The sequence below is a fragment of the Cryptomeria japonica genome, chromosome 8, assembly GCF_030272615.1.
Source record: "Cryptomeria japonica chromosome 8, Sugi_1.0, whole genome shotgun sequence".
In the NCBI taxonomy this organism is placed as follows: domain Eukaryota; kingdom Viridiplantae; phylum Streptophyta; class Pinopsida; order Cupressales; family Cupressaceae; genus Cryptomeria; species Cryptomeria japonica.
In genome coordinates this window covers 518,027,092-518,099,180 of record NC_081412.1, presented here as the reverse complement: position 1 = coordinate 518,099,180, position 72,089 = coordinate 518,027,092, and the positions used below count along the sequence as shown (strand labels likewise).

At 37.1% G+C, this 72,089-nt stretch overlaps 2 pseudogenes; both read right to left on the bottom strand.

Moving 5' to 3' along the window:
• Positions 1 to 59,895: 59,895 nt before the first annotated feature.
• On the bottom strand, positions 59,896 to 60,784 carry LOC131050509 (probable prolyl 4-hydroxylase 7; annotated as a pseudogene).
• Positions 60,785 to 71,361: 10,577 nt separating this feature from the next.
• LOC131050427 (probable prolyl 4-hydroxylase 7) overlaps positions 71,362 to 72,089 on the bottom strand; it is a 904-nt pseudogene continuing 176 nt past the window's right edge.

Here is a 72,089-nt window from a genome sequence, read left to right as displayed (position 1 = left end):
CAGAATCCAGTCAGTTTTGAGAGCTTTTTGAGCCTCCTTTTGTAGGATGCAAATTTTGAATGCAATGAATTCGCCAAAATGGTCTATTTTCAATTGGAAATTTTGAGTGCAGAGCTTAAATTTGTCTAAGTGTTGAAGATGAAATGTGAATTTTTGTCCAATTGAGTAATTTTGACTAAATTTTGAAGTTTTTTTGATTTTTGATCTCGGGCATTGGGAATGATTTGTTTTTGCCTCGTGAATTGATTAAACTTGTGAAATCATGTTATTTTGGCCTGTAGGAGCAAAATCGCTCCTGTCCCTCAGTGAAGGACCGGAGCTCGTTTTCAAATATCTTACTGTCTCTGCAGGGTCAAGATAAATTTCGAATTGGAAGTGATGAAGGAAGGCGTGATCTTTCCGTTGAATATAAATTGAAGAATTTCACGAACACGGAAATGCCTCAGGGAAGAAAATCGCTCCTGTCCCTCAGTGAAGGACCGGAGCTTAAAATCAAATATTGCTTTGTCCTTGCAGAATTTTAACGACTTGATGATTTGAAGAGGTCCAAGGAGATGTGTTCTACCAAATGAATATAACTTGAAGTGCCGTCGTGAAGGAGAATGACTCAAAATGTAAAAATCGCTCCTGTCCCTCTGTTAGGGACCAGGGCGAAGTTCTTTGTAGCTCCCGTCCCTCTCCCAGGGACCAGAGCGAAATCCTTCATAGGGCATGTTCTGGACGAAGATCAAGCAAGTTTTTGGTTTGAAGGCAAGAAAAGATGTGATTTGAACTCGTTGAAGACAAATTGAAAATTATGAGACGTCAACAAGGGACCCAAATGCCCAAGTTCGCTCCTGTCCCTCAGGCAGGGACCAGAGCGATTTTTGTCTTAGACAAATTTCTTGCCAAGTTACAATGGATTCCAAGGCATGGATGAGTGGAAAGGTACATTACGAATCCGTTGAAGATAATTTTTGAAGGTGATAAAGTGAGATGAAGCCCACAAGAGCAAGATCGCTCCTGTCCCTCTCCAAGGGACCAGGGCGATATAATGGTAATGGTGCCTTTTCTTCAAGTTCAAGACACTCCAAGTCCGGATACATGGTGGCAAAGGGCATTTCGAAGCGTCCTAATAAAAACACAAGGCATCAAAGGTCGCAACATTAAAGGATTTACACCAAGACACCTAGGTTCGCTCCTGTCCCTCAGGTAGGGACCAGAGCGATATTTCCATAAAGGCATAAATTTCAAAAGTCAAACAAGTATCAAGTGATTAAGAAGGATCAAGGGACTTCATCTTGCATTATGAAAGCGATGGCAAGTGGATGGAAACAAAGACAAGCTCGAAATCTTAAAGTTCGCTCCTGTCCCTCTCCAAGGGACCAGAGCGATATCTATTATATTTGCCAATTCATGTAAAATTCATGCCGGGTCAAGGTTTTGTAGGATCACACAAGGTCTAAGGCGTCTTAACAAGGTGATATGCAAAGGTGTCGAACGTCAAAGTATACCAATTTAAATAAGAAAGTTATATCGCTCCTGTCCTTTGGACAAGGACCAAAGCGATTTTTATTAAAACACTCATATTCCTTTAAAATCAAGGCAAGACAAGGATGGGCAAGATCGAGAACGCCATTTGAAAGATGATGATCGAAGTACAAAGGTTGAAAGGTGGCAAATTCTAGCTAGAGCTTCAAGATCGCTCCTGTCCCTCTCCAAGGGACCAGGGCGATGATCTTCTAAAACATCAAGGTGTCTTGTGGAATTCAAGTGAAACGAAAGGAGATTAAAAGAATAACATTGTTTGTCCCTCACAATGAAGATTGAAGTTCAAAGTTACAAAGGTCAAGGAGAAATTACAAGGATCGCTCCTGTCCCTCTCCAAGGGACCAGGGCAATGATCTTCTAAAACATCAAGGTGTCTTGTGGAATTCAAGTGAAACGAAAGGAGATTAAAAGAATAACATTGTTTGTCCCTCACAATGAAGATTGAAGTTCAAAGTTACAAAGGTCAAGGAGAAATTACAAGGATCGCTCCTGTCCCTCTCCAAGGGACCAGGGCGATATTTGCTAAAGCACTTATCATCCTTCGAAGATCATGACAAAACAAACTTGCAAAGGGTTCAAAACGTTGTTTGAAGGATAATGAACGAGGAATTGATATCAAGAACGAAGAATCTCACGTAAAAGAATAGGGATCGCTCCTGTCCCTCTCCAAGGGACCAGGGCGATAATGGTCATGAGATGCATTCATTCGCACAAACAAGTCAATTAAGATCGAAGGACCCAACGAAAATGCCAACTTCAACGTGAAGATGAAGACTTTGAACGTCAAAAGTGCAAAGATCGAGACCAAGATGATGGATCGCTCCTGTCCCTCAGTCAGGGACCAGGGCGATGAGGTTTGTATATTTCATTTTCAAATTTTGGCGCTCAAACACATTTTTGAAATTATTTAAATGCTAGAAAATTCGATAAGTTTGAAAATCCAATTAAAATGGCATTTAATATTTGCGCTTGGTATTAATTAATTGTTTTTGCCTTGTAAAAATCGAAATTGTTAAATTAAAAAACGTTGGCAAATAATTAATTAATTATTTTAATAAAAAATTAAATATAGCGCTTGGTATTTATTTGTTTTATGGAGGTCGGCCCTTGTATTTATTTAAAAATCGTTTAAATTGCCTTATTTAATTACCAAGTCGGCCTCAAGGTGAATATGAGGTGAGCGCTATAAAGGGTGGTGAAGATTTTTTATTTTCACATTATCATTTTATCATCTCAAGTGCGATTTAAGGAAGACAAAGGGAGAAGTGCGAATTTCATTTCAAGTTAGGAGGTGCGAATTTATATCCAAAGGAAGGCGCAAATATTATCCAAGGAGGTGCGAACTTGAAGTTTAAATTGTGCGAACCTGTCAAGCATTGGAAGACTACGTCAAGGACATACCAAAGGTGGCGAAATTGCTATTTTGAAGAAGAGATCACGTTGAAGGCCATCTAATATCAATTTTGCCTAGGCGATTTTATTCATTTTGCATTCTAGAGTTAGCTCTCTCGTGAGGTATGGCGATTTGGTTTTATTGTTTTAAGTTTTAGATCGTCATAGCCTAAATTTTGAATTTTGAATTTTGAATTCCTAGCTCAATCGTTTTTTAGGAAATGATAACTCTAAGACTTATCATGAAGTTTCCTAAAATATTCTCTAATCTATGTTATATATTGCAAGATCTAGTTTCTCATTATGAAATGTTGTGTAGGTATGGCAACCCCGAAGGCGGGAGCATCCACCAGCCGTTCAACTCTCATGAAAGAAGATCAGAAGACCGAAGAAGTGGAGACTAAGATCGTGTCGAAGTGGAGCAACATTGGAGATACTAACTTAGGCAACTTTAGCACGAAGAAGTTCCGAGAGGTCCCTTACATTGGCAAGCCATCACCTGTCGCCCGGAGAATAATCGAGAGTGGCATCATTAAGGCGGCCGACTTTCCTCCAGCTGTTCAGTGCCATGAGTTGATGATCGAGTGTGCTCGCCATTATGATCCACAGTCCAGAACGATCGTGTCCAATGAGGGAAACACTTTGGCGTACCTTTCAGAGGAAGCTATAAGTGAAGCTTTCCATCTTCCAGAGCACAGGGACATGATATACAAGAGCATAGAAGGAGCCAAGTCAATGTACGAAGATGATCCAGATGCTTGTCTAAGCATTATCAATAAGAACTGGTTACTTAAGAGCCGTCCCCGTCTGAGCAAGATTCCGAACACACCGCACAGGATTGATTTCCAGGAGGAGTACAGAGATTTGATTACAATGCTCAATCGAGTTACAGGAGCCCCTCACGCCTTCTACTTTGAGAAGTGGATGTTCTACTTCATCCAGGTGATTGTTCAGGGAAAGGGTACGATACATTGGGCTAGGATGATTAGCCATTGCTTGGACGTACAGTTGAGGAGACTCAAGGCTACCAAGTCCTTCCACATGAGTTCATATGTCATCTATGCATTGATCAGGAGTTTTGAGTACGCAGGACTACCTCACAGAGGAGTGATTGGAAGAGGACCCAGCGAGGTCAGAGCTTGTGATTCCTATGCCTACTTGCATCATCTGCCAGGAAGCAACTACAAACTAGTTAATGATACCTTCACGATGAACATCACAAGGACATTGCAAGGTGGGATTCACAACAGATTATCTCAGGATGCACAGGAATTGGTGAAGAGGTACGGTGCTTGGTTTATCCAATTTCCGAAGTTTACTTATATTAGAGTGCATGGATGTCCTTTACCTCCATACATGTTGCCGAGATATCCGACAGACAGAATTGTGTTACTTGAAGTAACAAGACAGTTGGCAGCGTATGCGAAGGCGTTCAGACACAGACATGGGAATGGAGTTCCAGTACCTATCATTTTGGGCAATTCAGTGGAGGTATGTCCTAATGCTTTAGCCATGGATGACGCAGATAAGGAGCTAGCCTTGTATTCTTTTTCATCTTTTGCTTTGAGAGAAAGCTTTGATCCACATGGACATTTAGAGGAGACAGTCGGTAGGAAATTTAAGCATGAGTACCAAATTGAAGATTTTATGATGAATCTCTTAGATGATCTTGAAGTGAAACGAAAAATGCATTCTAGATTGCCTTTGGATTTCATCAGGAAATGCAGGATTTACAGAGTGGCCGACCAAGCACAGGACAGTGGCAGACATATCCAATCATCCTATGATCGAGAAAGCAAATCAGTAAGGTTAGATTGGAATGAGCCCGAGGTCGTGGATTTAGATGCTTTAATGGCTCCAGTCTTGTCTTGTACTCGCAGATGGGTTGACGTACAGCATCAGAAGTTGAGAGAACAACGTATAGCTATGACTTTCACTTTGGAAGAGAAACCAGCCGAAGGTGGAGCTAGTGTGAGTGAAGGCAATCCTAATCCTAGAAATTCAGGTGAAGGTAACCTTCGATGTGCCAGTGAGGGCAATCTCCATCCAAGAGGTTCGAAGAGGAAAGAGAGACTTGGAAAGAGAGAATCTTCCAAGAAGAAACAAGAGGCCAACCGAGATCGTTCATCCGGCACATCTTCTCAACAGGAGAAAAGGACACTTCAAGTGGAAGAATCCATGGAGTCGATGGTACAGAACGACAGGCAGGAGGAAGGACAGGCACAGCAAGGGTCACCAGATGGATCTCTCCAAGATTATGAGTTTGATGAAGATAAAGAAGACAATGAAATGACATCTCCTCCCAGACAAGAGAAAATAGTGCATAAAGAAATTCAAGTTCAAGAGACAAGATCAGCTATGCCAGATTGGTTGAAGGAAAGATTAACCAAGGTGATCGTAGTAGAGGACGAGGACAATGCAATTGATTTAGAGAGCCTTGTTGGACGTTCTCATGAAGTAACAGAGAAGAGAAAGGCTACCAAGATGTCCAAGATGATTCGAGATGAGACTGGATCCAGAACACTGCAGATAGTTACACCGGCAGTAGACAAATATGAAGGTGAGATCCTAGCAGAGGAATATGATATACAGACTTTTGAGCTAGGACCATCCACAGTAGAGCAAACATTGGATGATGCCACCGATTCATTTGAGGCATTGAAAGACAAGCTTAGAGAAGAAATGGAGAAGAATAGAAAGCTTGAGAGAGAGGTCGGTGCATGGAGGACATATTTCAGTCACATCAATGAACCTTTGGGACGTCAGGATCCAGCTAGATCACCAGTGCAGGCACTTCCACTTCAATCAATTAATGAGGCAGAAAGATTCAGGAATATGGTCCAGCGTACAAGTACTTGGATGGATAAATCACATACAGTTGCCATAGAGTTTGTAACAAGGATGATGAAGATTATTCATCAAGCTATCCAGGTTCTTGAGATAATCCACAATTTGATGATAACAGTAGCCGCATTTGCCCATACCAAAGATGTTGTCATTCCTGTCTTGAAAGTAATTAGACACACATCAAGGAAGGTCTTAGCACAAGAAAATATCATGGATGGAGGACCTCACAGTTTGCTTTAGTGGTCAACCTTACTCCATATGAAGAGTGTTCTCTTCGAGGACATCAGTACTAAATGTAGCCAAGTTGAGGAGGTGATCAATCCGATCCAGGACAGAGTATTTGAGGTACTACGTACCATTCTTGGCAGAAGGATCGAGGTCGAGACAGATGTGGATATGCAGGAATTAGAGGATAGAATCAAGGTCATCTTTTGTAAGGACGCTAATGTTACAGATGAGCAATATGATCAGATGTTTGCCACCATGCTCCTGATTGAAAGAACAAAGGAACTTGAATCTTCATGGGACGCAGCTCTTCTAGATGCATTCGATCAAGTCATCCATTTGGAAGAAAGTATGAAGAATCTTCCCGAGATTCCAATTGCAGAGATCGAAGGAATCGTATCAAGATTCATTGCATATGCTAAAAAAGAGAATTGGAAAGGGAATAAGATTCTAGATGAGAGGTTGTTATAGATGACATGGCATCTTATTTGTCATTGGTTTATGTCTCCTAGGTTTTTGTGCCAAATTTAATATTTGGCTATGCATTTAATATTGTTCAGTAAAAAGTAGGCCATTTGTAACAAACCCTAATTAGGGTTTAGGTGTCATGATCTTGACCGTTGATCTACTTTCAATCTGGACCTTTCATTGTAATTGAGGATGCTATTTATACCCTCATTTTTCATTTCATTTGTAACTAGAGTAATAGAGAATAGAGATAGTTGAGAGATTAGAGAGATTAAAATTAGAAGCAATTTTACTTTTGTAGCAAGATTGAGTTTGAGGAGAGGAATTCAAGCAATTGTTGTACATGATGACTTTGAAATCAATGAAATATTGAAGTTATGGTGTTTTGTTGCAACTTTCTTGGTTATCTTCATGGTTGTTAAATTTACTTGAATCATGCTCGATCAAAGTAGTGTGTTAATTTGAAGGACATAGTGTGAGACTTGATCTTTGGTAGGATTCGTAATCCAAACCACTAGCTTCTTGCTGATTGTAGGAACGCCTTGCGTGGTCGACTGGAGAATACCTTGAATCACTTAACCTTCAATCATTATTGTGTCTTGGATATGTACCTTCGTGGTGGTGTCTTTGATCTTTAATGCATTGAAAATCATTTTGTTACCTTAAAAGATCGCATCAATTTCAATTGAGTTGTTATCTAATGGCAAAATTGAAGTTGGTTGAATCTTGCCAAGTCTTGTTCACACGAAGTCATTCTTAGGGTTAGATTAGATTAAAATTCTTTCAAAACCCTATCCCTTTTGTTATTTTTTTTGAAAAGCTTCTTAGTTTAGTAAGATTTCGGAATTTCGGAGTGTAAGATCCGCTTGAGGACACAGCAAATCACATCATACCAACTGGTGCTTATCCACACGTAGAGACCCTACTAACCAGAACATTGGAGTCATCCTAACTGATCCTTCATGCGAATCTTCAGCAGTTAGAGGCTTTACTCAAGAGAGGATAAGGTACCTTTAGGTATTTTATTCTGTGTTTGATAGTGTACAAAATACACGTCAACAGGACCACAACAGAATTTGAAGGAGTACGGGACACCGCAAGGGCCGTCAGGGAATGGATACAAGACATCAAGAAAACGGGAGAGCGAATCCTTAAGGAAGTAAAAGAAATGGCTCGCCATCGAGAGCTCACTCTAGTCAAGTTATTAGAGGTAAAGAGGGAATCCCTCCACATGCACGAAGTGGCTGCCACTACCCTCCCCCTCATGAGAGCTCTTTTCTGGACACACACACAGATTCCTACATTGTCCGCCATCCTAGATCCTCATAGCATCAGTGCTCTTAAGGAATGGTACTAGACTATCATCATGAAGAACGACACCAAAGAAATTATTGACAAAGAGAATGACGCATGTGAGGTGATTCTGGGAAACATGCAAGAACTAGGTAAGACAATCCTCCGATCAATGGTTTCGGGATGGATAAACAACTTGTCCGATGATGCAATCCAGCCAGACTCGGAAGAAAGATTGGGAACGGATAGGATTACCTATTCTGCTAAGGACTTGAGTTTTGCTGGTCAGTTCCATTCAGACATATTATGCTTTGAGTGTAATCGCTGCAGCTGGAAGGACGGTTTAAAGCACGTGGACCAGTATCTCAAAGTTATGCAATACAAAATTCGCCATCCTCCCATGCCTCCATTCAGTCTGCTTTTCCAGTTATGCATCAGTTTCCAAGAATACGTTTGTGAGGAACGGGCAGCAGGTCGTGATCTATGGCGGGAATATTTGCATGGCAAAGATCAATTTCTAGAAAAGGAGTGTAAGATTGAAATAGAGAAAGTGATTTCTCAAAAGTGCCTTTTTCTCTCTAAATCTTAAAAGTGCACTTTTGCACCAAAAGGTGACATTTGACTTCTAGTCAACAAAATGTAAAACTTTATTGATACATCTTTTTGGATTATTTCAAATTGATTTAATTATCCCTTTTTGGGTAGTTATTGCCTATTTTGGGGTGGTTGTTGATATTTGCATCCCATTTATGGGTATGGGCAGCCATGCTTTATGGATGAATCTGGGCCACTTGTTTAGATTAAATCTAGGCCATTCATCATTTTTGAAGTCTATTTAAGGGACTGGTTTTCCCTCATTTCGTAAGAAGTTCTTGGATTGTTGCAAAAGCTCTGGCGAAATTTTACAAGAATTAATGCAAAGATTAAGACTATTTTCAGTTTCCTTGTGAGTGCATGGTCTCCTTCTTCACTTAATTTAGAAATCTTTCAGTTATGTTTATTTCCTCTAGGTAGCTTTTTCAAGCAAACATCTGATATAATCATCGCAATTCACACCATTGGGGAACGACTGATTGCCTTCTCTCTGCATGGTTAATCTGAACCCCTTATGCTTAGTTCGGTTATTGAACACTCACTATGAATGTAAAAGTTCTAATGTTGTACTTGATAACATGAAAAGCTTGTTTTCCTTTGAAGATTGCACTGGATTTATGCAAACATTGTGCTTAAGTAGTTGGTGATGTTTAATCTAGTTTCTTGGAGGTGTCTGTCTGCTTGACTGAATTTGCTATCTTAGTTAGAATTTACATTTCGTGTCTCTCTCTCTCTCCCTATCCTTCCCTCCTTTTTCCCCCTTTTTATCCAGAAAATCTGCAGTCCTATTAAAACAGTATCAACTTAACCGAAATCATTTGGTAGAAAGATTATAAAAGTTCCAGGGAACTTATCTATAAATTACCCATTCAACGTAAGTCCCCCGTGTTTCCAGCATAAACACATCAGACCACTGAGAGATCCTGCAGTCAAGACCTGACAAAAGAAACCTTGAGGTTGTCCCCTTTGATCAAATACAAAAAAAAATAGCATTAGGTACTTCCTTATCTCAAGAGAGGATAGGATACTCAGCTGGTTATTCTATTTTGCATTGGCCGTATGAAGTTTGCAGCAATGCGATTTCAGACACGTGAACAAATAGTTACATATAACTTTGTTGCGTGCTAGTGAGTTAATACTTGATAATATAAACCTTGGAGAGACATTTATCAAAGTGATATTATAATATTTGTTTATGATGTTCAAATAATTCGTTAAAATAGACTTTAGGATTATTTTTTTATTCTTTTAGTTAATTTCTTTATCTTTGCCTTTGGAGTTGTATTTGTCTCCTTAACAAATTGATTTGTGTATCTCTTGTTTTAAGGAGATTTTCACTGCTAAATAAATACCCAATATACTGGTAATTAGTCTGTATGTTATTAATTTTTGTATTATGATATCATAGCTCATGTTTTTCAATATCTTAGGATTGGTGTGTAGATGGATTCTACTAGTAGTAGCAGTGACACATTACATGCACATAACACAAAAATAAATCTCAAAGGGTTTTTTGTATGGTATCATACAAAATTGTACGTAGGTTGGGGGTAAAATCGTGAATCTAGTTTTTGCAGAATTTTTGGTAATTTTTTGGTGGAAAAATTGCATCATATTTTTGTGAAAATCACACAAGGATTTGGTTGATATTGTTATTTTTTTGGCTTAATTTGTGTGGGTTTTTCCAACTAAATTGTGCAACTATTTTCTACCAAGTCATTTCATTTTCTATTGTAAAATTTTTATTTTGCTTCTCTGAATAATCTGTGGGTTGTTTTTCCCTAGAAATTTTGCCATTATTTTAAAATTTCTAAGGTTGCATCACTATGTTTCCGTCACTTGACAATATTTTTCCACTTTTTTTGCTCGTGAGATCACGACTGGTAGTGCATTATTGGCAAATTATTCAGCAAAATTAGTGGTTATTTTGCAGCCCTAGGGTTTGACAACTATTTTTTGATATTTCCAACATTTTTTTAACAGAATCAAATGGGTTGGGGTGGTTTAATTTATTGGCTAGTGTTTTCTTTTTATTTTTATTTTCTAGACTTTCCGTTTTTTTTTTATTGGTAAAGGGTTTATATTATATATTAATACCAAAAGTTAGAAATTACATAAACAACCATGATAGAATGAACATAAATATCAGTTTGAGCACATCATTTAACCTCCAAAAACATACTAACTATAGACTCCTCGAATTACAAACATCCATTTCAGATTATGAACTACCATAACAACTAATACCGGTAGCCTATCCTTCATCAATCAAAAATCCTTACTACAAATAACTACTATTTCACGACTTATTGTTGCGCTTCTCCTTCTAACTTCCATAGCTAATCCTAAAGTCTTCCTTAAGAAAGATATTTTTTGCTTACCTTAAGGTCTTTTACTCCTGTTGCTTGCTCTGTTTGCTGACAACCACACAAATACTCCTCGATAAGAGAGCACCCCCCTTGTGCTTTCGCCTTCTTTAGCTCTATATCGCTATCTGCACCCCAAACCAAAAATGGTTTCAAGGGCAAAATGAATTCAGCTTCTCGAATCCATTTACTATTCCTAGTGATGAAACCCTTGCGAGGACACACCATTGTCAATAGGGTCTCCAATTTGAAGTTCCACTCATCCCTTACACATGACCACATGACCCATTTGACATCCTCTTTGGTCCACAACTTGAAACACAAGCAAGAATTATGGACGCCACATCCACGTTAGTTATATATCAGAACTCAGAGCTCATGTATTCTTCTCCTAGGAATTTGTCTACCATCCTAAAAAAATGAGGGTCTTCGATTTAAAAAATGTTCCTCATACTCTCCTCAGGTAGCTTGCTCATGAAGGCAAGTTGTTGCTTTTCTGCCGCAAGGGAAAAATTGGCTTCCATGAAGCACGCGGAGAATAGACAAACCCAAACGCCTTACACTTTAGCGTTATTGCTTCCCGCACCTTCCTACCAGACTAGATGAATGAAAAGAAAAGACCATGAACTAAAGCAATGAATGCCTAAAACTATGCTCACCCACCCCTGACTCGCAGGTATTGCTACCAACTACAATAATAACTTCATCCCTTAGAAAACCCAATGGCTATGCACCACCATTTTTCATCAAGCCTGCTCCATTTCAAAACACCCACTTATTAGCATTGAAGGACTCCCGTTCCATTTGACCATCACATCATCTCGGCTTCAATAACAAATTGGAGGCCTCTGAAGTCGTCCCACCATTCCTCCTTATTTTCTTCTCTATCAAGGTACCTTGATTTTGAAAAGACATCTGCCTCCTTATTACCCTCTCTCTTGATGTGGGAGACTTTAAAATTGCCTTAATTTTGGGATTATGAGCTTAACATATTTTTCGGTTTTATATGATTGCGCTTCTCCCATAATCAATTGTTTACAATCACTAGGGAGTCTCCTTAAAGGTGGAGGTGTGTGTAACAGAGAGTCGTGAAGTTGAGTTAATTGAGAGGATTGCCGCCTTAGCTTCCGTCTCACTTTTTGTTCCTTCTTCAAGCTTCTTTGCACTGATTGCAAGGATGTTGTCAATATCGTCCCTTGCCACACATCCTGCTCTCGACGGGCCTGGGTTTTGTTTGGAAGCACCACCTAAGTTTATCTTCATCCACCCTTTATCTAGCTTCGGCATTTGTGACACCACTTCTACGTTAGTTTGTTTTATTGGATCAGCCTGATGAGGCCCATTAAAAGGCCATGATTTTCTAGACTTTCTACAACAGCATAAAGGGTTTCCACAATTTCGGATTGCGAGAGGGAGACTTCATTGCCTAAAATCATGTTGGAAGGCATCCAACAATGCATGGAAAGAATGTATGCTCATGATCTTGGAGTATAATTGTGGGTAAATAGTTGGACAATTTTGATGATAATAATGGTGAAGCTGTCATGCTAATCAAGCTACTAGTAATGAATGAGATGCTTTTGCAGCTTCCATAAAGTAAAACCTCTACAAATATTTACAAACACTTGTGAGATTTGTATGAGATGACAAATCAAGGGCATTCTTCCTAAAATATATGTTGTTCTTGATCATGATGGATGAGAAGATTTCTTTGCAGGACCATTTGATGAAGATCAGCAACATTTGTTATCAATTGCAAGCCTTAGTGTGGAGAATAGAAGAAGATATGGTGGTTATAATTTTGAAAAGCTTACAAATATCATATGAGCATTTCATAAAAACAGTCAAAATCACATAGATACTAGTGTTGACTTGAAGTTCAACAATTTGTGCAAAAAGATATTACAACGGGACAAATGGATGAAGCAATTCGGTAGCAACAGTGATAGGAAAAGTGTAGAACAAGCCTTTGAAGCCAAGGGGACAAGGGAAAAGCAAGTGGTCCTAGAAGAAAGGTCAAGGAAATTGTGATTATACTGTGAAGAATTTGAAGACTATTGCATGTCTCTATTAAGGTATACTTGGTCAATTTAAGAAGTGCTACAAAAAGAGGCTGCTTGATCAAAAAATCTAACTAGAGAGAGCTTCTACAAAAGCCTCATGTTCAAAAGCATTTTGAGTAGGAGACCTATACTTTCATCACTAAACAACCAGTAGGTTAGACAAAGTTTTTGGTATGGTACAATGATTTCAGAGCATCTCGTCATTTTACTCATAGGAAGGATTAGTTCACTAAGTACAACATGAAGTGCTACATTATGTATAATCTCTCTTTGGAGGTTGTATAAACCTTCTCTTTGTACCTATGGTTGGGGGGGATTGATTTCTTTGATCCTTTCTAAGGATCCACTTTTCCTCTGTTGAGTGGTGTTTGCTTACGATACAATGACATTTCTTCGGTGAAGTTGTTTGTTTGCTCAAGCATTCTCCCTTATGCAAGAATATTGTATCCTTGCCTAGAATGTTTACTTCACTTGGCAATGTATATCTATTATAAACAAACCCTTTGCTTTGAGTCAAAAGTGTTTCATTCTTCATCAAGAATCCCTTTCACTTAGCAATAGGGGGAAGGGGTGTGCATTCTTGGTCTCCTTCCTCTCTTTTGGTCGATGATGTTATTTTTGTTAAAAAATATCCTCTTGGAGGTAGATGTCTTTGAGAAAACATCTCTTCTTCTCAAAAGGATTTCCTTTACACTTGTTGCAAGATATCTCCTTTTTGACTATCTTTTCCTCGCTTATAAGAGTAATGCCTCTTTAGTTTGGATTTATGAACATTGTTGCCTAAAAGGATGTCTCCTTGGTGTTGAAGTTGTGTATCCTTGTTTCTATGTTAAGATATTAACATAGGACTATGTTGACATCTTAAGGGTTGGGCATTTCATATCTCCCTCTTTGCACTATAGTTTTGTACTATATTTTGCATGTCTTATACTAGGTGTTCATTTTTGAAACCAAACCAACAAGTCTTATAAGAGATGTTTCATTTCCCAAACTAGACGCAGCCTTTTATTTGAAATTTTCCCAAAACAATGTCTTATACGAAATTTTCTCGAAACCAGGCATATTTGTTTTAATTTCATGTCTTATATAGGTTGTTGCATGCTCAGAACAAGACCAACGAAGTCTTATACGAGATTCTTAATTCTTGAAACCATAGAACAACATATGCAGTAGGGTGAGTGAAACTAGCAAAACACAACTAGACTATTCCAACTCTTCTCCCCAACATGGAGCACCTAGCATAACACAATATGCTAGCCTGTCACATTCATGTTCTCTCTTTTCTCTTCCCCATGAGCTGATAGCTTCGTTTTTTGTGGATCATGGATCATCATTTGATGCATGCTCTTTCTCTTTTTATGTGAACGCTTATGCTCTTGCGATAGCATTTTGAGAATGATATTAGTGGTTGAGCAATTCGATTATCGAAGTCCCTTCAACTAGTTGAGTTGGAGCATTTTAGGTACGAACCCCTTGTGGTGCATGTCTTTTGTCTTTGTTTCCCTTTTGTCTTTGTCTTGTTTTGTGTGTCTTTGCATGAGATTGTGTAAGTTAAGATTCTAAGATTGGAGCCTTGGTTGCTCAAAATTAGTGTCGTCTTATCTCCTTGTGATCTCGCTCCTAATTGCTCCTCTTTCTCATCTTTCTACTTTACCGTAAACATTTGCATAGGTTCACACTCCCATTAAAGTGGAGTCTAAATGTAGTGTTGTAAATTGTAACCGTTCCAATTTACACCTCATGTTTTTGGTCCTACTTTAGTGTGTCCTATCTCCATCCCCTCACTAGGTCCATTTCGGTTGTATTATCCAACTCGGATGTCATGGACACCATTTAGTGACCCCATCCTAGAGGTACCTTCCTCATTTCCCTTTCTGTTATTTCTGTTTGTAGGAGGACGAGGGCGTGGAGCACCTTGGTCTAGACTAGGGCGCCCCAAAATGCCCCAACCCCCCTTAATCAAGCCCCAATTTGAAATGGATCAGGGTCTATCTTCATGGTGGCTTTCAGTCCCTGTGGCTACACATGACCGTTTGAGGTTGGCCTAATTGGTAATTTACCAATGGAACCCTATATAAAGACATAATATCAACTCATTTCAACCTAACTCTCGATGCTTTATTATTCATTAATATGTGAAGCATTTATCATCAAGTATTTTTTCATAGATTCAATGTTACATAAATCATCCTTAATGCATTTTGGAGCAAAGTTACACAAATCTTCATGCAAGCATGTGTGTGATTAGTGTTTTCATGTTCATGTGTTTGTCATGCCATTACATTCAACATTTGTGATTACACTCAAAGAGCAATGACTCATCATCAACAATTGTAGATGTAAGGTATATCTCCTTTACATTTATTTCAATATTTGCATTATTTCATTCAAGGTTAATTCCTAAATTTGGGTTTGACTTAGGCAAACCCCTATCCACAACATCTTTGTCTCTGTTTTTTTATGTGCAAGAGTTGTATTCAAGAATTTTGGCAATGTCGACATTGACACACAGGTTCATCTTTCAATGACAGAATATTCAAAGGTTCAGGGCACATCTGTGCTACTTAAAACCAAAAAATTAGGCCGAACTTCTTGGAACAATTTTCAAATCTATTGTTTTGCCTAGATTCTAGTCTGTGGCTTTGTAGGACATCTGTAGCATTCTACATTCATTAATTTACTTCAATTATACCTCATTTGGTCCTCATTTACTATTGTCGATTCCAATTCACAATCAAACCCTTGGAAAGAGGAAACCCTTACACCAAGTGAATCTAATTAGAATTTCAACCCTTTCTTTATTTGGATTGAGGCTAGATCTATTGGGTTCATTCCTCTGTCCACTTTGTTTTGACTAATTTGGATTATTAGTGGTTTTATTATCTTAATTAAGTTATTAACCCTAATTCAAAATTACACCATTACATTTTGGTGAACCCTACATCTTCCATGCTAATTTCTGATTTGTATTCTCAGATCTGATTTCTATGCATTTTAGCTTTCAAATTTGCCTTCATAGATCATATTTTCAATTAAAAACATAAATTTAGAGGTTAAATTCATAAAAACCGTAATTTATTTTGGTAAATTTGACTTTTGGGTTGCATAATTTTTCACTTGTAATTTCAGATCTGATTTTAGGCATTCCTAATGGCATTTACTAAATCAGTTTTGTTTGATATTTCACATATTCTTACATTTCTTTTTACTTATATTTATCAAAATAATGTGTTGGATAATGGTTTGTTTCACTTTACATTGCTTCTTTTTATTCATAGTACTTTTGCATATTATATCTTGAGGGTTTCAAAAATGTTTCCTACTAGCCAATCATATCTCTAAGCTTTTATCCATATTGCATATTGCTCTATCATGATATTTTGAAGAAAATGCATTGCATATGTAGATCACATAAAAACTTTTGTAGACAATGAGAATCCTAGAGATGCCATTGAAAAAGCTAACAATTGTACCTCTCCCAAGGTATCTCACGTGAATGAAGAAAGTGTCAATACTCCTATCGATGATCTCTGTATTAGAGAGCAAGCATTGAAGAACAATATGGCACCATCTTCTTCTCATACACATACTTTGGTGCAAGGGGGCCAAGATCAAAATACTAGTGTATCAATCTGTCTATCCTCCTTATTCACCTAGAGCTTATCTTAATCATCAACATATCTGTAGAGAAGATGATGTTATGCATTTTATTCACTATCTCCGCACATAAAAATAAGCAAAGATGAAGCCTTAGATGAGAAGGAATCTCCTTCCCAACCTATCAAAGAGGATATGAATCATGGTGATAGAAAGGAGATTTTCCCTAGAAAGGATAGTCCTTCATCTAATTATGTTTTTGATCCTTCCATGTGCCTTTACGCTACAAGTTTGAAAGAAATTCATGATAATGGTCCTTCTTAACAATTAAGAAGTTCTTATAGGAGTGGTCATAACATAATCTCGAATCAAGGTTATAATGGATAAGGACTTGGAAAGTATGAACAAAGGAATCAAAGTCCCTATAAACCTTCCTTCACAAGCTAGTACACAAGGTCTTGGACATCCTCATCATTCACCTATGGATGATATCGCTAGGGTGCAAAAGCTTAAGGAGTATTTGCAAAACATAAACTCTATTGTCCATCTAAAGGTGCTTCTTTCTCAAATAATCATTTTTGCTAATATCACCAAATGCACGATCGTCATGCCAATGATTGTCCTGATTTTCAAAGGGGAATACAAGGGCTCATTGATAGTGGAGCTATTAAATAATAGAAAATAAATCCATCTCCTTCTGTTAACCACCTTGTTCTACATCTCAGGAGACGAAACCAACTTCTATTGACAATCAAGAAAAGTTAGCTACAAGAATCTTTTGGAGATTGAAGTATGATAGAAATGTTGTGTTTCCTCTTCCTCCCCTAAAATATACTTATAAGAATAAGGAAGGTGATGAGCATTGTCTTTTTCATAATTGTTATTCTCATTCTCTTGGAAAACCCCAATCGACACCCAATTGCATAGAGGCTAGCAAAGAGTTGGTTGCTTGAAGCGGTTGCCTTTCCAGTCCTTGGGCAATGTCATCCTCCTTGTTTTATACTCTAGCTTGCACTCAATATTGGCCAGGTTTGGATTATGTGGAAGATATTAACGACATTATTCAAATTTATGATTTTTATGCCGATCTACAGTTGCAAAGGAATTATGCGAATTTCAAGTGGGTGAATGATGTATTTATGATGGGGTTGGTTACCTAGAGTGGATGATCTAACCTGAAGTAGCCACTCTAATATAATCGTATGGCAGTTACTTTCTACAATTCTCTACCTTCACATATATAAGGATAGGAGGATATGATCGCTTTCCTTTGAAGCTGCCCAAGTATGTGGAAAATAAGTTCATTCATTGAACCACATAGATAGATAAAATGTAATGTCCCCATCCTTCACGTTAAACCATAATACAAATTATATCCATGCATAGACGATATCCCCTGAGGTTTCCGCAATAAGCCATCAAGCAGCTTGGAGTTTCATTACTTGTTTCTATGTGTGAAGTCAATTGTTAGCGATTATCAAGAACAACCAACACAAGGACATAACCAACCAATTCGACATTATGTTAATCCAGCAACTATAGTTTTCACCAAACAATATATTATATCTTCGCTATCTGATACATAGCCCACTTCTGAAGACTAACATGACTTATGCTGTGATTAAAGTTATCATCCAAGATTGGCCGTGAACAATGAAGACCTGGTGCCGTCAATTACTCCACACTGCTGATCACTATGGAAGAGTCATGGGCAAGACTCAGACAAAGATTGATGGTAAAAAGACACAATATGGAGCGATAAAAGATTATAATAGAAATGACATAAAGATACATGATTAAGGATGAAGGAAACAATGATTATAATAATCAATATCGATTAAGCGATAACAATAATCATCAGTATATTGAAGAGATGCGATCTGTGGGGATAGACACGGTTAGGGAAAGACATGTCTCATACACATTCAAGAGATGTGACCATTTGATTTGCAAGGTATATGTGGAACATCGATCACATTTCATCAAAACTTTATCTCTTATTTTATCCTTTATTGGATCTGCTCATTGGAGCATAAGCCTTTGTCCTATTTCAGTTGCATAAATCAAAAGAAAATATCAGAGACAACAGCATTGTTGCAATTGCAAATCATCTACATCAGAAATAACGTCATTCTCTTGGTCCAAGAATATAACTACACATCTGAAACAGCAACATATTACTACCAGTGCTATTAGCACAATATATGTATACATTGCATATACTCAAGTGTTAAATCAGAAATCGCAATTTATTGCTCTAGGCAATAGAAAGACATATATAGTATATTCTCCATTGTTAAATCAGAGAAGGCTAACATCATATTGAATATCAAGATCATCTTGCATAATTAATATCAGACATATCAGATATAGCAGAGATAATCTCATCAGTGTGAATTGCACTAAGTGCAGATATATAGATCAAACCATCTGGCATATATGTAATTGTTCAATCAGAGATAGCAGTGATCAACATGTAATCTTTTCCTTGCATAATATTACTATTGCAAATATATCAATTATATAATTTGAAGTGTTATCCTAGATCAAATTCGTAATAATAATTGAGATTTAAAGGAAAGAAGTCTCTTGCAATTGATTTTGCAAGACAGTTGTATCAAATTCACAAGTTATCCTAAAAGGGGACATTACATAAAAACATTGCAGCTAAGACGACTATTTTTTTAGTCCTGACACCATAGAAAGTGCTACACAAACCTTATCTTCTCCTACATGGCTGGAAGTGTCCTTGTCTAATAAGAGACAGATTGAGTCTATTAGGGAACCATCTAAGGACAGTGTTTCACAGATACGGCAATCCTCCCTTGTTCCAATAAATAAGAAACTTGAAACCACTTCACAATTGGTTGAAGATGAAAACTCAGATTATGCTTTCTTCGAAATTGCCCAACCTACATGTGAGAAAGATCCGAGTGAGGGTACTATGGTTAACTTTTGTTTTACTTGCATTGATATGGGACCCCCAAGTAGGGATGGAGACCTGTATAATTTTCGAATCACACCCACCAATGTAATGGAAAGAGTAGAAAATGATAAATTAGACAAGGAAGGTCGAAAAGCACTATTTGAGGGATTATCTGAATGCCTAAAGTCACTTCTGAGCCCATCGTCACTAGCCTCTTCGGAGGCAATATTAGATCCAAAATCATATGTGAATAAAGAATTAGTGACAAAATTACAGAGAAAGCCACATTGGCTGAATTGCACAAGAATGGATAAAGTAATTAAAGTGCAAGGGCATTCCATTTATTGATAATTTGAGCAGATCTTACAATGAATTGGTGCTACCAAGGAATAGCGTGGGTTCTGAGATAAGTAATGTTAAAATGGAAGAATCTTCGGACTTATATGCCATCAAGGGGCTTAAAGAAATCGTTGGAATGGGCTTCAGCTTGGCTGAACTAAAAAGATAATTCCAATCAAAGATACACCATGCAGCACATGGGTCGAGAGGTTGGAATGGAAATGTAGGTAGGCAACTATCACAATGATTGAGAATGAAGCAAAAAAGGTATTTTGATATTATCGATAATAAAAACTTGAAGGCCAATGGTCTACTAATATTGGTTCTGTAGTAGAAAGTAATTAAATTACTGTCATTGTGACATTAGTAGCCAACTAGCAGGGTCATTGTGAATAATAATGATGGTAAATTTATTATCTTACCCTATTATGTTTTATGACAAGGTATAATAAGTCCTATATTATGCTCAGCATGTTCATATATATATAAAATAGCATATTATTTTAAGCAACATATTGTAGAAACATAAAATATATAAGCACAAAATAATATATACATATACTAAAGAGAAGTAAATGAAAGGTCCCCAGCCAATCTATTCTAGATTTTTCTCTGAGTTTTGGTGCTGCTGATTGAGGTTCTGAATAGTTTCTCTAGGGTTTTGTGCTTGTGTTTTGTTACTGTTACCTATTTTTCGCTTCTAGCTGAAAAATAGGTTAAGATAGGCTAGTTTTTACAAAATGAAACAAGTGTGTACTACTTCTCTATTTTTGTGTTTCCAACCGCACTAAGGAATGAGCTAAAGATGGTATTTTTAAATACTTCTAGTCTGTAACAACAAAAGAGGGAGACATCTCATCAAAAAGAGAAGTATTTTTATTAATATTCAAACATGCGTCCCACACAAAGAGCTGTGAGACTAGTTACATGCATCAGGTGCAGAAAAGAAATATACAGATATGTATACATAAGTACAAAAAATGAAGAGGGCATGTTGAGAATGGAACCAGTCATTGCCTGAATGACTGGAATGGTTGAAGTAGACTCGATGTTGCCTTTGTCTTGCTGCTTCACCCTGGTCCGTATCTGCTTTCATTCTGGTATCTGCAAAAGAGTTAAAATATGCAATGCGTTAGAACATTTTGTTCTAAGCAATGGCTGACTACATTCCTAACATGTGTACTAATGCACGCATATATATATATATATATATATATATATATATATATATATATATATATATATATATAATCCCTACATGCATCAGATGCATATAACTAGCATCACAGAAGGATATCGAAAGGCAAATATCAGATCAAAGGAAAATCACCATACATATGCATATTTTTGCTAACATGTTTGCTTCATGTTCAGGATTAGGAAAAAGGACAGCTTGCTGGTCGTAAAATTCACAAGAATGAGTGGGGATGAATGAGGCTCCCACAAGGGTTGAGCCCAGCTCATGTGAAACAATAGCAAGGTCTCATACAATTAGGTTATATCAGAGCTGGTGAAAGAAAAAGAGTAACAAAACGCAAGTATGCGATCACATGATCAGCCAATAAGCATGATAAGGCTGGCCTTTTTAAAAAGACGTGGACAAGGCATTTATGCATGCTAATGAGATATGCAGTGCATACATAAAGCTGTACACTAAGTATAGAAAATGCAACATTTAGTTTTTCGGACTCAGTGGGCAGCGAATAGTAAGGAATACAATGCATTTTCAGAATCATAACGAAGACATTTTCTAACACAATGCAAGATACCATTAAACACAATTATGGAAGGGATGCATCTAATCAAAGATACAATCACAGTGATCAATTCACAAAGGCATGCAATCATATTTCAGAAAATGATACAGACCAGAATCAAAGTCAGTATGGACAGGAATCATTCACGCCACAGGTCACATGTCTTAGAAGATGTATGCAAGGATGTATTCATGTCAGAGTAATCTCCATTATGCAGCAAATAGAGCAGAGTAGTGTAGCACAACATTATGATAATGATTTCACGCATAAGGAGTGTTGTCATGCCTTCAAAGGAATGAATATTTCAGTAAAACATAGTGGAGATTATACTGTCAGAAGTTTGGCAAATACTACAATGCGCAAGGTCAAATTTTCTCATAAACCACAAGTGCATAGTCACAGTCAATTTACAATCGTGAAAAGAATGATTTGCAATATAAGTAACAAAAAGGGACATCTCAGCCATCAGATAACATTATGGCTATCATGAAAGCATGACAGGCATCACAAGGAAGTGTGCTTTTTAATAACCTTATGTTAAAGACTTCAAGATGCAGAAGAACAGTAAATGATCAGGTTGCTGTTATATTCAAAACAAAGGTAGCAGCAGCCATCAAAATATCAAGCAGTAAGCTTTGTTTCACCTATGCATCTATGCGTAAAAATGCGGAAATGAAGTGCATCACTTCTAGTTATGACAGTGAGCTGTTCATGTCACAAAAGGAAGTACATAATCTGCTAACAACTAAGTAGATGTCACATGAAATGAATGAATTATTCAAGGTGCATCTCTATCTGATTATTTGCAACTACATATCTTCCATGATAGCAAGTGCGCGGATCTTCAAACAACATTAATATGCTTTTTCCAAGGGGTATAAGAGAAAATGCATGCGAGGAGCATGAACAAAATGTGCAAATATTTACAAATGATCATTAAGAGGATATTTTATGCATTGAGCCTGAAAATTTTTATGATAAACTGGAAGAGGACATGAGATTTTTTTGATAAAACAGAATACCTGGAAGTGAAGGTTGAATATCCACGTGATATCAACATTGTTGAATCATTCCTTTCGCCATTTGTTATTGGCCTATTGGAATCAAATTGATACGAACTCAACCGAAAGCCACTATTCATTGTTGTAAACCTGATATTAGGTATAGGCTAGACTACGACGAGTTTCCTCCGCACTGCGTGAACCAACAGGGCGAATGTGTATTTTGGTGGAAGCAAGGAATAAATCCTGCGGCGTGTGTATTACACTGGACATTATAACATAACGGGATTGTGGGAAAGAAAAGCGACGGCGTGTGTCTCTCACCGTGCGGTATAACACATCGGGAATATGGGAAAGTAAGACTAGCGGTGTGTATAAGTTTAAGATGTTATTACCTCTATAAGTTTTACTGCACAAGCAATCTTCTACTATGACCAGATTATATCGTTTTTGTTAGCAAATCCCAGTTAGGAATTTTACAATATATGTAAAGGATTACTTGTCTAATAAAAACCTTGAAGAGCCATTTCCCAAATTTTTCTAACAATACCTTTGTTTTAGAGAGATGGGATAAATTTTGAGTGATTTTGTTGTTCATAAGTTGAATGTGTTATTTGAACCACGTTTATTCATTTTCTCTTTTATCTTTTTTATTCTGATAAGGTAAGCAAGGATTTTGAAAGGGCCTTCGCCCTTGTACAAGAGCAGAGAAGATAGGCATTAAGTGCAAAAGGATAGTATGGAACGCACAAGAGACAAAGACGGACTGAAAGTACTACAAAACTTTACAATAAACCATCCCAAATTCAATAGTTTTTGCTTCATCCTTGAACAACATTCCAATAGTTCAATAGTTCTTTTTTGGGAATTATCATTGCCATCATCTTTCGGAAGTCCATGGACCGTTAAAAAGGGATCCATAGTTGTATATTCTATAGGAGCTTTTCCCTTATTATCATTCTTTTGCATAACTTCAACGGAAGTGGAACATTCTTTGACAATAGTAGGCAAAACTTGCCTTTCTCCAAACAGAGTGGTGTTGTTGAACATTCTTTAACAATTCTACTAACAAATGACAAAAGAGTCTCTCCTGTGTTTGTTTATTTTCATTCCTTGTTTGTTTATCCATTTGTGTTTGCTTTATTATCTTTCATGTGTTTGTTTATATTTCTATTTTTTGGTTTCTCATTATAATTTCATCAACATTATAGTTAAGTTCAAAAGAAAGATAATTATAAATATTAACACACAAGTGTGAAACTACACGAAGCACATGAAAGAAGATTTAGCTTAGAGAAACCCATATATAAGAACTCTAGTGAGGTCAATTGTGCCTTCTAATTCGCTACTCTAGTGAGGTCAAACCTGCCTTTTCCTCCAAACAAAGTGGTGTTGTTGAACATTCTTGAACATTCATTTGCTGAACCCAAACACCTAGTTCGAAAGATAAAGTGATCCAAGAAAGGAGCAAGTTGTTCTTTTTCACAAGTACACAAAAACTAGCAAATAATAAATGCTTTTCGAGTTTAGTAAGCTTATCGGCAGCAAAGTAGTGCCCAAAGGTATTGGTAATAAGCATGAAAACCTCTTTATCATAAAACTCCAAAGGCAGACTTGGCAAACAAACCTAGATATGGTACTTGAAGGAGTCATCACTCAAAGCGTTACAGTCCGAAGACCAATCTTAAAGACAAAGACCATTAGACCTCATTAACCAAGGACAATCTTGAGGAACCCTAGAGCAATCTTCAGAAGAGGAAAAGGAAAATAAGATAAAATTATTCGACATAGAGAAAACCTCTACCTGACCCTTAGATTTCCAAATCCAAAACACCCATCTTCGAACAACATCAATGTTGGGTCAATTACTGCAAAATTTCCCAACCAATGAGTTCTTAAACTATGAAGTCGTGTTAACCAAGGTAGAATCATGGATAAAAAAATTCTCTTCCACCATGCCATTACCATGAGAAGCAGTTCAAAGTCCAAGAAGACCCATAGAACCATTCACCCAACTGTCAAACACATTAGATGTAGAATCCCTAAGAGCCCGAACATGAGCAATGGCAAGGGATGGGGCCTCCACACTAGGTAAAAGGGCACTACAAGGTGTGGGATGCAAAGACACATCAGACCCATTTCACAAAAGAGTCTTCAGCACACTAACCATAAGCCTTAGGACAAGAATCTTCAACAAGGAACTAACCATAAACGCATCAATATCAATACTTTGGTCTTTCAGACGTGCCTTCACAAGGATATCAAGCTGAAGCTCATCTTACCACCATCAACCGTGCCACTATCGTCGCAAGAACAATCATGGCACCCAATGCCCATTGCATCATGAGAGATAGCTGCCATATCAACTACAACACTAGTTTCAATTTGACGTTGCGGGACGAGGATGATGCACAAATGGTTTTAGATTGCAATGTCCCTAAATTCTAAGCAAAAGCCCTAGAAACAACAACATCATGGGCCAAGGATGTCACAGGGAGAAAAATCGCCTTGTTAAGAGTATGACAAAGGTCATCCAACCCAGAACTGCAAGCTGCCGAGGAAGATCGTGGCAAAGAAACTATTCTTTGCGCTTCCCTCCACATGTCCAACAAATAAACATCTTCCTCGTCCGAACACCAAAGGTTTGAGCCATCCTTGTTCGAATCCTCGCCCTCGGCTATATACCCTGGAGAAACCCTTCTGCCATTCCTGCTCTCACTCCGACCTTTTCATAATAGCTCCTATGAATATAAAATTTCAGTTTGTTTTGATTTTTTTTTTTTTCAATTTTAATTTTATTTTTTCCCTTTGAATTTTTAATTGTGTGGTGTGTAGTCTTTTCTAACTTTTCAAAGTTATGCTTGATTGTATCCAAATTACAATTGTCAATGTATAACATAATAAAGGCATTGAATGAAAAAATAGTTCATTGAACAAATCTATTTTATAACCTATTATTGTCCAAGTTGAGAAATCAGCTTTAGAATCCTCTATTGATTCACCCCAAAATACACAAGAAGCATTAACTAATTTATAACATTCCTTGAAGAAGAAACTCGTGTTGTCACGTATACTCTAATTCCACTAATTTGTGTAGAAAATCTTTGATTTCTATGAGGAAACATTATTTTTCGGTAATCCACAAACCATTATCGCTAAGCTTAGTCATCCACTATTTAATTTCTTTATGATGTTAGATCATTATATTTTATTATTTGTCCTTAATTTTTGTGAGATGATGTTAGAAATGATCGAACCATAGGATTGACCAAATATACAATATAAAATTTCAAGTCTCTTATTTTAGCCTTTAGAACTGTTAAAGCCCAAAAGTTCACCCGGAAACTAAGCTATTAAAACCAAGCACTTTGGGATAACATGGGAATAATCATGAGTCTGTGGGTAAACTATTATTATGATTGGACCTCTGAATAAGGCCGGTTCCTAATATTGATGGATCACCTATTCTAACAAGACCTTGAAAAAAGCTTTTGGGGAAAAGGGAGAGGGGACAAATAAAGATGAAAAGGAAACTAACAACCTAAATAGGGTGATACACCATATGATCTGAACAATTGACAGGGGAATTCTTCTAAATCCACCAGATTTACACATATAACATCTCTGAATCTAAATCACAAAAAATGTTTCATGCATAGGATCATTTTTGTGTTATTCATTAAATAACCTTTCTTGAAATTTATGTCTCATGCATGCATCACAGGTTATGCATTGTGATTTATCAATTTAATTGTTTGTGAAAGCCTTTTCCTTTCAATTTTTTTGAGTAATGATCCTATGCATGAAACATTTTTTGTGATTTAGATTCAGAGATGTTATTGTTAAGGCCCAAAAGTGCACCCGAAAACTAAGCTATTAAAACCTAGCACTTTGGGATAACATGGGAACAATCATTTGTCTGTGGGTAAACTATTATTATGGTTGGACCTCTGGATAGGCTGGTTCCTGATAATGATGGATCACCTACTCTAACAAGACCTTGAAGAACAGTTTCTGGAGAAAAGGGAGAGGGAATAAATGAACATAAAAGGAAAAAATACAAGGAAAACTAAATAGGGTGATACACCATATGATCTGAAAAATGACAGAAAAACTCTTCTAAATCCACCTGTTTTACACAGATAACATCTGTGAACTCATATCACAAAAGTGTTTCATGCAAAGGATCATTGCTCAAAAAATTGAAAGGAAATGACTTTCACAAACAATTAAATTGATAAATCACTATACATGACCTGTGATTCATGCATGAGACAGAAACTTCAAGAAAGGTTATTTGATAAATAACACAGAAATGAAAATAACTCTCAATCACACAATGAAAAATAACTCAGAAAATGAGAAGGCATAAACTGATATTTTTATTGAAATTAACTGTCAGAACTGCAAATGGGTTACAAGAAAGAAAACTTAGCTAGGCTTGAGAAAAAATCCAGAACCCCCTCAAACTAAAATCCTTCCTTCCTTTATGCAAAAAGCCTTCCAAAGGCAAGGATAAGATGACTGGTGCTCAACTGAAAGCTTCCTTGAGTGATCTCCAAGTCAAAAATATCTCCAAATCCGAGTAGAGAAAGAAACCCCCACAAAAAGGCTTCAAACTCTGCATAAATGTGTGAAATCAGGTGTAAACTCTTGGTCAACTGAAGGTTGACCCATGAAATACTCAAAATCAGGCTTTAACTGTTGGAGAACTTACCCAAACTCATGGATAACTGCATTTCAAGCTCAAATTCGACCCCAAATTCTTGAGATAACTTCACCTCTATAGGATTCAATATTTTCCCTCCATATGCATATTGGGAACAATTTAAAGACAAATAACAAATATTAATTGGATTTATAGATTATCCAATTAAAAATATTCGTTTTACATTTTCATGTGTCTATGGATGAAAGGTATTGAATCCTAAAGTTTAAAAGATGCACAAAATTCAATTTCCTTTTAAGAATATTTTTAGGAAATTCTAATATATGCAAAATAATTAATTTGAATATTTATTAATTGTATTAATGTTGCTAGAAAATGTTAATTTTTCAACATTAATATAATTAATAAATATAAAAATTAATTTATATCCTTTAAATTTTATAAGTCTTAGAAAGACTTAGGGGTTTTAAAGCCTCCCCACGGCTAGGCAAAGACTTATAATAACACATAAGTGGGAGTTTGGAACTCGACCACTATGTATTAATCACCATGTATTACAAAAATGCGATCCCATTAAAATGGGAAAAAGTAAGATAAGGGGGAATAAAGCGATGAAAACCTAAAAATCATTATTCATTTTGCATTTTGAAACTTCGTTGAAGAGAACTCGCCGAGCTGCTAGGGTTTGATTGAAGATGGAAAATGAGATCTATGTGTTAACTCCTCCTCGACTACCAGCTATCCATGACTTGATTCGGCTTGCTATTCTTAGAATTCAAAAGGGTTTTTCTTTAAAAACCGTGGCATAGCTTCTTCTGCAGAAAAGTGAGAGGTATTCCTTCGGGTTGCATATTTTTCGAAAATTCTTTGCATTTTCACTATTTAAACTGTAAACTTGACAAATTTGTTTAGCACGAGCTCTGATAGTGGGATTTTCATTTTTTTTGTTTTCCCTTTTCTGGAAAAGTCTGCACTTTAGATTTCAAACTGAAAACTCGGCGTTTTTGCTTGAGTTTTGATCATATTTCAGGGGATGAAATAGGAGGAATCTCTGCACTTTCTGTAATTTTTTCTGGGTTCTCTGCATTTCGAAAAGAATTTGGATCTTTTTTGGCATTTGATAGAAGAAAATTCTTTCTGCAACTCTTTACAAACATAATTTTTTTTTTCGCAAATTTCTGAGGCACAAAACGTTGATGGTTTTTATTTTCTGTTATTTCTGCACTTTTCTAAAAATGAAATTCTGTAAATTTTCTGTATCTCTGTTTTTGAAAGGAAATTTGGGGTTTTCTATGCCTGATAGAAGAAAATTCTACATTTTTCTGAAAATGAAACTCTGTAAATTTTTCCTTGTGCAAACTTAGACGAATCACCAATTTTAGCTTTTTGGAGCAATTCATCCTTGCTGTGATAAGTTTCACTTAAATGGATGAGTAGGTAATTTCTGCTTTTGAAAGGAAATTCTTACCATCACAGTGAGCAATTTTGAAACTTACATTCACCTTGTAGATTTTTGCATCAACATCTGTCACCATCTCCACAGAAGCAACGTTTATTGTCGGCTATAACATTGGTTCTTTTGACAATGAAAGTCTCTTGTTGAGAGACTTTTGTTAATTTTACAGGACACCCAGGACCCCTATCTTTTTGGCTACCCTTTAATGTTACTTTAATTTTGGAGATCCACTTACAGATTCCACAATAGCTTCTTTATCAGATTGTTTATGATTGTCGACCTTTCATTTGATCCCAGTGGTGACCTACCTGGACTTGTAATGTTTGCTAGCAAAGTTGTGACCTGACACTCCATTGCACTGCATACTTTTGAAAAGATTCTAAAAGCATTCTAATTCCCTTTACTGTTGCATTAGAATTAGCTACCATAGCTTCAGATTAACCTTATGCTTCCAGTACAGATGTGGTTTTCCTTTCCATTTGCAATATTGACAATTGCTTGGCATATTCCTTCAGACTCCAGAACTTAGGCTCTTTTTCTGCATCTCCATGGCTGCCTTTACACCATCTTATGCTTACTGTATATACCTGCAAGTACACTCAGAACAATCATATGGTTTATATGAGCTAGGCTCAACCCTTGTGGGAGCCTCATTTAATCCCCCTCATAATAAAACCTCTAAAATCAGGAATTCCTCTACCTGTCTCTGCACATTAAACAAACAATTAGAAAAAACACTAATTCTCTAAGCAATGAGAATGACCTTTTCTTATTTGTCTTCCAAGATGTTCATTTTTCTGTCAAAAAAGGATCTTGATTAAATAATGTAAATGTATAGGCAAGATTAGTAGGTATTTAGTCATGGCTTAGATCTTTTGATCTAACCTACTTCACTTTTTGACTTTTTCAGGACAAGGAGGAGACTGGAAGAGAAAAGATGTCAAAAATGCAGACCTACGACTTCGAGAGCAGACTTATGCCAGCCATATACCCCTAGGCAATGGCTGGTTCCTTTCTTATCTCTTCTATGCATTTGCTTTGTTTAATTTAGTTCTTCTCCGTTGCATAGGAAAATAAGGATCACTCTCACAGTCTTGTGTGAGAGAAAATTTATTCTGTAGATTACTTCTCGTAATCTTTTAAATTGTATAAAATGTAATGAATTGAAAAACAATTGAAAGATTTTTCTGAAGTTCACTATATGATTGTAATCTTTGCCTAGGTACTTGAATTTTTCATTAAATTGTAAATATCATGAAATTTTCAGTAACAATTTTGGTGATTTCTGCTTCATGTCTGCCTGCTAGTCATAGGGAAACTAGTAGCCTAAACAGTCCATTGGGCGGATAGAGTCATTCTTAAGCTTTCAGCAGTAATAAAATCGCTTAGAACTCAAAAATACATCTTGACAGCAAAACAAAACAGCAGACTAGAAAAACAGGGTGGTTTTAGGCAAAACCACAAATTTCCAAGCACACTTTTGGGAAAACAAAACTGACAAAACAAGAAACCCAGTTGCATTTCTTTCACATTTATCACTATAAAGGTTTCATGAATTAATCATGTCCCTTTCAAGAGTCATTTTTGAGCTATAGGAATCCAAAAAATCTGCTATATAATTCCCCCTCTACCTTTAACAATGAGGCTCTTTTGGTAATTATAACGTTTCAAAATAACAACCCTGTCCCTTAGATAATTTTGCTTACAAAACTTCATATCTCTGAATCTATTTAGATCCAGTGTTTCTACTATGTGATTATATTGATAATTCATCGGTTAGTCATTTAGCAGGAATACTGAATCTGAATGGTTTGAGGGGTAAAGTAACAGATTTTAAACACAAACGAAAGGCTTGTTGAAACAAAAATAGAACTGAAAAACTACAAAACAAGGGACAAAATGTGCAAAGCACCTATTAGCAAAACCTGGATCAAAATCAAGCGTTGAGATGAATCCCATTGACTGGGATTGGTAGAATTTCTCCATCCATCTTTGAGAGCTAGAATGCGTTATGCTCCTTACATTCCACAATCATGAAAGGACCAGTCCAAATGTTGTCAAATTTAGTATGGTGTCCTGGTTTGCTTTTAAGAACATCCCACTTAAGAACCACATCCCCTTCTTTAAAGCTTCTAAAATTTGCTTTCTTGTCAAAGGCTCTTTTTGTCTGGAGCTGATGATACTCCATTGTCCTGAAAGACTTTTCTCTTTCTTCCTCAAGTTGAAGCAATTGTGTATATCTCTGTTGCAAGGGGTCTCCTTCTTCAAACAAAATAAGTTGGTTAACAAGGTCAAGTGCTAGAAACTCAGTTGAAATAAGCAGTCTTGCTTCTTTTCCATAAACCAACATATAAGAAGAATTACCTATAATCTGCTTAAGAATAATTCTATCAAACCATAGGACAGATTTAAGCTTAGCATTCCAATCTCTTTGGTTCTCTTGTAATGTCCTTTTAATAATCTTGATTAGATTCTTATTGGTTGATTTGGCTAACCCATTACCTTGTGGGTAATAGTTAGAAGAAGTATTCAGAACAATGTCATTTTTTAAAACCCATTCAGTGACTTTTGAACCAACATATGCCAAGGCATTATCTGATATGATTGACTCAGCTATACCAAATCTGGTTATGATATCTTCATAAAAGTTTACGACAACAAACTCATTAGCCTTCCTAAGTGCTATAGCTTCAGTCCAACGAGTGAAATAGTCTGTTGTTGGACCAACACTAGAACTTGGATTAATAGGACCTATGAAATCAATACCCCATTTTGCAAATGGTTGTTCAACTAAAATAGGCTGCAAAAGGAATGCAGCGATTCCTTCTTTTCTTGCAAACATAGCACATTTTCCACATTTTCTAACCCAAGAGTGAGTATCTTTGAATAATGTTGGCCAGTAAAAACCAACCCTTCTAATTTTCCAAGCTGTGGTTCTTGGATTGAAATGACCTCCGGAAGATCCATCATGGAATTCGGATAGGATCTTATGAGTTTCAGTAGTATCAATACACTTAAGAAGCATTCCACTATAATGTTTCCTGAATAAGTTTCCATTGACTAAAACATAAGGAACAGATTGGAGACGGAAATACCTTCTTTTTACTTTGTCAAGGCCAGTTGGACACTCTCCAGTCTAAAGGAAATTGGTCACATCAGTCAGCCAACTTGCTGATTGATTCTGATCAACAAGATCATCTTGAACAAAGACAACTTCTTTATTAGATTCTGCACTCGAACCTTCCCCATCAGTTAGCTGCATACATAGGCCCTTTCCTCTTACCAGCTTAGTAACATGAAAGCTGACATCATACTCCATCACTTTAGTGATCCAGTCTGCCCTCTTTTCATTTAAATCCTTGCTTAGTAAGAAATCTTTGACACTTGGGTGGGTAACCATCAAATGAATTTTGTTATTAGAGACCAAATATCTGAATTTCTTAAGACTTTTAACAACTTCTAGTACATGTTTTTCAGTAAAACTGTACCTTTGCTCATACTCTTCCAATCCTTTACTAAAGAAAGCAATGGGCTGTTCAAGTCCATCATCATTTTTTTGAACCAACATGGCAGAAATAGTGTCAAGTCCTTCATAAGCATATAAAATGAAATCTTTTGAAAAATTAGGATTTACCAATGTAGGGGCAGCAGATAATGCCTTCTTGATTTCTTCAAAAGTACTCCTTCCGTCTTTAGACCACCTGAAAAGAGCATTCTTTTTTAACATTGCTGTCAAAGGTTCCAACAAGTCAGCAATATCTGGTATAAAGCACCTTACAAAATTAATTCTGCCAATAAAACTTTGTAACCCTTTTTTATGGCTTGGTAAAGGCAGATCCAAAATAGCTTGAATTCTCTCAGGATCAACTGTAGTACCAAACTTGGAGACTTGGTATCTCAGAAGTCTCCTTTCATGAACAACAAATACAGAATTTTTAAGATTTAGAGAAATACCAAATTCTCTGCATCTTTGAAGAACTTGTCTGAGATGATCAATATGGTCATCAGCTTGTTTGCTGTAAACAGTGATGTCATCCAGATAAACCAGCACAAATTTATACATAAGATTATAAAAAGCCATATCCATAGCCTTTTGGAAGGTAGCACCAGCATTTGATAGCCCAAAAGGCATCCTTTTATAGGCCATCGTGCCCCACTTGGTAGTGAAGGCAGTCTTGAATTAATCTTCATTCTTTACAAGGACTTGGTTATAGCTTGAATAACCATCTAAAAAGGAAAACCTTTCAGATCCAGAAACAAATTGCAAGATTTGTTCCATGGAAGGCAATGGGTGTCTATCTTTCAGAGAAGCTCTATTCAAATCTCTAAAATCCACACAAAGGCGGAGTTCTCCATTCTTTTTCCTACCTGGAACTAAATTAGAAACCCATGAAGTGTGTTTGATAGGAAAAATAATGCCACTATCTAAGAGTTTATTCAATTCTTTAAGCATAAGAGGCTCTAATCTAGGATTGATGGGTCTCTGCTTTTGCCTAATTGGCTTGGCATTTGGCTCTAACTCAATGGTATGCTGGGTAAGTTGAGGATCAAATCTTTTTAAGTCAGAATAATCCCAAGCAAATACATCATTAAATTCTTGAAATAAAGCAATACAAGCTTCTCTTTTTTTATGAGAATTAATCTTACCAATTTTGAGGAGTTTATTTTTTAATATTTCAACCTCTTCATAGTGCTCCTCCTTAATCAGTATGCTGGTTTTATTCCTTTTTGCTTGGTCATCTGGATTAAAGATTGTCTCCAAAGTGACCAATCCTCTTGGCAACTTATTCGATTTCAGTTGGATAATCTGATCACTGAATTGTTGATTCAACTTGTTCTAATTAGCAATTGAAAACACATCCTCTTCCATGAGGAAACGCAAAATCTACTCATCACTGTCAAAAACTTGCCAATTAAACTTGTTATCAGGAATTGATGGCCTAACAACAACTTTTACATGATGCTGCATATTTTCCATACTTTCTAGAATATTGAATTGTGCACCTACAAGAGCAAGTCTATCGGCATGCTGATTCTTGCTTCTAGAAATGGATATAAGGTTAAATGCATCAATTTCTTCTATAATATCCCAAACCCTATTCTTGTATAACTTTAAAGCATCATTCTTAACAGTATGCAAACCTCTGACTTGATTGACAATTAACTCACTATCACCAAACACCTGCGAACATCTGATTTGCCTTTTCCCAGCCCACTCCAATCCTTGAATCAAACCTTCATATTTAGCATTATTCTTAGAACAAGGAAAAACAAAGTGATAAGCTAAAAAATATTTGTCACCTTGTGGATATACAAGCATTGCACCTCCACCTGCCCCATTTTTGTTTTTTGATCCATCAAAAAACAATTGCCAAACTTGATTATGTTGTTCTGAAAATTCACTTGTATCTTTTACAAGATTTGGCATAATAGAATCTGGTTCACAAATCTTATAAGTCCCAAAACCAGCATCTTCCACTTTGCTGTTTTGTGCATTATGAGCATCTTTTGCTGCCCATTCATGCAAAACGATGTCTGGAATATCATCGATCTGTGTATTAGGAGATGAAGTAGAAAGATCATCATTTTCAAAGGCTAAATAGTTAGCATTCATTGGGCTAGGTACATAAGGTTCAATGTGATCCAGACTAGGAGCTCAAGTTCTTTTGAGTATTTGCTGCTAGAGCCTCCTAGGAGAAGAGGAAGAACACTTGCAAGGGCTTAGCCTTTGAATTGTTTTCAGTTATCAACACTTGATTTTTAGGTGTACAGAAGGAGAAGAAGATCATCCAAAGGAAAGGAAATCAGGCATTCAGCAAGTCCAACTTGCAAATCGGGAGCATCTGATCCTCAAATTTCAACATTTCCATTATTGACAGTAAGTACTACATCTGCTACAACACCTGTTTTACTTGTTGTTCCTTCATTTACAGCTATTGTTCCTCCTGTTTTTCCTATAATGGCACTCCCAAGAGTGCATGCATGTGAAACCTCCTCCATTTATGTCTCTTTAATCATTGGGGATAAGCTGGTTCATAATTGTATGGTTGCTAGTGGAGCTACAAGCTCAGTAATGCCAAAAAAGGTAGCAGATCAGTTAGGATTAGAATATGAATCTCTTGAGAAAGTAGTAGTGCAATTAGATGGCTCATTTGTTAATACAGTTGGTCTCATAAAAGGAGTAAGTTTAACCCTTCATGCTTGCCCCAATTTCTCCATATCTCAAGACATTTATGTGATTGATTTACCCCCATACTTTGCTCTTTGTTTATCAAGGGAATTCACAGCTAAAATTGGGGGGTATCTTTCATCAGACTGGTCTCATATGCTTTTCTGAACCAGATATGGTACAAAGGTCACCATAAAATCTGAGGTTCTTGCTAAGGATCACATTGAGCCTTATGTGCCCATCCCAATGAATGCTAACTGTTTAGCTTTTGAACATGATGATCTTTTTGCTTCAACTCCTAATACACAGATCGATGATATTCCAGACATCCGTTTAGATGAATGGGCAGCAGAAGATGCTCATAATGCACAAAACAGCAAAGTGGAAGATGCTGGTTTTGGGACTTATATGATTTGTGAACCAGATTCTATTATGCCAAATCTTGTAAAAGATACAAGTGAATTTTCAGAACAACAGAATCAAGTTTGGCAGTTGTTCTTTGATGGATCAAAAAGCAAAAATGGGGCAGGTGGAGGTGCAATGCTTGTATCTCCACAAGGTGACAAATATTTTTCAGCTTATCACTTTGCTTTTCCTTGTTCTAACAATAATGCTGAATATGAAGGTTTGATTCAAGGATTGGAGTGGGCTAGGAAAAGACAAATCAGATGTTTGCAGGTGTTTGGTGATAGTGAGTTAATTGTCAATCAAGTCAGAGGTTTGCATACTGTTAAGAATGATGCTTTAAAGTTATACAAGAATAGGGTTTGGGATATTATAGAAGAATTTGATGCATTTAACCTTATATCCATTCCTAGAAGCAAGAATCAACATGCCGATAGACTTGCTGCTGTAGGTGCACAATTCAATATTCTAGAAAGTATGGAAAATAAGCAGCATCATGTAAAAGTTGTTGTTAGGCCATCAATTCCTAATAACAAATTTAATTGGCAAGTTTTTGACAGTGATGAGCAGATTTTGAGTTTCCTCATGGAAGAGGATGTGTTTTCAATTGCTGATCAGAAGAAGTTGAATCAGCAATTTAGTGATTAGATTATCCAACTGACATCGAATAAGTTGCCAAGAGGATCGGTCACTTTGGAGACAATCTTTAATCCAGATGACCAAGCAAAAAGGAATAAAACCAACATACTGATTAAGGAGGAGCACTATGAAGAGGTTGAAATATTCAAAAACAAACTCAAAATTGGTAAGATTAATTCTCATAAAGAAAGAGAAGCTTGTATTGCTTTATTTCAAGAATTTAATGACGTATTTGCTTGGGATTATTCTGACTTAAAAGGATTTGATCCTCAACTTACCCAGCATACCATTGAGTTAGAGCCAAATGCCAAGCCAATTAGGCAAAAGCAGAGACCCATCAATCCCAGATTAGAGCCCCTTATGCTTAAAGAATTGAATAAGCTCTTAGATAGTGGCATTATTTTTCCTATCAAACACACTTCATGGGTTTCTAAATTAGTTCTAGTTAGGAAAAAGAATGGAGAACTCCGCCTTTGTGTGGATTTTAGAGATTTGAATAGGGCTTCTCTGAAAGATAGACACCCATTACCTTCTATGGAACAAATCTTGCAGTTTGTTTCTGGATCTGAAAGGTTCTCCTTGTTAAATGGTTATTCAGGCTATAACCAATTCCTTGTAAAAGATGAAGATCAATTCAAAACTGCCTTCAGTACCAAGTGGGGCACTATGGCTTATAGAAGGATGCCTTTTGGGCACTATTCCTTGAAAAATTGCAGAGATCCCATGATAAGAACACATAAAAGTACAGAGTTTTCTTCTTTAAAATTTCACTAAAAATGAAAAAACCAGAGAATCGACAGGGTTACATGGAAATTTTTTTGCAGAAATTTTGTATAGTGAAATCAAGTATTATTCCATTGATTTCTATCAAATGCCAAAAAACCCCAAATTTCCTTTCAAAAGCAGAAATACATGAAAATTACAGAGTTTGTTTTCAAAAAAGTGTAGAAATAATAGAAACCAAAAAACCATCAATGTTTTGTGCCTTTGAAATTTGCAGAAAATTTGTGCATAAAGAGTTGTAGAGAGAGACCTTTTCCAGAAAATGCAAGCAAAGAACCCAAAAAATTGCGGAGATTCCCTTTTCAAATTTCGCTAGAAAATGGAAAACCCAGAAAATTGCAGAGACCTCATTCATGGCAAAGATATACCCAACGCATAGTATGGAAATTTCCCAGTAAATATAGAAATTTACATTTTAGCTGCTGGTGTGTGATACAAGAAAATTACAGAGTTTTATTCATAAAAGTGCAGAGTTTTTTTTTCTATCAAACGCAAAAAACCCCAAATTCTTTTCAAAATGCAGAGATAAGAAGAATTGAAACAGCTAAATCCGTTATGTAGATTCTTTTCCGGAAAATGCAGAGATCTTTTCCAGAAAATGCAAACGAAACTCATATCAAAATGCCAAGTTTGCAGTTTGAAAACAAAGGAAAATTTTGCTGAGGATCTTCGAAAATACCTTTCATATTTCAAAAAATGGAGCAATGTCGTGGTTTTAAGGAAAACCCCTTTCAATTCCAAGCATGGAGCAGACCAGTTTAAGTCCCAGAAAACTGCCAAAAAGGAGTCATCATGCAGCTCTCTGAATTTTTTTTCTTCAGTCCAAATCCTAGCATCTCGGCGTTTTCCTCTTCACCGAAACTTACAATGCAAAATGAATAATGATTTTTAGGTTTTCATCGCTATATTCCCTCTTATCTTGCTTTTTTCCATTTTAATGGGATCGCATTTTTTATAATACAAGGTAATTAATATATGGTGGTCGAGTTCCAAACTCCCACTTATATATTATATGATATCTTAGCCTAGCCGTGGGGAGGCTTTAAAACCCCAAGTCTTTTAAAGACTTTTTAAAATTTTATAAAAAAGATGTGAATTAATTCTAATATTTATTTATTAGATTAATGTTGTAAAATTTTTACATCTTCTAGCAACATTAACTTAATAAATAAATATTCAAAATAATTATTTTGCATACAATAAAAATTTCCTAGTAACATTCTCATAAGGAAATTGAATTTTTTGCATCTTTTAAAATTTTAGAATTCAATATCTTTCATACAGACACATGAAAACTGTAAAATGAATGTTTTAATTGGATAATTTATAAATCCAATTAGTATTTGTTATTTGTGTCCTTAATGTTTGTTCCCAATATGCATATGGAGGGAAAATATTGAATCCTAAAGAGGTGAAGTTATCTCAAGAATTTGGGGTCGAATTTGAGCTTGAAATGCAGTTATCCATGAGTTTGAGCTAGTTCTCCAACAGTTAAAGCCTGATTTTGAGTATTTCATGGGTCAACCTTCAGTTGACCAAGAGTTTACACCTAATTTTCACACATTTATGCAGAGTTTGAAGCCTTTTTGTGGGGGTTTCTTTCTCTACTCGTATTTGGAGATATTTTTGACTTGGAGATCACTCAAGGAGGCTTTCATTTGACTTGCAGTCATCTTATCCTTGCCTTTGGAAGGCCTTTTGCATAAAGGAAGCAAGGATTTCAGTTTGAAGGGGTTCTGGATTTTTTCTCAATTTTGGCAGAGATTTCTTGTAACCCATTCATAGTTTTGACAGTGAATTGAATAAAAATATCAGTTTATGCCTTCATATTTCTGAGCTTATTTTTCATTGTGTGATTGAGAGTAATTATCATTTTTGTGTTATTTATTAAATAACCTTTCTTGAAATTTCTGTCTCATGCAATGCATCACAGGTTATGCATTGTGATTTATCAATTTAATTGTTTGTGAAAGCCTTTTCCTTTCAATTTTTCTGAGTAATGATCCTATGCATGAAACATTTTTTGTGATTTAGATTCAGAGATGTTATATGTGTAAAACTGGTGGATTTAGAAGAATTCCCTTGTCAATTTTTCAGATCATATGGTGTATCACCCTATTTAGGTTGTTAGTTTCCTTTTCATCTTTATTTATCCCCTCTCCCTTTTCCCCAAAAGCTTTTTTCAAGGTCTTGTTAGAATAGGTGATCCATCAATATCAGGAACTGGCCTATCCGGAGGTCCAATCATAATAATAGTTTACCCACAAACTCATGATTGTTCCCATGTTATCCCAGAGTGCTAGGTTTTAATAGCTTAGTTTTCGGGTGCACTTTTGGGCTTTAACAAGAACTACCTTATGTTCAAATTTCCTTAATTTGTCTAAAATATCTTTATTCTTAGTGTTAAACAAAAGCAATTCAATGTTATTTTTCTTGTGAATAATGTAATATCAAAAATTGCACACCCTTATAATTTGACAATATATTTTGTACTCACTTTGATGTCCATCACGTGTATTAGTTTTGGAGGTCATTTTAGCCTTTTGCCTTACCTTATACCGCCATGGTGGCAATGCTTAGCACGTTGTCTGTTTTCCCAAAGTTTATGTTACAAGTGTCAGGTTGTTGTTATTCTCAAGTGTTTGGAACATTGATGAATTGGATTTGTTTGACCACTAGAATGACGTGTAGACATCCATAGGATTCACTATATTGTTATGATGTTTCATCATTATTTGTCCATTTCTAAGAATGTCTTTCCCTACCTCCTTAGTCTATAGGTAATCGATCTAGGGTGAATCTGAAGAGTTACTCAGCTTCCTCTTTTGTATTTTTTTGGCTCATTTTAAAGCAATCTCTTTCATTTTCACTCTGTTTACAAATTTTAGATCCTAGCTTGGTATTCTACCATTTTTAATAGCAGGCTTGGGGAGGTGCTAGTATTATGATGTACATGTGAAGACTCTCTGACATACTATGAAGCTTGTGGGAAGTGTAGAAGCATCTTGGAATAACGTTTTTATTTACAGTTGTTTCAGGATGTTTGGGAGGTAATGTGTATTATGATTTTGCTCTTATTTTTGTTTTCTGTTTCTATCATTATAGAATCCTATTTTTGTCTAACTTCAATAATCTTTCAAGATTAAAACATATTAAGATAATTAGATTAATTTTCTCTAGCTGATAGACTATTAGTAGGTTAGATTTCTTTGCAATAATGCCTAGTTATGGTTGTTTAACAGATACTTTCTTTTGTTATGTCAAATTTCATACATTTTATTTTGGCAAACCCGCTACTTCCATCTAGAAACATTTCTAAAACCGGAAAATAGTTCAAAAGATTAAAAAACAATAAATAATCGATAAAATTCATTATTAGAATCCTAGATTGTTGAGCTTCTTCAGCTAGTCATTATAATGTGATAATGTTGATTGTAGAAATAGAAACATAAAAATATATCACTATTGTGTTGCTACAACTGCAACTTTATTAGTGCCTTATCTCAGAAATGTCCCTTTGGGTCCTTTGCTGCAATGACTTTAGTTTATGGGTAGTGTTTTGATTAGCACCTTAGTGATTATCAATAATTTCAACTAGGTCAAAACATATCTGGTGGTGTTGTGCCTTTTCTTGAGGTCCTCCACGCCATTCTTATTAATTATTTAGAAGGTATTAAGCTTATCTGGGGCCTTAAACACATCATTCATAGTGACATTCTTGCATTAATAGATAATCTTGAAGGTAGTTAAAACTCCTAGTACAATGTGAATGGTAAATAAAGTAATAGGCACACGTCAATTACTTGTTTGAATATGGCCTCCAAATTTGGATATCTTGTAGAAATGATTGACTTATCTTCTAGATTGCCATAATCCACTCTTGTGGATCTATTGCTCATTTATTGAACTTCAAGAGCACCTCGGAATGTTAATACGTTTGGGCTGACAACTCTTTACCTCACAGGCTTTGATTTCTTTTGGCGTACTTCTTGTTAATGCATTAGTAGCCTCTGCAAGATAAGACTCTCCTAACTTAGTAATCTCCTATATTCTGTTTACTCATTCATGCTTTATATTTATCAGACTATAACATTGGTCACAATTATGATATTGATATTGGATTAGATTGACGACCTGCTTAACTATGTTAAACGTCAATCTAAAATGCTATCGGGCTATTAACCCGATAGCATATTAATGTCGATTCATATCGGCATTAATATGCTATCGGAGTATTAACCCGATAGCATATAATGCTAACAACTATTATTATTGTTTATGTTATATTAATCCATATGCTTTGATACCGATTCATAATCGGGTATGTTTTATATTTGTAACAATTAACAAATGACACCGATTCATGATCGGATATGATTAAGCACTATTATCATTAACATATGATACCGATCGGATATGATTAAGCACTATTATCATCAGCAATGATACCGATTCATTATCGGGCATGTTATAAGCGCTGTTATCATTAAGGATACCGATTCATTATCGGGTATGTTTGAAGCACTGATTAGTTATGGATTGGTTGTTGTTAGTAGGGGTCACAACCAAGTGATATCTTGGTTGGACATGTCTAAAAGACATGTCTGATCAAGGTGCCACTTGATCGTGGCCACACTACTATTTATACATCATTCCAATCAAAGGAGATGACATTGAAATCGATACATGTTCATCCTCCTTACCTGCAGTAAAAGAAAGATAGCAATATTAGTGTCATATGCATAATATCAAATTTAAAATACACCATCCTGCATATAACTTGTCCATTAAATTGGAAATTACAATACATTTACATGGTATCAGAGCCGAGTTGATCGAACTTGAGGCTATTTAATTTCGTGAAACAAATTTAAGAACAAGGCTATATACTACATCACATTTCTTCAAATGGCCAATGTTATCAGATTCGAAGACAGACTCGGAGGTGGCGATGATTTTTCAGCCTGGAAATTCAGAATTCATATGATCTTAAAGGAGAACAAAGTGGATTCGTTTGTTCAAACTAAAAATGATCAACTCGAAAATGAACCTGACAAAACAACATGGATTGAGGGAAATGAAAAGGCAATAAAAATAATAGTTGATGGGGTGAGAAACAACATAATGCCCATCATAAGAAAACATCAGACAGCCTATAAAATGTTCAAAGCTCTTGAAAGCACATTTGAGATATCAAATGCAAGTTGAACTTTAGCATTAAAACGAGAAATAAATCATATCACCATGAACAAAGGGGAGACAATCAACACCTACTTTATGCGGATATCAATTCTAAAAGATGAACTTGCAACTCTAGACTACGAGATCCAAAGCAAAGAGCTAACACTCATTGCTTTAGATGGGTTGCCTAGTGAATGGAGCACATTTGTCCAAGGCATCAGTGCAAGGTCCAGATATCCCAAATTTGAAAGATTAAGGGATGACTGTCTCCAAGAGGAATCAAGATTGAACAAAATGGGAATGAAACACAAGAATATAGATGAAGCCCTGCAAATTCTAAACACCAACTCCACCAAGCAAAACAAGAAAATGCAGTTTAGAAAGAGAAAAGGTCGTCAAGGCAAGAACACTTCAAAGAAGGACTTATCTCACATTCAATGTTACAGATGTGATCAGTTTGGACACTTCGTTGCAAAATGCTCGGAAAGAACCAAAAATCATGCTACATTTGTCAAAGCAGGGAAGACTAAAGGGGAAGATGACTCCGGGAAATACGTATTCTACTCAGCACTCACAAGTCAAGCTTCTAACAAAATCAACTCATGGGTGATTGACAATGGTTCATCCAAGCACATCACTGGATTTAGAGAAGTACTTGATTCCATGACAGAGGAGACTGATGAGGACGTAACCATCGGAGATGACGCCACATATGCAGTCAGAGGAGTAGGAACCTGCACCATCAAATTGAAGACAGGCATAACCTTACGACTTGAAGAAGTACTATATGTCCCTGGCATCAAAAGAAATCTAGTTTCTATATCGGCACTGGAAGATAAAGGATACAGAGTGACATTCATGGACAACAAAGTATTGGCTTGGGCAAGGAACTCCTCCATCAAGAAGGCAAAGACCATTGGACAGAGACGGGGCTATTTGTATGCGCTGTGCACGGAAACCAATCTAGCCCTAATCCATGAAGCCACTAATGCAAATGAAGTTTGGCATAGAAGATTAGACCATCTGAATTTTAGGGCTTTATATTCAACGGGAAACCTTGTCACAGCTCTACCCAAATTAAAGCAAGATCATTCAAGAGCATGCAAAGGATGTGCCCTAGGTAAGAATACCAAAGGTACATTCCAATATAGTACTAGGAAAACTAGCAAAATTCTAGAATTAGTTCATTCTGATGTATGCAGACCTATGTCCATATCCTCTCTAGGTGGATTCTTGTATTTTGTAATATTTGTTGATGACTACTCTAGGAAGATTTGGATCTACTTTTTGAAAAGTAAAGAATCAAAAGAGATCCTCTCTAGGTTTAAAGAATTTAAATCACTAACTAAAAACCACTCAGGAAACAAAGTTAAAACCCTAAGAACCGACAATGGGGGAGAATACACATCAGACTCATTTAAAGAATTTTGTAGAGATAATGGGATTAAGAGGGAGCTTACTATACCTTATAACCCCCAACAAAATGGGGTAGCGGAAAGGAAAAATAAGACTATAGTTGAAACTACCAAAGCCATGATCCTAGATCAAAACCTTAACACTAATCTCTGAGCTGAAGCTTCCAACACCGTTGTATATATACAAAATAGGTGCCCTCACTCTCATCTTGAGGACAAAACTCCTTCGGAAGTATTCACTAAGATTAAGCCTGATATTAGCCACCTTAGGATATTTGGATGTCCTATCTATATCCATATACCTAAAGAAAAGAGACTAAAACTAGAACCTTCTGGAAAGAGAGGATTGCTTGTAGGATATAGTGAAATTGTTATAGTATTCGGGTATTTACTTGATTAATTAAACATTCTTTGTTTAATTATTTAAGTTCCCTTTATCTCTTTTACACTTAAGCTAACTTTAGGTGCATATAATTAATTATTTTAATTAATTATTATGTGCGAACCTAGGTTTTCCCTTTTTAGGGTTTTTTGACCTATTGAAGGTTGAGTTCTTTCTTTTCTTTGTAAGAATCACATTACATATTTTTGTGAATATTGAGCTCTCTCTTTTTGAGCATATTCTCTTTGTTTTGTTTGTTCTTCAGATTTTGCTTCATTGCTTCTCCTTTTAACAAGTTATTCGGCTTGCAGAAGATCTTCAGGCTCCTGTGGTGTTGTATTTTTTCAACTCCTATATGGTATCAGAGCTTCAGATCTGCAGCTGCCTGTTCTTGTTTTGAGATTTTTGGCTTTGGAAGCAGATCTGGGGTTTCAAGAATTTTTTTGTGTACCTAGGGTTTGACCTTTTTTTCTGAGCACTTTGGGCCTAAACGAACCTCACCATCGTGCTCAGAAGGCTTGAAAACCCCTATGGTCATATAAAATTCAACTTATTTTGATTCCTGAGCCTCTGGGTGAATTTTTTTCTTAGATCCAGGTCGTACGGCCCTGGCATGCAGATCGAGAAAAAAGATTTTGAAAATAAAATAAAATAAAATTATTTTTTGCCTTTTTACGGCATGCAGGCCGAAATTTGCTTTTAAAAAAATTTATTGCAAAAAAAAAAAAGCGGAAAAAAAAGGAGGGGTTTGTTTCTTTTTAAGAAAAAAAATAATTTTTGGGCACATTTTTTGTGGGTACCTGTTGTGACGTTTTCACACATCGCCCCATTGCAAATGGGGACCCATGTTTTTTGCTCGTTTTGTTCGTTTTCGCTTTGCTTTTTTAGGGTTTTGTTAGTTTGTTAGTTGTCTGGATTTAGGGTCAAGCCTTAGGGTTTTAATTACCGTCTTTTCAGGCCAGAATCCAGTCGGTTTTGGGAGCTTTTTGAATTTCCTTTTCTAGAATGCAAATTTTGAATGCAATGAATTCGCCAGAATGGTCTAATTTTCAATTGGAATGTTAATGCAGAGCTTAAATTTGTCTAAGTGTTGACAGTCAAATGTGAATTTTGTCCGATTGAATATTTTGACCAAATTTTGACCTTTTTTGATTTTTGATCCTAGGCATCTCAAATGATTTGTTTTCGCCTTGTGAAGTGTTAAAATGTCTAAAATCATGTTATTTTGGCCTGTAGGAGCAAAATCGCTCTTGTCCCTCAGTGAAGGACGGGAGCTCGTTTTCAAATATTTTACTATTCCTGCAGGGTCAAGATGAATTACGAATTGGAAGTGATGGAGAAAGGCGAGATCTTTCCATTGAATATAAATTGAAGATTTTCATGAGCACAAAAATGCCTCCAGGGGAAAAATCGCTCCTGTCCCTCAGTGAAGGACCGGAGCTACAAATCCGATTTTGCTTTGTCCTTGCAGGATTTTAACGTCTTGACAATGTGAAAAGGTCCGAAGAGGTGCATTTTATCAAATGAATATAACTTGAAGCGCTGTTTGGGAGATCAAAAGGATAACAAGTCCGGCTTGAGTAAGGTCCTGATCCTGAAATTTGGCTAAGTCTGGTGTCCTGATCCTGAAATTTGACTAAGTCTGGAAACTGAAAAACCTCCAAAAACTAGATTTTGCAATATAACTCCTGGAGGTCTGAAACCACTCTCAAACATCCTGAAAGTATATATGGAATATAACTTAAATGTTATATTCCATAAAAATTATCCTGATCGAGAGTGCGAAAAGTCAAATTTCGCTCGTGTCCTTCTCCAAGGGTCCAGAGCGAAAAGCGCTCCTGTCCCTCTCCAAGGGACCAGAGCGAAAAGCGCTCCTGTCCCTCTCCAAGGGACCAAGGCGAATCGCTCGTGTCCCTCACCAAGGGTCCAGAGCGAAAATGCTTAGTTGAGCCATTCCTGACCTTGTTTGGACGAATCGAGACATCAAAGGCATGGTGAAGGACGAAATGAGCATGATAGAACATCCAGACTTGATCAAAAACAATGAAATGATGAAGTTTTTGCCTAGAGGGTCAAATTCGCTCCTGTCCCTCACTGAAGGACCAGAGCGAAATTCTTCATAAGGTACGATCTGGGCAAAGATCAAGTCAACTTTATGTTTGAAGGCAAGGAAGGAGGTCAATCGAACCCGTTGAAGACAAATTGAAGATTATCAAACGTCAACAAAGGACCAAAATGCTTAAGTTCGCTCCTGTCCCTCAGGAAGGGACCAGAGCGATTTTTGTTGTAGATGATTTTCTCGCCAAATTTCAACCGATCTCAAGGCATGAATGAATGAAAGGAGGCATTGCGAATCCGTTGAATATAATTTTCGAAGGTGATGAAGTGAAATGAGGCCCACAAGAGCAAAATCGCTCCTGTCCCTCTCCAAGGGACCAGGGCGATACAATAAGTATGTTGCCTTTTCTTCAAGTTCAAAACCACTCCAAGGCGAAGAACAAGGTGGCAAGGACGTCTCAAGGCATTTCCATCAAGCAACAAGTTACAAAGGTCGTCACATTGAAAGATTTGCACTAAGACTCCCAGTTCGCTCCTGTCCCTCTCCAAGGGACCAGAGCGAAATTTGTATAAAGGCTCTAAATTTTGAAAGTTTATCACGCATCAAGTGATTGAGGAGGATCGAGGGACCACGTTTTACCCAATGAAGACAATGGCAAGTTGAAAAAGGCAAAGACAAGCTCAAAATCTTGAAATTCGCTCCTGTCCCTCACGAAGGGACCAGAGCGATGTTGAATATACTGGCTAATTCATACAAAAATCACGTTGAGTCAATGTTTTGCAAGGGTGGGCAAGATCGAGGACGTCCTTTGGAAGGCAATGAACGAAGAACGAAGATCAAAGGTTTGCAAATTTGAGCTAGGACACAAGGATCGCTCCTGTCCCTCTCCAAGGGACCAGGGCGATGATCCTCTAAACATCAAAGCGCCTTGTAAAATTCAAGTGAAATGAGAAAGGAATGAAGGAATAACGTTGTTTGTCCCCACAATGAAGATTGAAGTTCAAAGATGCAAGATCAAGGAGAAATAATGGAGATCGCTCCTGTCCCTCTCCAAGGGACCAGGGTGATATCATATCTAAAGGATATTCATTTGCAAGAACAAGTCAATTAAGCTCAAAGGACCTAGCGAAAATGGCAATTCCAACGTGGAAATAAGGACCTTAGACGTAAAAATTGCAAGAATCATGACCAAATTGATGGATCGCTCCTGTCCCTCAGTCAGGGACCAGGGCGATGAGGTACGTAATTTTCATCTTCAAATTTGGCGCTCAAGCATTTTTGAATTTATTTTGAATGATAGAAAAATCGATATTAATTGAAAGCATTTAAAATTTGCGCTTGATCTTCATTAATTAATTATTTTTGCCTTGTGAAAATCGAATTTGTTAAATTAAAAACAAAGGCATTTAATAATTAATAATAAATCAAAGGGAGCGCTTGGTTTACAAAAGTCGGCCTTGTTGTTTATTTAAAAATCGTTTTTAATTGCTTTATTTTTACCAAAGTCGGCCTCAAGGTAGTTGTGAGGTGAGAAGCGCCTATAAAGGGAGGGTGAGAATCTTCATTTTCACATTATCATTCTTCATTCACATGCGATTTGAGAAGGTGCGAAATTGTGTTCAAAGTGCGATTTGGAGTTTACAAAGCAAGGTGGTGCCAAGGTTATCCAAGGTGGTGCGAATCTAAAAGTTTCCACTTGAGCGAATTTGCCAAGGCATTAGAGATCACGTCCAAGACTTGAAGGGTGGCGAAGTTGATAAGAGGAACGTTCTATTGAAGATCACATCAAGACTATCTAATATCAATTTTGCCTAGGCGATTTCATTCATTTTGCATTCTAGAGTTAGTTCTCTAGTGAGGTATGGCGATTTGGTTTTATTGTTTTAATTTTGAATTTTAGATCGTCATTGCCTTAATTTTGAATTTTGAAATTTTGTTTTCCCTTAGCTCAGTTGTTTTTAGGAAATGATTAATAAAGGACTTATCATTAAGTTTCCTAAAAAATTGCTCTCTAATTTATGTTATGTATTGCAAAATCATGGTACTAATTTTGAAATGTTGTGTAGGCATCAAATGGAGATCTCTTCAAGGAAAATCAAGCCGGATCAAGGACGGTCTTCGCCAGGACGATCAAGCCAGGACAAGAGCGAACTCTTTCAATCCAGTGTTCCAAGGCGAGGTACATCATCTTCCTGCACATCAAGGACGCAAGGAGTTAGAACAAGGGCTCGTTGAAGAAGCAAAATAGTTCCAGATGAATTAATTAAAGCAAGCTTCTCAACAACATCAAGTTGAATATCTACCAAGTTCCAAGTGTCAAATGAGGTGGCGTCCTAGTCATCATTTCTCCAATCAGTGAAGTCCATCTCAGCATGTCCAGATTCAATGTACTTAACTCATGGAAGGTGGCACAAACTCCGATGTACCTACCCCGGCTATTCATTGGTCGATTTTTCTAAAAGGGACATGTGTCCAAGCAATACAATTTTATCATTGGTCAAACATTAAATGTTATGTAATGGTTGTAACAAACCCTAATTAGGGTTTTCATTGTAAAATCTTGGCCATTGATCTTGAATTGATCTAAGCCATCAAATTGTATTGTGGGCACTATATAGGCCCAGGCATTTCATTTGTAAAGGATAATAGTTAGCAATTAGAGAGAGTTGTAAATAGTTGAAAGTAGTTAGTAGTTAGAGAGTAGAATAGGAGGACAAGGCAAGAAATTGTTGCCATTGATTGTAAACAAACTCCATTTTCATTGAAGTAATGGTGAAATATGTCGTTTTTCTTGCAATTTGCATGGTTTATTGTTGAGTCTTCAATCTTAGATGGTAGATAATTAGATGAATGGAGGAAATGTGCTTGATTGATGGTGAAATTCGTATATCCATACTACTAGCAGTTTGTTGATTGCAGACTTGCCTTGCGTAGTCAACTGGAATCGTTCAGCCTAAGCTCAATTTCAATTTGTCGCCTCTTCATTGATATGCATCAACTTGGATGGTATCTATGCCTGCGGTGATGATTTGAACATCATAAAGCTTCCCATAGAAGATCGCACTAGCCTTGTGTAGATGTTCCATTGATGTCAAAACAAGACCTAGTTAGAGTTTCATCAAAAATCAATCATTGCTCCTACATTCTTAGTATTAGGATTAGATCCTCTCTTCGCCCTTATCCTTTTTCCATTTTTTTAATCTAAGTTAGTCAGAGCCTGTGTCCAGCAAAGCAGATCGGAAGTTCAATGTAAGTCCCCTTGTGATTCCAGCAAATCACATCGTACCACGAAGAGCTTATCCACACGTAGAGACCCTACATTAAGGAACCTTGGAGTCATCCTAACTGATCCTTCATGCGAATCTTCAGCAGTTAGAGACTTTATTCAAGAGAGGATAAGATGCCCTTAGGTATTTTATTCTGTGTATGATGGTGTACAAAATACACGTCAACAGTACCGCAAGGTACCGGACTGACAGGCCTGTCAGACCTGTCAGTCCGGCCCCTACGGCCCCCGCTGATGGCCCCTCCGTCCTTTTCCGGCCCCTGCCGCTGTTTCTCCGGCCCTCGCCGACCATGCAGATTCCGGGCCCCGCGAGCCATGCAGATCTCGGTCCCCGCGCGTCGCCCAGCCTGGCCTCGCCGCTCCGCTTGGCTCCGCTACCGCTACCCAGCCTGGACCGCCGCCCAGCCCGCCGCCTGCGGCCCACCGCCCTGGCCCCCACTGCGCAGTCCGTCGCCGGCCATGCGGCCTCCGCCCTGGCCCCCGCCGCTTAGCCTGCGGCCCTCCGCCAGCTCCCCGCTCAGCTCTCCGCACTCAGCCCTGGCCATTGGCAGCCTGGCCCTTTTTCCCGGCCGTCCACCGCTCCGCCACCGGGCTGCTGCCCTGCCACCCGACCGCCACCGGAGCTCTGCTCCCCGGCCACCGGACCACCCACAGGCTACCAAACCCCCTTTTTTGGCTTTTTCACGGGGGGGTTTGGTTTTTTGGCCCTATCTTGGGCATACGGAGTCCTTTTTTTGAAAACGAATAAGCGTCGAAAAGCTGGTTCCGAGGCCGACTTCATGGTGTTGGTAATTTTTTCCAAATTTTCTGTTTGACTATGTTTTTTTACAGTCAAAGTGAGGTCTCTTTTTTGCACTCTGAGAGACGTAGAATGAGCATCCGAACTCCGTTTTTCAAAAACTTTATATTTTTGGAAAGATTGTGCTGTGTACTTTCCAGAAAAATGAGATTTTTTTCCGAGATTCTGCTCCATGCATATTTTATTCAGTTTTTTGCTTTTCAGCACTTTGGTGGATATTGTGGTTGTTTCAGGTCCTGGGATCTCTTTTCTGAGTAGGGTGTCTCTGTTTTGATTCTCATTTCTATTTCCAATCTTCTTATCATTTTAGCTTGTAATTATGCAAATGCACTGAGATAAAGTGCCATCATGCATTGTTTACTTGGAATCTTGCATATCTTGTGTCTTGTTGTACATGCACTGTTGATCAAGTGGCATGAGGGGGTTGATGTTTGCCTGTTGTTTGCCATCTTCCTTTGTCAAGTGAGTGTTCCTTCCACGACATTCGCCTCATGATGATGTGTCTCAGCACCTTTGATGTTCTTGGTTCTTCGTCATGCAGTTGTTTTTGGCTGTCCTTTTCAGTGTTCCTGTCCCTCTCCCACTTTCGCATTATGGGGAGGTTTATCCTGTTGGTTCTAATGCTTCTGTGGTTCGATTGATCAGCTCTTCAGGCTTTGGTTTCTCATGCCATCTGTATCTTTGATTTCAGTTGTTTTGCCTTGTTTGCCTCGTTTGCCTCCTGATTCGAGTAGTGTCATTTGAGGGCACTCATGTAGATTACAGTCTTCTCTACCTGGTCATGTTCTAGTTCAGTGGATGTTCTTCAGATCAGCAGTTATTCTTCGACAGAGTTTGTAGGGTCTTCATGCTTCAGTGATATTCTTTTCCATCTCTTTTTGGAGTAGAGTTTTGTTCCCATGTGGTTTTCTCTATTTCTCCAGTTCATAGAGATTTCATTGTATTTGGGTACCTGATCAGGCTTTGTTGTCGGGACCCATCTTTATTGCTTTCAGTCGCTGTTCTAGGTTTTAGCTTCTCCCTAAGTCTAGCTTAAGGGGGGGTGTTATAGTATTCGGGTATTTACTTGATTAATTAAACATTCTTTGTTTAATTATTTAAGTTCCCTTTATCTCTTTTACACTTAAGCTAACTTTAGATGTATATAATTAATTATTTTAATTAATTATTATGTGCAAACCTAGGTTTTCCCTTTTTAGGGTTTCTTGACCTATTAAAGGTTGAGTTCTTTCTTTTCTTTGTAAGAATCACATTACATATTTTTGTGAATATTGAGCTCTCTTTTTTAGCATATTCTCTGTGTTTTATTTGTTCTTCAGATTTTGCTTCATTGCTTCTCCTTTTAATAGGTTATTCGGCTTGTAGAAGATCTTCAGGCTCCTGTGGTATTGTATTTTCTCAACTCCTATAGAAACCTCCAAAGCCTACAGAATCTATGTACCTAGTCAAAGAAATATTGAACTAAGTAGGGATGTAATATTTGAAGAAGACCTGGCTTTCAAAAGAGCTTAGAACTTCATAGAACCTAAAATCTATGTACCTACCTCTAACTTAGATGAAAATCCTGCCCCTGAGTTTCAGAGGGAGAATCTAGATGAAACTGAAAATGAAAATGAAAACACACCTAGAAATCTCAAGAAAAGACCACTATGAGCCACCAAAACAGTAGAAGAAGCTCAGAGGTTTGCTGCTCCTTCTGGAACCTTCAGAGAAAGCAAAAGACCTAATAAATTTACTAGCTATGTTGCTCTTATGAATGACCTATCTAAAAACAAACCTGACAATGTAACAGATGCCCTTAAACATCAAGTATGGAAGGATGCTATGTCTGAAGAGTAGCAATCCATAATGAAAAATGATGTATGGGAAATTGTTCCTAGGCCAACTAAGAAGTCTGTTGTTTCTTCTAAATGGCTCTTCAAGATCAAACATGCAGCAGATGGCAGCATTGAAAAATATAAGGCAAGATTTGTAGCCAGAGGTTTTTCTCAAAAGGAAGGGATAGACTATGAAGAAACATTTGCTCCTATAGACAGATATACCTCTGTAAGGGTTGTACTAGCCATTTCAGCAGCAAAGGGATGAAGGTACATCAAATGGATGTAAAGACAACTTTTTTTAATGGAGAGATATCTGAAGAAGTATACCTAGAGCAACCTGAAGGGTTTGAGATCCATCATGCAGAATCTCATGTGTGCAGACTCAAGAAAGCTCTATATGGGCTCAAACAGGCTCCCAAAGCCTGGTATGAAAGAATTGACACATCTATCAAAACTAGGCTTCTCTAAAAATGATGCAGATCCTAATCTCTACTACAAACAGAATAAAGGTGATATGCTAATAATGATTTTATATGTTGATGATTTATTAATCACAGGAGAAGATCACCTTATAGATCAATGCAAGAAAGAGCTATCCAAAAAATTTGATATGAAGGACTTGGGATTCCTTCATTATTTCCTAGGGTTGGAAGTATGGCAGAATCCTGACAACATTGTTTTAAACCAAGGCAAGTATACATTAGACATCCTGAAGAGATTTGGAATGCTCAACTGCAAACCTATGACCGCTCCAATGGAAACCAATCTCCATAAACTTAAAGAAGCAGCAGCAGAATCACCTTCTACTGACCCCACTCTATACAGGCAAATGATTGGGTCTCTTATGTATCTGGTAAATACAAGACCAGATATCTACTATGCAGTGAATGCCTTGAGTCAGTTTATGTGTGAGCCAAAGGAGATACACCTGGTTGCAGTAAAACACTTTATGAGATATTTACAAGGCACCTTAAACCTTGGTCTCAAGTATAAGAAAATTGATCTTAATCTACATGGATTCTCAGATTCAGATTGGGCTAGAAGTGTGACTGATCGGAAAAGCACCTCTGGGTGTTGCTTTAGTTTGGGATCAGCCATAATATCTTGGATCAACAGAAAACAGTCTTTTGTAGCGCAAAGTTCCACCGAGGTCGAATACATTGCAGCCTCCATGGCTGCCCGAGAAGCAGTGTGGCTTAGAAAGTTGCTTGTGGGATTGTTTGGCAATCCGATGAAACCTACTATCATCCATTGCGACAATCAAAGTTGCATAAAACTTTCAGTGAATCCAGTGTTCCATGATAGATCCAAACATATTGAGATCCCATACCATTATGTACGAGACATGGTAGACAAAAATGTGATCAAATTAGAATATGTTAGTACAGGAGATCAGATTGCAGATATTCTGACCAAACCACTTTCCAAAGTGAAGGTTGATCACTTCAGAAAGGGTTTAGGTATGATAGAAAGATAATCTGCTTTGTAAATAAGATGTTGAAAATGTAAACTTCTTTTGTCATGTTGAGACATTTTGGGTTTTACCCCCTGTGTTCGTATCTAAGAGGTGACGATCTATCAGATTATGAACACTTGTATGCAGACATCATAAGGTGACGATCTTATGATTCTCAAACCAGTTATCATGTTGGATAATCTGGTATGTCATGGATGTGTCATGATGTTGTTGTGATAAAACGTTTGAATAAAATGTTTGTACACATATCACAACATGGATAAGATGAGAATTTAACCATCCTCATATGTTTATCCTCAGTATTGCATGTTTAGGCAATACTGATATCACGTGTTTAGGTGATATCTTGTCATAATAAAATGATGAATCTATTATATCACATAGTTGGGTGGTACCCTATGTCACATACTTAGAGTAATGTTTTATGTTTGTATCCTATGTTCTGATGGTACTTCATATTATATGTATAGATGATATATATTGTTGGAGACTGACATTTTGAAAAAGAAATGTGATGCAGGTTACCTTATCTTCCAAAAGCTAAGAGGGAGTGTTAATGCATTAGTAGCCTCTGCAAGATAAGACTCTCCTAACTCAGTAATCTCTTATATTCTGTTTACTCATTCATGCTTTATATTTATCAGACTTTAACATTGGTCACAATTATGATATTGATATTGGATTAGATTGACGACTTGCTTAACTATGTTAAGCGTCAATCTAAAATGCTATCGGGCTATTAACCCGATAGCATATTAATGTCGATTCATATCGGCATTAATATGCTATTGGGGTATTAACCCGATAGCATATAACGCTAACAACTATTGTTATTGTTTATGTTATATTAATCCATATGCTTTGATACCGATTCATAATCGGGTATGTTTTATATCTGTAACAATTAACAAATGACACCGATTCATGATCGGATATGTTTAAGCACTATTATCATTAACATATGATACCGATCGGATATGATTAAGCACTATTATCATCAGCAATGATACCGATTCATTATCGGGCATGTTATAAGCGTTGTTATCATTAAGGATACCGATTCATTATCGGGTATGTTTGAAGCACCGATTAGTTATGGATTGGTTGTTGTTAGTAGGGGTCACGACCAAGTGACATCTTGGTCGGACATGTCTAAAAGACATGTCCGATCAAGGTGCCACTTGATCGTGGCCACCCTACTATTTATACATCATTCCAATCAAAGGAGATGACATTGAAATCGATACATGTTCATCCTCCTTACCTGCAGTAAAAGAAAGATAGCAATATTAGTGTCATAAGCATAATATCAAATTTAAAATACACCATCCTGCATATAACTTGTCCATTAAATTGGAAATTACAATACATTTACACTTGTATTTATTGGAAACCCACCTCATTACATGTAAGAAGCCTTAATTTTCACTCAGCAGCGATTTGTCAAAGAGATTGCATGTTTAGAAGGTTATTTGCAGGTTAGCTGTTTCGGCTTTTTGAATAGTTCATTCCATATGGCGGACATAAGGTTTATTACTAACTAATGGAAAACTTCAGATTGAATCAAACAATGCTTTTCTGACTTAACAGAGTGATCTTTATTTTAGTTAAGGTTCATAACAGCACCTAGTAATTCAGAAAGTAATGAATTACAATTGAAACCTCAAATCGTAGACGGAATACTCGCAGCGATTTCTCAAAGAGATTGCATGTTTAGAAGGTTATTTGCAGGTTAGCTGTTTCGGTTTTTTGAATGGTTCATTCCATATAGCGAACATAAGATTTATTACTAACTAATGGGAAACTTCAGATTGAATAAAAGAATGCTTTGCTGACATAACAGAGTGATCTCTTTTTTGGCCGGCAAGTATTTACACCATTTACTTCTTCACAAAAACTAGGTGAGTATGTGGCAAAAACTCAGTTGTAAAAATAAAAGGGGCCCGAACATGTTAAAAAATATCTAAATTAATTTTTTTAAATTAGTTTCATTCTTTTTGTCAACATTTAAGTATAAGTCACATTTCAATATGTCTTTTTTCTTTCTTATACTTCAAGTTATATTCAATCTATATGTTGTCAAGATGTTTGACAATGGTTTCAAATCTCTATGAGTTATAATGCAAATTCTAAGTTTTAGAATGTCTTTTAAAGTTTTAGACTTAGTCAAATTTCAGTTATTAATAGGTTCCTTAGCATTCTCTTACTCTCTCTATCTCACTACTTTATCTGTCCCAAATTTCAGACCTATGTATCATCTTATCACTCTTCCTCTATCCTCTCTCTCTACTACTCTATCTCACTCTCTCCTCTCTTCCCCAAGATCTAGACCTATCTCAATACCCCTCACTCTCTCACCCTCACACCCTCACAAGGGGTGCTACCCTCAACCTCATTTTGGTGAAGTAAAATGAGGTTGAGGAGCCACATCGGACACCTAGGACTTGACCCTCTAGTTCTATGTCTCCCCTAGTTTTCATAATAGCTGGAAAGAGGAAGATAAAAAATGTTTTGATGTAATATTTACTTTTAGCTTATCAAAAATAATTTGCTATTTCATTTTGTTTCAGTCTATCAGCCATCAACATTCCACAAGAGGATGTCATTTTGTATCCAATTTGCATTTATATCAATCAAATATATCTAGAATTAGCTTGTTTTGGGTACTTATTTATTAACTCATTTAATGCATCTCTTCATTGATTTTTGCAAAAATGATGCATTTCTAATTAAATTTAAGCAATTTTTTAAGTTGCCGAAGTATTGTCGAGTTTTCGCCGTGCTTTCACCAAGTTTTTGTTTCAAGCCTTGATGATTTTTTGTTTTTGGTGAGTAATTTAACTATACTTCAAAGCTTATTGAGTTCTCCTTTATGACTTCGATGTTAGAAGGATCTGGAAACGCAACCCAAAATTTTGTTGCAGAGTTTAATATCACCGCGTAGTGTCCCCTTCTCATGCCTCGACCACAGAATGATGCAAGTTCAACAAAACACTGTTAACCACTGTGACCAACTGTGTTAATGATCAGACTCAACTTCTGTCCATTCAACAAGGAAACGTTTCAAGTCAATTGCAGAAATAGATGAGACTCCATGATGATTTGCTCAACTCTCTTAAAATCACCCAAACTTCAATTATACACAGCAGTACAGATTGAGTAATTTCGGAGATATAATTGCCTGAGAATGACGTAGAAATTGCCGAAGGCATCTGTATTAAGCTACAAGTCCATCCTCTCTATCTCTGGTCAATGTTGAAATTGTTATCACCCGACTTATGGGTTTATTCGCGGCCAGCAGCGATTAATTTGTATGGCCAGCGGTGTCATAAATTTCTGACCAAATTTTCTCGTTAGAAATCGATTAATATCATAACCTTTGTTAATAAATCATCATGTCAAATCTCTGAAATTTGTCTTCATAGAAGAATTCACAAATTTCCACAACCGTCGAAATGGCAATGTTTAGAATTGTTTTCCTTGAATACGTAAAAACATCCATGTCACAAATTTCTGACCAAATTTTCTCGTTAGAAATCGATTAATATCATAACCTTCGTTAATAAATCATCATGTCAAATCTCTGAAATTTGTCTTCATAGAAGAATTCACAAATTTCCGCAACCGTCGAAATGGCAATGTTTAGAATTGTTTTCCTTGAATACGTAAAAACATCCACAAACTGATCAATAAAGGCCAATGTGAATTAGCTGAAATGGGTTTTCGTCCAATGAACCACTTGGATACTAGAGAGAGCTCTACAAAGAATATGATTTAGCTTCTTTTGAGGCTTCTAGAAGAAACAATTTATTTTAAAAAATGACTTTATAATTTTTAGTCCCTGCCTTAAGAGGGAATTAATGTTTTCATCTCCAGCATTAACATGCTTTGGTAACTGTGTAAATTGAAAAATTTAATCTTATACTAAAGTTTTATTTTTATTCTTATTAAACTATTTTAAAAATTATCAATTTTTTGATCAATCATTGGCTGTTTCAATTTTTGCTGGGGTTTATTTATTTTATTTTTGAAAATATTTGCTATTATTATTATACAAGGTATATTGCAACCCAGCTGTCAAATTGAAATTTTAAAATATTTGTTTATTTGTGCAGGTACATGATAGGTACAGGATTCATTATTAGTCCCTGCCTATATAGGCAGCGACTAATGTTTTCGCCTCGCCAAATTTCTATTAATCCTTGCTCGCGAAGCACGCTAGCAAATAAATAAATTGCTTTTACTATGGTCTGTAGCGTTTAGATTTAAAAAATAGAATTTTAGATATTTTTTTTCTTTTTGTGATTGGTCCTTCTTATTTTTTCCAGTGGTTTTTATATTTTTCGATTAAAAATTAAGAGAGAAAATCCCGTGACCAATGAAAAATGAGCAGGAAAAATTTAAAAATATTCCTAATGTTTCGAGGGTTTTGGTGGGTATGTGGCAGAATGGGAATAGTTCACGTGTCTATGTGTGACGTTGGGAATTTAGGACATTGACAGTTAGCATCCTCTAGAAAGTGCCCGAAACTACAACCTTCTTACACTCTGCTTCAAAGACCTCGTCTCCTGCAAGCGGCCGCTAATTCAACCAGGCTTATTGCTGCTGCTCACTCAGGTAGGCTTCATCATCTTCAATTCCGAATGTTAATTTTCCCTTAATGGGCTGAGAAATAAGAATTTGAGGTCTTGATGATAAGCTCATGCATTAGCGTCCATGTGTGTATTGGGCATAGGACTAGGTATTTTTTTGCATGTCCATTGAACAAAGCCTGGTAATGCGTACCCCATTTAGGGATCTTAAACCATGAATTAGCTTTTAACCCAGATACTAGTTATTGTGCGAGAAATCTAAAAGAATCTTGGGGGTCAGGTGTTACTAGTTTTTGTTAAGGCTCAAATTTGCACCCTACTAAACTACAAGTTTAGTAATTTGGCCTAACATGGGATTCACTTCTGCATGTGGGCAATGCGCAAACTTGAAATGAAACCTCCGGTTCCTAGGCCGGTTCCTATTGGATAAATCGCCTATTTGCTCTTCTAACAACTGAAAACTTGGTAGGAAAAGGGAAGAGAAAAGGAAAAATAAAAATAAACTAAGTAACTAGGTGATTCACCAAACTTTGAGGGAAACTAAAATGATAATGACAGGTCTCTAATTGCAAAAAATTTCTATTTTAGTGGGTAACACTTCTGTTCTATATAGGCCTGCATAAATGTTTCATAGAAAGGTCCTAGACTGAGCAATCAAGGAAAATATATATTCACATAAAAGCTCCATGTTCTTGTGGACACAAACTGCAACCTGCAAACAAAATACACTTCTGCAACTAGGCTCTTGATGAGACAAAATAACAAGGAATAATACAATTCACTGGTTACCTCTATCAATCATGCTATGAACACAAAGATACAGAAAGAAAAGAAGGCTTGAAAAAGAAACTTAATAAAACCTTGCTCCAAAAGATGCTGTCATCATATATTCAGTCTCCAAGATTGAGTTACAGAAAGTATACAAGAAAATATGCTAAGGACAAAATGTTGTCACAAGAGCCTTCTCTGCATAATCAGAACTAACTCCAAATGAAGTGTCTTTAGGCACTAAGTACAAAAAACCCCAACTGATTTGGGTCGGATGCAAGAAAAATGCCTCAAAAAGAGGAGTCTAGAAGACACCAAAGAGGGCTATAAACCTGGAAAAGTCTTCCTTAATAAATAATCAACCCAAAAGAGCACTAGAAACAGCCTCAAAACACTTAACCAAGTAATAAAAGCCCCCCAAAATGGTGGAAAAGTCCAACTTCGACCCTTTACCTAAAAATGCTCCAACCTCCCTAGATTTGCTCCATTTGGTTTCAAACAACCTCATGTTCCTATAAAGACGCTCTTGTCTCCAAAAATATCTCAACTCCTTTTGAATGCTTCCCAAGTGGTTATGAGTGATCCTATATGCTCTCCTTATGTCTCCAAACTGAAAAGACTTCTTTCAATGAAAGCCTTATCTCTCCTGAATTAACTCCTCCTTAAAAACTAAGTCAAAAGACTTAGTCTCCTTCTTGCATATGAGTATACCTTTTACATTTCGAATAATATTTAATTACAATTTATAATTGCATTGTAATTAAATATCTTTTACAAATAAATACCAGCTTTTGAAATAAGAATGAAAACAAAAATATAATAAAAATAAAACATATTTGATATTTTAATAAACATCCATTTATCAAATATGTTTGACTTTTATTATATTTTGAACATTTATTTAATCCCAGCGGACTTGAGGAAGAATTATCAAATATGACAAAGGGTTTTATAACCCTAAAAGTATCTCACTCCCATCGCATTTTCCTCATTTTGCAAAATGAAAACAACTTGGAAGGTTCTCGAGGGTTTGGTGCCGCCATGGATGAAGGTTGTTGGACTTTCTGGGTCTTCTCTTTAAATGCAAATTTCGTTTTTCACAGGTACGCAAATGACTCCTGATGAATGTTTCTCTGTTAATATACCATTGCTGGAAGTACGAAGAGGGTTTTTTCCTTTTGTTTCTTCGAGATCTCAACTCTGTATAAAGCCCTTTTTTTTTTTTTTTTTTATAATTTTTAAATGAACATTTTGTGTGTAACTTACAATCATTGCATTTCGTGAGATGATCTGTCTGTATTTCACAGTTTGCATACATATTTAACAGAAAAAATGCACGCTATCTGTTTTCACATTTGTGTTGGTCAAGCCAATAATCAAGCCACTGGCCCATGTCATTGTTCCAAAAGATAGCATCAATTGCAAGTTGCCGAGCAATAGAGCTTGAATGAAATCTTTAGCAACTGAATTTTTACCAAGAGCTTTGGCAAAAAAAAAAAAAAAAAAACTATATTCAATTCCATCTGCAATAAATAAGTATTCAGATCTACAGGTATGATAGAAGTGGTATGCAATGTTGTAAGATTTTTCTAATTACTCATCCATCGTGAACTGAAGTCCCATCCAGTTTCAGCAGTTGTAGCATCTGGGTGAAGACTGAAGAACAGTAGGGCATCCCCTTTGTTGGGCTTCACTGAATAGCCACGCTTGGCACATTCTGACCACGAATCATCTTTTGGCTGGCTCTGCTTTGATTCTGCATTAGGAAAGACAGTCTCTCCCCCCTTCACCACATTAGATAAATACATCAGCACTGTGGCAATTCTGTGACCACCCATGGCTTGATTGAGTTTATCATCAAAATGAGGTTCATATTTCTGGCCATTTTCGTAATGCAAAATCTGCATTACCTCTCCATTTTCTTTTGGAAGAAATGTCCAAGCTGCAATCCTTTCTTCGATCCTTGCAACAATTTCATCCTGGCCTTTACTCAAGAACATTCCTGAGCTTGTTCGGATTTCACTCATAACACTTTTCCCTGACTCATTGTCTGCAACCATGGATTTCTCCATCTTGTCTCTTGACAATGCAATGAGATGATCACACTCTTCATCTGTAAGGAAATTCTTGTACAAAAAGGCCCTGGGATGCCAAGACAACTGAGTTACTCGAGCTGGATCAAAGCCAGAAGGTGGACCATATTTCAATATGGAAAGTTTAGATGCATCCTTGCTAGTTCTCAATGGCATCCTATACGTTTCACCGAGCCATCCAGGGAGCTCCATTGCAGACTCTGCAAATCGGCTATACATTGCCACAATTATCAATACTCCTACAAACGGCGTCATGGTCGTTCAGATTTGAATCACCACAACAAAACCCAAGCTTTGCCGTACCCAAAAGATCAGTTGTAGTAACCACCCACTTGCGCTAGTGTAACCAGTTTCGATTGCCCAAAACCCTCAAAATCCCCTTTGTGTTTGAATCATTAGTAAATAATGACTATTTGCCTTCTATTTCCATCAATAAAACCACATGCATAACCAACATTGATTGCAGTTTCTATCTTGTCTCCAGTCAAAACCCAAATTTTGATACCAGCTTGCAGCAAAATATGAATGCACGTGGGAACATCATCTTGTAGCTTGTCCCCAATTGCTACACACCCAAGTAAAATAAATTGTTCCTCGATTAACTCTGCAACTTGATGTATTCTCTGTTCTCGGTCAGTTAAAGAAGACCTTGCTTCTTGAAACATTGCATTCCATGATTGGTACATACTAAAATCAAGAAACCGGTAAGCAACACAAAGTGTTCTGATGCCTTCTGAAGAAAATTTTCCTAGGTGGTTCCAGGTGGCAACTGCAATTGGGCTCTTGTTGTCTTCCAACCTCTGATAAATGGCAGAGTCAGCACCCTTGCAATATAAAATCAGTTGGCCAGTTGGATGATCACATATAACAGACTGCCGTTTCCTTGAGTTGTTAAACTCCAAGACATTCAGTATTTTATATTCAACATCCTGTACAGAACCTGGTCCTTGAACATGTGATTCACGTACAATGACACTTGTGGTAGTTCTCCATAAAATATAAGACCCAGGGCAGCCAGCAAGAACATAGATCATAGCGGGCAGCCAGATTTCGACCTCATATCCTTTTATCCAAGTTGTCGTCACAGCAATTCAATTCCATGTAAGGAAATGAAGTTCGAGCACGGGCTCGTGACACTCATTTCATTACCAGTTGATTCTGATTTCATTGAAGTTCACTGTTTGAACATGCATTTAAAACTCAAATACTCTGTTTCTTTACCAACTTGCTGCATTGAATTGTTTATCTTCACGATGTGGTATTGACCCTTTTTAAATACTGTAAGGTTTCACATTGAAATAATATGTCCCTTAAAACAGTTTATTCATTAATATCTTCTTTTATGCATATCATGGATAGTAAAGTAAAAGGTTTCATATTTAAAACAAACATGTCCCTTTGATACTTCAGTTGGTTTCTTCATCATTCCACTTGATATTCTGAAATTAGTTACTCTAAAGGGTATGTCGGGCTCATAGCCGAAGGGAGCCTCGGTCAGGGGCACATGCCAATTAGAGTAACTAATTATCTGCACATGAAACAAACACATTAGCATAAACATTTCTTTTTCCTGAAGCAGTGATTTGTCTTTATCTTTCCCGCCCTTTCAAAACAGAAATATGATAGGCTATAATAAATGATATGTTGTAGGATAATCTTTCATTGCTTAGATCGGTTGGATCTAACACCTCTTCTTTTTTGTGCAGGAAAGTAGGAGTTTTTTAAAGTCTGAAGATCGAGAAAACATTCATAAGGGCAACGGGGCAGCCAATAACCAGTCAAAGCAACCCAAGGCAATGACTGGTTATCCTCACACTCATTATTTGATTCTATCCTTTTTTTGTTTTGGATATGTAGGAAAGATAGAAATGCTAAGCTCACGGCTTGTGTGAGGTTTTAAGAAATTCAGTGTATATAAATATGCTTCAGATGCATGAACTCAATTTGTAATCTATCATTGTTCAATACAAATGAAAAATACGCCCTTTCTTCTTTTTAAACACTGCAATGTACCTTTTGTAAATGCAATCATTTGATAAATATGCATCCTTTGGCTAAAATTACATGGGTAATGAAATTTTAGATAACAATTTGGCGACTTCTACTGTATGTATGCCTGCTATACAGGACCCAGTAGCCTTAGAAATCCATTGGGCAGTGAGTCTTTTAGGAACAACTCTGGATTAGGGTAAATAGCTGAGGTAAAATAGTGTAAGATAGAATTCTGAGTGCAGATTTATGGCTCTGGATAGCTTGGCTCCCCTATCCTGAGGGATAGGTGTACATTCATAATCTTATATTGGACTATTTTGTCTCAGTTATCTATCAGATTTGAATATTTAACAGCAACTTGTGTCAAAACACTTATTGAAAACAGGGAAACTAAAAGTTAGCTAGACATTACAAATACTAATAATAGGCAAGGTAGTATTAGTTAAGAGGGCTGGGTAATGAAGTTCTTCATGATGTATGCATGTTGAGTATACTCCAGCATATAGAATGCAGGATTTGATTATACAACCCCCTTAGTTGGTATGAGCCTACTATTATTAGTATTCCTACTGCCTAGTCAACTGCAAACTGTGCAACAGCACTTAGGAACACCAAAACTGAAAGTAAATAGTGCAGCAGCACTTTATTCTTTCACTAATCTATTACTTATAAAATAGGACAGACCTCAAAACAAGGTTTGAGGTAAATACCGTTTACCGGTAATGGCAAATTTTCCCCTTCCAGCGTGGCCAGCTGAAAAGCATTGTGTTCCTTGCATTCTGTTATAACAAACGGACCTCCCCAAAACGAATCAAACTTGGTGTGCTTGCCTGGTCTGCTCTTGAGCTCATCCCACTTGAGTACAACATCTCCCACATTGAATTTCCTGGCTCTAGCTTTCCTATCAAAACTCTTCTTCACCTGCAACTGTTGAAACTCCATTGTTTGTCCCGCTTTTCTCCTACTTTCCTCCAATTCCATTAACTGTGCATAACGCACTTGCATAGGATCTTCTTCTTCAAATAACACCATCTGAGCAGCCATATCTAGTGCTGGAAATTCTGTTTCTATTGATAACCTTGCTTCCTTCCCATAAACCAACCGATAAGGTGAGTTTCCAATAATTTGCTTTGGTGTGATTTTGTCCACCCACAAGGCTGCCTTTAGTTTGGAGTGCCAATCACGCTGATTCTCTTGCAAAGTCCGTTTGATGATTCTGATCAAGTTTTTATTTGTGGACTCTGCCAATCCGTTGCCTTGAGGATAATAATTTGAGCTAGTATTGAGATATATGTTGTGTTTGATAGCCCAATCAGTCACCCCTAAGCCTACAAAAGCGAGTGCATTGTCTGACACTATGGAGTCAGGAACTCCAAACCTGTTCACAATATCATCATAAAAATTAAGAACGACTGTCTCATTAGCATCCTTCAGTGCTGCAGCCTCAGTCCATCTAGTAAAATAATCGGTTGCAGTAATAATCCACCGGTGGCCTGCACTTGACGGTGGGTTAATAGGACCAATGAAATCAACACCCCACCTGTCAAAAGGTTGTTCTGCTTTTATAGGATGTAACGGTAATGCTGGCAGCCGTTCTTTCCCTGCAAACATAACACACTTAACACACTTCCTTACATATGCATGACAGTCTTTGAAAACATCTGGCCAATAGTAACCAGCCCTTAGGATTTTATATGCAGTAGTCCTGGGAGAGAAATGACCTCTCGAATGGCCATCATGGAATTCATGCAAGATTTTTGTAATCTGATTTGAATCAATACATCGAAGGAGGACACCATTGTGATCTTTCCTATACAATATATCATTTATCAAGACAAAAGGAACTGATTGTAACCGATAGTACCTTCTTTTTGCCTTATCTAAGTTTGCTGGACACTCACTAGTCTTTAGAAAGTGAACCATATCCTGCAACCAGCTTGATGTACTGTTATCATCAGCCATCAAATCAATCACCAGAGCTGTTTCTACTCCTTCTTCTTTTCTTGAAATTTCATTTGTAACAATCTGTTCACACAAGCCTCTTCCTCTGACCAATTTAGTGACCTGGATGTCTAAGTCATATTCCATAACCCGTGTTATCCAACCAGCTCTTTTCTCATTGAGATCTTTACTGAGGAGAAACTCTTTTACACTTGGATGAGCAACCTTCAGGTGTACCCTGTTATGAGACAACAAGTGCCGAAACTTTTTAAGGCTCTTTACAACAGCAAGGACATGCTTTTCAACAAAGCTATACCTCTGCTCATAATCTTCCAATCCTTTGCTAAAAAATGCAATAGGCTGTTCCAATCCTTCTATGTTTTTCTGGACCAGCATTGCGGAAATAGCCTCATAACCACCATATGCATACAAAATGAAATCTTTACTAAAGTCTGGATTTACTAGAGCAGGTGCTGTTGCAAGTGATTCCTTGATAGTTTGAAAATTTAATTTTGCTTCTTTTGTCCAGTGGAAAACAGCATTTTTCTTCAACATGGCTGTAAGTGGTTTCAATAAATCTGCAATATTAGGCAAGAAACGCCTAACAAAATTAATCCTCCCAATGAAAGATTGTAATCCCTTCTTATGATGCGGCAGAGGTATCTCCAAGATTGCTGCTATTCTTTCCGGATCCACTGTGACACCTTGCTTAGAAACAACATAACCCAACAAGTTTCCTTCATGAACAGCAAACATGCATTTCTTAGGGTTGAGTGAAACACCAAACTCCTTGCAGCGCTCAAAAATCTGCCTTAAGTGCCCAAGATGATCTACGGCCTTCTTAGAATAAACTGTGATATCATCAAGATAAACCAAAACAAACTGGTACATCAGATTACTAAATGCCATATCCATGGCTTTCTGGAATGTTGCCCCTGCATTGGATAAACCAAAGGGCATTCTTTTGTAGGCCATGGTACCCCATTTAGTGGTAAAAGCTGTTTTATACTGGTCTTCATTTCTGACCAGAATTTGGTTATATCCCGAATAACCATCTAGAAGTGAGAATCTTTCCGAACCAGCCACATACTGCAATATTTGTTCCATTGAAGGAAGAGGATGCCTATCCTTCAAGGATGCTCTATTCAGGTCTCTAAAATCGACACATAATCTAAGCTCTCCATTCTTTTTTCTAACAGGTATAAGATTGGACACCCAGCTGGTGTGTTTGATGGGAAAGATAATGCCACTTTCAATCAGCCTAAAAACTTCCTTTTGCATTAATGGCTCTATCTTTGGGTTGATAGGACGCTGCCTTTGTCTCACTGGCTTAGCATTTGGTTCTAACTCGATGGTATGCTGCGCTAATTCAGGATCGAAACCTTTCAAATCACCATATTCCCATGCAAAAATGTCTGCAAACTCTTGAAAAAGCTGAACATATGACTCCTTTTCAATAGAGGAATTCACTTTACCTATCTTTAAGCTCTTCCCAGGTGCAACCTCCAACTCTTCATAATGCTCTTGCGAAACCACCAAACTGGTCTTATTCTTTTTAGCTTGATCATCTGAATTAAAAATTGACTCCAAGGTAACAAGACCCTTGGGCAATTTATTTGACTTCAATTGAATGACTTGATCCTCATATTGTTGCTGAATTCTATTCTGATTTGAGGCAGCGAACATATCTTCCTCCAATAGGAATTGTAAAATTTGTTCATCCGACTCAAACACTTGCCAATTAATATTATTATCCGGAATTGAGGGCCGGATAATAATCTTGATATGCTGTTGATCACAGGTCCCTTTCATACTGTTTGGTATATCATATTGGGCTCCAACTGCAGCTAACCGATCAGCATGCTGATTTCTACTTCTTGGAACAGCTATAATGTTAAATGCATCAAAAACTTCAATGGAATCCCAAACCCTGAGCTTGTATGCTTTTAAAGTATCATTTTTTACTGCATTCGAACCTCTAACTTGGTTAACAATTAGCTCACTATCACCATGCACCTTGAGGTTTTTAATTCCACGTTTTCTTGCCCACTCTAAACCTTGAATCAGCCCTTCATACTCTGCTGTATTATTGGTACAAGCAAAACCAAATTTGAAAGCTGCATAATATTTCTCACCCTTAGGTGAAACAAGCATAACCCCACCTCCTGAACCATTCCTGCTTCGTGACCCGTCAAAGAACATCTCCCAAACATCATTCTGGGATTCAATATTAGCTTCTTGTCCTTTAACCAGATTAGGCATAATTAAACCAGCTTCTTGAAACATATAATTTCCCAAACCAGCATCCACAAGGATGCTAGTTTCATTTTCCAAAACATTCTTTGCTGCCCATTCATCTAATAGGACATCCGGTATCTCACTGACCTGAGTTACAGGCTCATGAACAACTGCATACTCATCATGCTCAAAAATCATACAATTAGCATTAATGATGTTAGGCGTATAAGGCTCTATATGATTCTTAGACAACAGTTCAGATTTGATAGTCACTTTGGTTCCATATCTAGTTCGGAACAGCATGTGTGACCAATCGGATGATAAATATCCTCCTATTTTGGCAGTAAATTCTCTTGACAAATACAGGGCAAAATATGGGGGCAGATCTATGACATAAATATCTTGAGATATAGAGAAATTAGGACAAGCATGTAAGGTTAAACTAGCATCTTTGATAAAGCCTATAGTCCTAACAGCCGAACCATCAAGCTGTACTACGCCTTTCTCTAATAAATCATATTTTAGACCAAGTTGATCAGCTATCTTTTTAGGCATAACAGAGCATGTAGCTCCGCTATCCACCATGCAGTTGTGTACCAAATTATCACCAATAATAAGAGAAACGTAAAACGGGGGAGGTTTCACGCTCTTACCTTGGATTGAAGTTGCTTCTTTATTGCTGTTCCCCTTTTCATCATTCTGGACAACGGTATTAGTCAACACAGCCTCCTTACCAGCATCAGCAAATGTCACCTTAGGAGGAATTTCTTCATTCAATGCCTTCTTCAAACTATTGACTTGTCCAGGAATAGCTAAAGAATCCCACATGCTCATGGTAACATTCATCTTTTTCATGGTGTCCACAATGCTGTAAGGTACAGCTGAGTGTACTTTCTGTTGTGTCTTGACAACAGACGTATCTGCATCCTTTTGAAACTGCTCCTTAGCTGCTGCAACAGGTACTTTCTTCAGAATGCTTGGTATTTGCGTGGTTTTGAATGACAATTCTTCGGTTGCAGGTCCTTTACCTTTCTCTGATGTTTGACCTATGTCAAGAGCTCTTTTCTTAGCTCGAGTATTGGCTGCAATCGGTGAATCTCCATTCATGCCATTAAATTCTTCATCTTGCCAGTTAAGTAAACCAGTTTCCATAGTATGCATATCCTGTTGTTGTTCAGGCACAGTTGGAGGTATATCCGGTTGTGAGCTTGCAGCATTTTGTACCATGAGAGCTTGATTTATCATGCCATTAGAGCATGTAGACTGATTATGAGCTTGGTTGCAAGGATAACACCAGTCTACCTCTGATATTAAATTGTTTTGAGCAGGTACAATGTCTCTTACTGCATTTGCGGCATTCAAAGGTGCTGGATTGTAAGGCTGATAAGACCTTTGATTAATATTTTGCCTCGCACCTTGGTAATTGTTCTGATAAGGCTGTCTATTCTGCTGGTACTGCTGATTGTAGCCTTGATTTGGTTGCTGAAAAGTTGGCCTTGGAGCTTGATAATGCTTCTTAAGACTTGTCAACTCATTTCCCAGAGTCTGCAAAATATTTTCTATCTTTTGCTGGCTGCTCCTTATCTCATGTATTTCATTTGACGTGCCTGCCACCGTTGTCTCTTGAGGAGCAGCAATAGGCATTGCTGGTATAACAGGCAAAGAGGCAAGAGGTGGTATATTGATTGGCATATCAGGTTGAATAGCCGGAAAATAAGGCATTGGAGGCCTAGGTGCTATCTTACCAGCCTGTATAAGACTATTTTCTGCTCTAATAGCAATGCCAAAAGCTTGGGGCAGCGAAGTACCACCCATTGATTGAATCATAACCGAGATATCACTATTCAAACTTTTTAGAAAATACAAAAATGCATGATCTGCACTTGGTCTTACCGCTGCTGGTATTCGTTTCCATGTTTTTTGAAAACGAGAGTTGAAATCTGTCATCTGCTCTTGAGGAGTACGTTTGATAGTTGTGAGCTGTTCCACCAGGGACAAGTGATCAGACTTGTCTTCAAAAAACTTGGTTAACAGATCCCCAAGCTCGTCCCATGAGTTAACTGACCCCACAGCCAAAGTTCTGTACCATTCTAAAGCTTTTCCTTTCAAGGATGCTGCTAACAATTTCACAGCAACATCTTCTTCTGTAACGTGGTGCACATTACATAAACTTGCCACATCACGGATGTGGTCTATTGCCAGTGTTTGGCTTTCTCCAGTGAAATCTGGTAAGCCTTTTAGTGCTGCCAAAGGCACGTCATGATGCTGGGCGAAATTCAATGGGCTTCCTTGATCGAAAGGCACGAAAGCAAAAGCTCTTGGTAAGGCCATAGCACCAAGCTGAACTGATGTATTTGCTGTGGCAACTCTACAAGTAGGCGAGGCTGAATGTCTATCTCTTCGATTCTTGTTTTCAGCTTTACCTTTTCTTTGATAAACTCTTGTAGGAGGTAATGACTTGCCTCTTTTTGTATATATGGTTCTTTTGGCTGATCTTCCTTGTCTTTTTGGTGAAGAAAGTTGTAAGTATTCAAAGTCTTTGGAACTTCTAGTTTCAATTTTTCTCATAAGGCAAAAAAAAATTATGCTCACTTGATCTTTTCACCAGGGAGTCGCCAGATACACAAATTTACAACCTCTTACAGGTCTTTATTATGCTGACAGTGCATCAAAATCAGCATAAAATATGAAAATGAACCTCCTTTAAAGGTCCCACCGGGCGTGCCAAAACTGTTAAGGCTCAAATTTGCACCCTACTAAACTACAAGTTTAGTAATTTGGCCTAACATGGGATTCACTTCTGCATGTGGGCAATGCGCAAACTTGAAATGAAACCTCCGGTTCCTAGGCCGGTTCCTATTGGATAAATCGCCTATTTGCTCTTCTAACAACTGAAAACTTGGTAGGAAAAGGGAAGAGAAAAGGAAAAATAAAAATAAACTAAGTAACTAGGTGATTCACCAAACTTTGAGGGAAACTAAAATGATAATGACAGGTCTCTAATTGCAAAAAATTTCTATTTTAGTGGGTAACACTTCTGTTCTATATAGGCCTACATAAATGTTTCACAGAAAGGTCCTAGACTGAGCAATCAAGGAAAATATATATTCACATAAAAGCTCCATGTTCTTGTGGACACAAACTGCAACCTGCAAACAAAATACACTTCTGCAACTAGGCTCTTGATGAGACAAAATAACAAGGAATAATACAATTCACTGGTTACCTCTATCAATCATGCTATGAACACAAAGATACAGAAAGAAAAGAAGGCTTGAAAAAGAAACTTAATAAAACCTTGCTCCAAAAGATGCTGTCATCATATATTCAGTCTCCAAGATTGAGTTACAGAAAGTATACAAGAAAATATGCTAAGGACAAAATGTTGTCACAAGAGCCTTCTCTGCATAATCAGAACTAACTCCAAATGAAGTGTCTTTAGGCACTAAGTACAAAAAACCCCAACTGATTTGGGTCGGATGCAAGAAAAATGCCTCAAAAAGAGGAGTCTAGAAGACACCAAAGAGGGCTATAAACCTGGAAAAGTCTTCCTTAATAAATAATCAACCCAAAAGAGCACTAGAAACAGCCTCAAAACACTTAACCAAGTAATAAAAGCCCCCCAAAATGGTGGAAAAGTCCAACTTCGACCCTTTACCTAAAAATGCTCCAACCTCCCTAGATTTGCTCCATTTGGTTTCAAACAACCTCATGTTCCTATAAAGACGCTCTTGTCTCCAAAAATATCTCAACTCCTTTTGAATGCTTCCCAAGTGGTTATGAGTGATCCTATATGCTCTCCTTATGTCTCCAAACTGAAAAGACTTCTTTCAATGAAAGCCTTATCTCTCCTGAATTAACTCCTCCTTAAAAACTAAGTCAAAAGACTTAGTCTCCTTCTTGCATATGAGTATACCTTTTACATTTCGAATAATATTTAATTACAATTTATAATTGCATTGTAATTAAATATCTTTTACAAATAAATACCAGCTTTTGAAATAAGAATGAAAACAAAAATATAATAAAAATAAAACATATTTGATATTTTAATAAACATCCATTTATCAAATATGTTTGACTTTTATTATATTTTGAACATTTATTTAATCCCAGCGGACTTGAGGAAGAATTATCAAATATGACAAAGGGTTTTATAACCCTAAAAGTATCTCACTCCCATCGCATTTTCCTCATTTTGCAAAATGAAAACAACTTGGAAGGTTCTCGAGGGTTTGGTGCCGCCATGGATGAAGGTTGTTGGACTTTCTGGGTCTTCTCTTTAAATGCAAATTTCGTTTTTCACAGGTACGCAAATGACTCCTGATGAATGTTTCTCTGTTAATATACCATTGCTGGAAGTACGAAGAGGGTTTTTTCCTTTTGTTTCTTCGAGATCTCAACTCTGTATAAAGCCCTTTTTTTTTTTTTTTATAATTTTTAAATGAACATTTTGTGTGTAACTTACAATCATTGCATTTCGTGAGATGATCTGTCTGTATTTCACAGTTTGCATACATATTTAACAGAAAAAATGCACGCTATCTGTTTTCACATTTGTGTTGGTCAAGCCAATAATCAAGCCACTGGCCCATGTCATTGTTCCAAAAGATAGCATCAATTGCAAGTTGCCGAGCAATAGAGCTTGAATGAAATCTTTAGCAACTGAATTTTTACCAAGAGCTTTGGCAAAAAAAAAAAAAAAAAAACTATATTCAATTCCATCTGCAATAAATAAGTATTCAGATCTACAGGTATGATAGAAGTGGTATGCAATGTTGTAAGATTTTTCTAATTACTCATCCATCGTGAACTGAAGTCCCATCCAGTTTCAGCAGTTGTAGCATCTGGGTGAAGACTGAAGAACAGTAGGGCATCCCCTTTGTTGGGCTTCACTGAATAGCCACGCTTGGCACATTCTGACCACGAATCATCTTTTGGCTGGCTCTGCTTTGATTCTGCATTAGGAAAGACAGTCTCTCCCCCCTTCACCACATCAGATAAATACATCAGCACTGTGGCAATTCTGTGACCACCCATGGCTTGATTGAGTTTATCATCAAAATGAGGTTCATATTTCTGGCCATTTTCGTAATGCAAAATCTGCATTACCTCTCCATTTTCTTTTGGAAGAAATGTCCAAGCTGCAATCCTTTCTTCGATCCTTGCAACAATTTCATCCTGGCCTTTACTCAAGAACATTCCTGAGCTTGTTCGGATTTCACTCATAACACTTTTCCCTGACTCATTGTCTGCAACCATGGATTTCTCCATCTTGTCTCTTGACAATGCAATGAGATGATCACACTCTTCATCTGTAAGGAAATTCTTGTACAAAAAGGCCCTGGGATGCCAAGACAACTGAGTTACTCGAGCTGGATCAAAGCCAGAAGGTGGACCATATTTCAATATGGAAAGTTTAGATGCATCCTTGCTAGTTCTCAATGGCATCCTATACGTTTCACCGAGCCATCCAGGGAGCTCCATTGCAGACTCTGCAAATCGGCTATACATTGCCACAATTATC